Here is a 72089-nt window from a genome sequence, read left to right as displayed (position 1 = left end):
CATCTTGTGTGTATTGCTTGGCCTCTTTAAATCACATGAAATTACCAAACTGAATATGATGTTTTGCTTCATGGGAAGAAAAATGAATGGACAGAAATATGTTTTCTTAATTTGATGGGATTATGGGGAACGTGTGGGGTGATGAATGGCTCATCATCTTCAACTGTGATGATTTTATTCCATCTGATACAAATTTATGGTGAGAGAAGTGAAAGTTTTATTAGACCTTAGACCGTTTGCTGAACTTAGTTTGCAGGCATGAGGAAAGCTGATTCAGGACTAAATTCACGTTGCTCAAGACGGATGCAGACATTTGATATCACGCTTCCTTTATCTCTTACATATAATTGTGCATAGCAAATCTATAGGTTGTAATTTTTATATTCATGTATAGAGGATCCAAACACACATTGAGAAAACTCCACCTGCTTTAGCTGCTGTCAGTCAACACCAAACTGGTGTGTCACCTCCATATGGTCACCGCTCACAGCATCTCAACATGGAACTGGGACAAATTTGGTCGTCATTTTCGCTCCGATGGTTCCCTTCCTGCCTTCGCCAAAGCCAGCAGAAGAAGGTAGGAGGAAGCCAGAAGTTGATGAAAGAAATGACAGGTGAGTGACACACGCCTTGAGGAAGAAGAGGTGGGAGAGACAGAAAGGGGGGAGTGTGAGGCAAAGGCGCGCTAGCCACCGAGGTGCAGCATAATGCCACGGGTAAAGAGATGCCAAGGTGGAAGATTGACGCACCTTGATGGCACTGGCAGGCAGATGTGGCACAGATGAAGGGCCGGTTTGGGGGAACTTCCAAGCTGCTCACAGCTGCTTCTTTGCCGCTGTCAGACAGACAGACCCGACGCAATCATGTGTGTTCATTTGCGCAATCATGCTCACACTTGTACAGTTGTATGTGGACGGCTTAGAGCAAAAGAACAAGTCTGATTGCAGCTTTCGTGGTTGCTCCTCACTCAGTGAATGTTTTTTTTTGTTGTTGTTGTTGTTGTTGTTGTTGTTGTTGTTGTTTTTAAATACAGCTCTCGGTGAACGCCAAAACATTCATTTAGCCACTTTCCTTGGAACAAAATGTTTTTTTGTTTCTCTGTTTGTTTTCTTTGCCTGGAAGAGCGTTGCTCTGTGTGACCTTTTAGCATACACATTAGACTGATAACCTTAACTAGAGTGATTGGCTATTGACCGCCTTCTGCCACCTCTTTTCTTCCCCTATTCCCTCCTAACTCCCTTCCTTACTGCCAGAACTCCTCCTTAACAGGTGTCTGATGAACCTATTGGCCGGGCCACTCTCTCCTCCTCTTCTAAATGTCTTCTTTCTACACCCATTCTAATTAGATTTTATGTTAATTTAACTCCAGATAACCCTAATATTTGCAGTTGATTCCTTCCTTCTTCTGAATTCAGTAATGTCGAGCCAGCGGTGACATTGGGTGATGCTGTGCAGATAGAATATTTCCTCTACATGATGTTGTCTTTGTTTCTGTTGACTGTTGAAAACATCTGCTAAATGTGAAGAACACTTTCCTTGCACAGTAAGCGTCAATTTACGACACAGTTCCCATTCCAGTGAAAGCTAGTCACATTTCCATTTGTTACAGAAATAGTAGGTTACCACCCAAAAAAGAAAGAAATTCATTAATTGGTTTATGTCAGAAAAAATTTTAAGAACATTGTTGAGCACAAATTATCTTTACTGAAGAAAGAGAACAAGAGATGTTGCCATAAACGTACGTAAAAGTAATTGTGAGGCATCAAGTTAAAGCAGTATTTTGACATTTTGAGAAATCTTAGCATAGAGATGAAAGCTCCTTAATAGCTCCTGTTCAGTGTGTTTTAAAAAAGGTTTTGAAAAATTCAGCTTTCCTCTGTTAGGAAATGAAAACATTTGCATTTATTTATTGTCGTTTTTAATTCCAAAAGTATTAATTGAAGTGCTGTAATTTAACTTTCGACCTCTTATCACGCAATCAATTTATTGATCTAATCTAATTTATTAATTCAAAGTCTACTTAAAGGAAAAAGCAGACAATGACTGAACCCGAATATACAATAGATGGCATCTGAATAGCATCTGGAAACAATAATGCGTTTTCTCAATGCAGATGCAAATATAAATTAATCAGAAGTGTGATATTTTATTTAGGGGGCTTCAGTAGCGAGTGGGGCACCCATCTGTCTCTCATCTCTCTAGTCAGCCATGTCATGAGGGACTGAAGTGAAAGAGAGCCTCTCTGATTGCCTGCCACCCAGCTCTTTGCTGCTGCTCAGTGTCACTGCCACTCAACCGCCGTTCTGATGTGTTCGTTCCTCTCCACCTCCATTAACGTCACTCTTGGCCGACATGCTCGCAAATGGAAGGCTGTACAGGCTTCCAAAATAGGGAAAAGGGAAACACTTCATTTATGTTTTAGGTGTACATGGACACTCAAGGCAGAACAAGAGTGATATATTTTCTTATTTCCTTAAGTAGGCCTGCATTAACAAAAATGTCACTGAATTTCAGCTTTCAAAATGTTATTCTTGCATGTTGAGGAATGAGTCTACAACCAGAATATCCCCCAGTTGTTATGCTAGCAGGTTAGCTTAGGGCCCACTGTCAGTGAATGGAGATGTTTCGAGCAGACTGAGTGACGAGGTGTATAAGGGGTCAGCATTCTAAAGGGGCGACCAATCGGATCATGACCCATGAGGGACAGATATGGGCAAGGGATTTAGCCTCAAAGGTCGCACCGGGGTCAAGGAGTGTCTTACATTCCAGACTCCTAATCCTCTCTCTGCAGTCTGGAACGCCAGCCTCACACACGCACACAAACATGTACAACACACACACAGCCCATGCGCTACGTGCCAATGAGCACAGGTTGTGGTGATAGATTGGATAAAAAGACTTAAAATAAATGCATGCCTCCTGGCTCCAAGTTTTCCTCCACCTCCTCCTCCCCACGTAGAATAAGCATCGGTTTTGGGTGCCCTCTCCACTCAGTTCCCTGACCTTCCACTTATCTACCCACCTCCTACTGGCCATCAAGTTTCCCTCATGCTGAGACACCGGAGTGCCGGGGATGGGGGTAATTTGTCAGGGCGACCCAATCCCCCCACTTCTCATGCTTGTGTGTGTGTGAGTGTGTGAGTAGATGAGCATGTGTATGCACCATGGGCTTTCTCCAGGAATCTCTTGAACTATGTCGCCAGTCCAGGCAGTCTCAGACAAGTCAGTGTCAATGGCTGCATAAGCAGTGCTCATGGTGGTAGCTGCGCATTGGAAGCTGGGGCATCCTGGTCACGGCAATTTGAGCCATCCATCAGCCTGATGTGACGCGCATGCCACCCAACACCGTGCAGCATTTGTGCTTCCCATTCCCTGCACACTTACACAGACACAGTATACAATGAAGACTATAGACCCAAGCTGATTCTGGAAGCTGAACCTGTTGACATTTACCATGCAAATCCCACCACATTTAGAAAATGCTCAGTGACAAAATTTGTCTGACTGCGGCTTGGACTGTTACTGAACGTAACGCAGCAAAGCACACAAAGCATCGGCCTCCTGCTGTTTGTGTTGGAGAGAGCCTCCTGCTGGGCCTTCAGTTGTAGCCCCCCCCCCCCAGCTCACTTCCTATCCCACTACACTATACCAAACACAGCCAAATAAAACACAGACTAACATAATGTAGCAGCATGTCAGTGGTGGGCCCTGGAGCAAGACTGAAACATGAACCACTCTGTACCAGCCATTAGGACAAGAGTAAACGCAGCTACTATTTCTTCTTAGCCATCTAGCCCTTATGTTGTCCAGTGCAAGTCCTGCTTGTGTGTGTTTGCCAGCAGCAGATTGAGTGATGTATCCTGTGTGGCTGTGGTGTGCACAGTGGGCCAGAGAGAAGTCCCAGCAGGGGACTACTTCTCCCTTGGCCCCCAGGCCACTGCACTTCATCAATCTCTCCGCTGGGAAAGGCCTGCCATCGGCTCACAAGCGTTTCGCACACACGATTACATTCACTCAAAGAGAGGAAGCGAATGTAGACAAAACCACGGTTTATGTAATCCGGGGAATACGGTGAAATGTTTAGGAAATTCAACTAAATGAGTATTTTCTTCCTATAAATTATGCAGATTTTTCTCCTGTGCAATCAATCATCTTATTAACATGTGTTCACTTGTTACTAGAGAGGTTTAGGACTTTTGACTTGGTTAACCTTTATTATCTCCTTTTTTTTTTAGATAATTTTGTATACTTTTCTCTTGATAATTGTTTAAAAATTATGGACGAGTTATCTGAAGTTATAACATCGATTCCATAAAAATTTATCTAAATCCAAAATCATGGGTTCTCTTTCAGTCCTCTACTGAAATTTAAACCAAACAACATTAACAAAATTCATCATATGTGCATTAAAGGACCTGTAGACTGAGATGGGGCTAACTCTCCCATGGTTCGATGGAGGGTCCATACTTTGAGAAAGGGTGTGGTTGGAGAATTCTGGCACTGGATCCCATAATTGGCTGGAATGACAATGATGAGGTGTGAGGTGATAGCTGCTGTGTTCAGGCCTAACTCTTCTCACGGTAAAACACACTTTTGTCTTTTCACAGGACTGACAAAAAGCCTGAGTCAAGATTACAGCAGTCATGTGCCACATAATGCTAAAACAATAAATTTAAAAGAATTAAGAGACATTTAAAATGTGGTCTGGTTTTCTTGTCATCACTCCTTTTGCTGTAGCGAAAGGAATTTTGTCTCTCTCAGCGTGGGGACCTCGCTGCCTTTGCCTTGGAGACAGAGTTAAAAGGAAGCATGAACACACACACACACACACACACACACACACACACACACACACACACACACACACACACACACACACACACACATACAGGCACTTCTAAATGCACATGCTTTGGCAAAGTTCCTGACCCCAAATGGGGGCCGGGTATACAGATTCAGTGAAGGTGAGAAATAGCTAGCCGCCCCTTGCGATGATGATAACATGTAGGGAATTTCCCATGCCTCAGCAGGAAACAGGGATCCCCCCTCACAAGTTCACTGAGCTCTTTCCATTCAACAAAGATAATTTTATTCACGTTATGGGAAGTAAAACTATCTGAAACTGTGTAGTATGTACTGCACCTCCAAGAAATGTAAGAGGATATTAAATAAAAAAGTTAAATTAAAGATTGCACTCGTACAAACATTACATGATGCACTATGCAATAGATGGAAGTTATAATGGCAGTGAAATCTATCAAAGGGTTCTTCAGCCATCTACTCTAGCTAAACAAGCTTTTAGGAGTTGAATGATTGCTTCGCCAAGTCAAGAGGAAGCTGTGGAAGGAAAGAAAGAAAGAATGAATGGGCAAAGTGGAACAAGAGCCAGAGCGGGTGAGGAGAGTTAGTTTACAGTGCAATCAGCATTAAGGAAATTGGTTTGCACTAGCGCTGCAAGTGGAGAGAGGTGATTGATGCTAAGCTAGGCTAGCGGGAAGGAAGTGGAGAAATTAGCGACAGACCAGGGCACCGAGAGCTGTCAACTACTTCCTGGTCAATCTGGGGTGTGAAGTATGCAGCTGCTGCCAGCCCTCATGGACCACTTGCACAGGGTGAAGATTTGCACACAAGTATGCACACATTTGAAATTATTACAGATGTATACATAGCATGACTTTTGCATTGAGCATAAATTACAGTGTTACGTGACCGCAAAACCTTAGTGTAACTGACCCATGCGTTCCGATCTGAAACTCGGACTGAATTACTCGATTTAGGAGTGTATTAACTTCAGGAAGTTGTATCATTATTGACAACTGTGTGCGCAAGCATATTGGAAGCACACACACTAGGGCGTACAAACATAGACATAAATTCCTGCACACATGCAGTCACCTAAAACGCCAAGTTTCGACTCTGCACACAAGCCTTCAACAGCACATCATAACAAACACACAGCACAGTCTCCGGGGCACTGTGTCAAAACTTAGCTCGATGCATGCCAACAGTAGAGCCACGTCAAGCCCCTGACAATAGAAGTAGTAGCGTACATGCAGTGTAATTAAGCAAGGCAACAGAGGACAGGCACAGAGGAGGAGAAGACACAAAGATGCCCTTGATACTTGGGTGTCTGCGCTGACAGCATTTCCTCTGACAGCTTCATCTCCTCGGCCACCACAGAAGCCCTTACGTCTCCTGACATGTGCTTTACTCATCCCTGTCTCGCTTCTCTGTCCTCTCAACATGACGGGAACAAGGGATGATCAGAAGGGGGGTGAGCAGGAGATGGATGGTGGGATTTTATGATGGCCAGCGCTCCACGGAGTCCACGGAGACTGTAGTAGTAACGTAATAATATTAAACTGGAGACTTTACTCATTTTTATTTAAGATCTGATAATTTTGAGAAAGTTGGCATGATGCTATGCTTAAATTTTAAATGAAATAAAGCTAATGCTGAATAACACCCTGAAGAATAGATAGTTATGAAGAGTGTACAAACAGACAAAGAAAACCTATCAAATAATCAAATAAAATAAAAGTTTATTGGTTAAAATAAAAGGAGAGATGAGAGAAACTACCACACTAAAAGCAAGATGGCCATTTTACAGAAGCTCATCTTTTACAAAGCACTCCATTCCTCTCAGACAGGATTGAGTTAACGTCTTTTCCCTCCCTCTCACCCTCTCATCCAACCACCCCCTAGCCATCCCTCCCATTCTGCTGTGACTTGCTGGCTTGATTTATCTGATGGAAGGAATTCTGCACAGGGCTCTGGCTCTGGTGGTATCCCTATACTGTAACCTTTTCCCCCCACCAGATGTTCCTCTCTCAAAACACGGTAATGTTCATCCCCAAATCCCCATACAAACATATCAAGTGGTCACTACATGTTTATGTGGGCCATGGCTGACAGAAGTGACAGGGACAGTGACATGGGTGTTGGGACTTAGAGGGAGCGGACATGGCAGACATACAGACAGACAGACAGATATGTCAGACATATGCTCAGGCCAGCTGATGACACCAGGATGACCCAGAGAAGTAAGGGGAGATCAGGGGCAGAGAGGGGTTGATCACTCCCACAAATGCTGTAAAGGATGATACTTGGAGCTCAACAGTTTTCTGGGATCTGAGTGCCTGTGCTGATTTATTATATCCTTTCCTTTTTACACAGAATTCTCCTTTTACGTGCTTGTTTGATTCAGGGCTAAGTGTTTCAACAAGTGTTCAAGAAAACTTTTAGAAAGGCACTATAAAACCATCTTTTAGAAGAAATAACAGCTCGGCATGCTGGACGTACCAATAAGTAAATTAAATATGTAAATGATAATATAATAATCTTCTGTTAGAAATTCTTAAACTGACTTGTTTTATTTAAAACACAGATTAGCGATATGAGCCACAGGATAAGACAGAAAGTCAGCCTGCATGTCTTAAGTGTAGAGTTCTGCTAACTGGTAACCCCATCTTATCCTATATAACTAGAAAATTTCCCTAAGAAGAGTTTTAATTGTTAAAGGTATTGAAACAGTAATAATGCAAAGATATCACTTCAAATGGGTCAGGTTCAAGGCTAAAATTTAGATGCACATGTGCAATTTCAAAGACGCTGGTTCAAGGTGGGTTTAGGTCTCTAGGTCTTTAGGTTCCGGGCTCAGCAGCAGCATACAGTATTTGAGCAAATGTACGTGTTCATGTATCTTTGAGGAAAGCAATACAAACATCACCAGCAAGACAGGGAATGAGTAGGAGAGCAATGATGACAATCCCGATGATGATGGGGGGTAAGCTATGTCAAGACCCTGACAGCTTTGACCGTCTCAACCAATATTTGTCACTTTCAGCGTGCATGAATTCTTGATTTGATGTGCCTTAATTGATTCAGCTCTGCCTGGCACTGTCTGTCTGCCTTCGCCTCCCCAGCCCCCACCGCCAAGCCATCCTCACCAGTTCCCCCTTCTTCTTCCTTCATCTATGTGTCTCTCTATCTCTTTTCCTGTTCCTCTGTCTCACCATCCATCTGATATCACCGGGAACATGGCGTCTAGACAGACTAAGATGGATGGATTGGAGGAGGAAGAGCAACCAGGGATGCTGCCCTCCCTGTGACCTCATCCATGACACAATGAGCTCCAAACGCCAGACATGACGGAGGATCAAGTGCTTCAAAGTAAGACAGGCAGAGATAAAAATCCAACAGGCCCCTCAGATGATGAACGAGGTTTGTAGAAGGGAAAAGCCATCATGTAGCTACCATGATACCTGGGCTTTGGTGCGCAGGCCCAACACATATCACATTGTGTAGCTAAAGAAGAAGAAGAAAAAAAAAAAAGCCTGAGTTGTCCATAACTTTAGCTGGACTGAAGCACTGGTGTATGGTGTGTAGCTTACACCCGCATAGATGGTACAAAATACACCTAGATTGTCAAGATTTAGATTTTTAGCAGCATTTTACATTACTGAGCCATACCTGTATATGAGAACATAATAATTAAAAAATGATGGCTACTTATCGATTTCCTTTCCTTTATTTGAAACCAACCCCTTTTCTTCATGTTTATCTCCCAGATTGGATTTAAAATAGCACTATCAGCTCGATGAGCCCTGTTACCATGGTGTTCAGACCAAGGTTAATCATTCTGTGTAGCTCACAATGCATCTTTTTTTTTCCAGGCCTGAATTGTTACTGTGCACATTTACTATGGTTGATCTCAAATAATCCATGACCACTACAGAGAGAAACACAGCCAAAATTGATTTTGTCTTCCTTTATCACAATGGCATAAGTATGCTAGGTTTGAGTGCTTCCCACTAGAAGTGACGCCCTCCTCCTCTTCTTAGCCTTGAAGCAGATGAATGACAACGAGGAGCCAGGAGGACCAACCAAAACTTGTTTTGTAAACACTGTGGTCCATCTGTGTGCATGTGTGCATGTGTCAGAGGGAATGGTGGTAGTTATAGACCGTTTCAATGAGGAACAGCAACAAAAAAAACATTGTTTTGAAGCATCGCAAAACACACATGCACGCACAAAGACGAGGATTATCAGATGCTCAAGATACTTTAGATGAAAAGTGCTTTGTGAAGAGCTACCTATGTCCATTAAACCATTTTTGAATCTGCTTTGCTTGCTTGAGTGAAAAATGCTCAGCCACGTTTATGGAAAAAAACATTCAGAAATGTGGAGCAACACACGTGCTTTTTACAGAAAACATAATTCCTCTTTCTGTGCTCTTTGATCTATTCAAGTAGCGTGAGATACCTTTAATTTCCAGCTCCCCATTTCATGATGAATTGTGGTTAACACTTAAGCAGGAAAAAAGAGAGAGCAGCACTTTCATTACAATAAAGCACGGAAGGCCTGTGCTCAACCTGTCAGCTTGAAATTTAAATGCATACTTGATCACTTTTAAAGTGGGTGCCACTGATATCCTGCCGTCATGTTAAGGTTTATTTGATGGGTGGTAAAAGCCTGAGATAAAACTTCTTTCAGCCAAAAGATGAGGAGGGTGCAATCGCAAAGGAACAAGTTGTAGATTTATTAAGAAGAGTATCTTGTGCTCTCGTCCCGCTCTGCTCCACAACCCCCGCGCATTATGTCTCTGTGCTGATGTCACATTGATTATGCTGATCATAAACTGCCTTTGTTTGTCCCTCGCTCCCTCCTGTCAGTCATCCATCTGCAGGGATGAGCAGAAGTCACACTAAAAGCCATCTTTTCCATGTTTCCTACATTCTCAGCTCGTGCTGCAGATAGCGCCAGTCCCACTGGAGGCCCTGGGCGACTCCTCATTTCCTTCGCACTCCAGTATATTAATTGCTTTTTAATGTTTCCCTTCTCTCAGGAAAGTTGTTGCATACCAACAAATCAACAACAATAAGGTTCTTGTTGCTGTTGTGGGCCACAACCAGGGCTAAAAGGGTACAGTCACTGAATAATCCATGCAGGGCGCAGTAGAATGAGGGCTTTAAGCTGGTAAAAGAGGAGATGTAACAGGAGGCCATTTAGCTTTCTTTCTGCTTTGTCCCAAGTGTCCTCTGCTCCCAGCTGTGCGCATGCTGCCGAATGGGACTTTGGTGCGACCGAGGATGGGAAGATGTTATAATGATCCAACTATTCCAGCAAACCCAGTTACACATTGTGACATGCCTTCTCCCTCTTGAGCCACAACTTCGGGCAAAATTTGAGGTTTTTAGCATTCATTATTAATCCGCGCAGTTAGGATAATGATAGAATAGGCTCCCTGTTCTGCATAGCCTTTTAGACAAAGTGTATCAATGCATTATGCCTGAATTTCCAGGAAAAAGATCTTACCATAATACGAAAACATTGTATTTTAAAAGAGATGGGAAAATCTTTAGTGCATTATAATAAACACATTACAAAGCAGCATTCAGATAAAAGTTGCACTGAAAAAAAATTGAGTTTTCTGAATAAGAGGAGCAGTAATATATAATTGGATAGAATTGTATTTTATTTGATTTATGATCTTTTTGACAAAAATTGTATTATAGTTTATAATACTAAACTATTTCAATCTGTTATACAGTTTTTGTAAAATGTGCTTGCCTTCAAACTGTACAATTCAAGTAAAAATAGTAGAAACACTGAATTTGTTTCAGGCTTAAGCAGCCCTTTGAAATTTCTCCACAGTGGCCTGCAGCAGAAACGAGAGCTCTCACTGCTTAAGCTGCTAACTTACAACTTGCCACTGCCTGTAATATGAGTCCTGCTCGTGAGGGAAGCGAAGGTAGAGGTAATCAGACGTACTTCACAATTTTTTAAATACAAAAGAGGTCATAACCCAACTACATGATTAGCAGACTTACTGTAACTAATGGCATTACACATTCAGCTATAGCTGTGATTAGTTTATGGTAGGTAGTTTCTATTTTATTTTATTTTATTATTGTGTGTTTTCCACACTGAAATTCAGTGCCCTTGCATATCAATGTCCTTGCAGTGATGGATTACACTTTAGGGTGGTATTTTACTTTTTGTTTTGGCAAAAATCATTTTTAATGATGGAGAAGATTGTTAAGAAATTAGTTTTTAAGTTCTGGTTTTCAACACAGCAGATTCTGTAACACTAAACATTACCTGTATTTGTGTATACAGAGACAGCTATAGTTTAGATACACATATACACATACATTGTATATAAGCATAAATTATTTATATATAACTTATAAATGTTATATATAGTTATTGTATATTTATAAATATAGATATGGATATGTATGCACACATATATATCTTTGATAAATAGAAGTTTGGATGTGCACACCAAAACAGCAACGTTACATTGAGCAAGGAACGCATGGGGTGTAAGGGGGGTCATCAGTGAGTGTTTGGAGCTTGAGTTACAGGGCCAGCATCTGCCATCCGGCCATCAGGCCCTCATATCCATCACTGGCCGATGGCGTGGTGCAGCCCGGCGTTTGTAAAAACACCCAGAGGAAATGGAGTCTCTGGGCCAGACAAGAATAAAATTAGCTTGATGACTAAGTTCCTCCTCGGGTCCCAGCGGGAATAGAACTCTGCCATTTGTTTTCATTACTTCCCTTGGCTGTAGAAGGGAGGACGACGTGTGTGTGACTGTGTTTGTGTGCATGTATGTTTGGAGTAGAGGCAGTATGTGTATGTCTGCGTCAGCCCTCATCTCTACACAAAAAAAAAAAAAAAACCCACACACACACACACACAAAAACAAACACATTTTGTCATTTTCAGGACTCTATGGGTTTAATCAAACATATTCACTCGTAAACACACCATTTTGATTCCAACCCTCTTTTCATGTAGTGTGTTTGTGCTCAATCTGTAGAGGTGACATTTCTGTCTGGACTTGTTCCACCACCTCTCATGGCATATAATATTGGCTTTGGCCGTTTTATTACATTTGCCTCAGAATATCTAATAAACACACAAAGGTTATAAAAATTGATTTGCTCGCAAATGTGTTTTCATTCATTACCAATGCTATGACCTAAGCCAAGTTTCACAGAACTAAATGCGCAACCAGCTTATTTTGGGTAGTTGATATAAAAGGCAAAAAAAAGCAAACACGCAATATAAGTTGTGGTCAGAGAACGACTTATGAAATTGCTTCCTTTCCATACATCTCTATGCACCCTTAAATTATCAGCAGTTGATCATAAGCACATGATGAATTAAATTTGAAAAGATTACTCAGCGTAATAACAAAAATAATAATGAGATAGTTGCTCTCATGCGACTGATAAAGATCACTGGAGAGGCAGAAATACAATATAAGCAAAATTAAGGCTAAAATACGATACAAAGTATGTAAATTTTAAAAATTACATTAGTGTATTTATGCATACTCTCAATAATAGCAAATGTGTTTCTGACAATGTACGGTTAAATGAGGAATTAATTTAATTACCGAATTTGCTCATTTTAATAATAAGCTGTGTAACAGAAACCTGTGCAATGTCCCTGTATGCTCAAAGTATAGAATCACTGGCCTTGTTTGGAGCACAGACGCACAAAATAGAATCACAGAGAAAGCAAGGAAGTGGAAACTCCTCTCTTTTGTAAACACGGAGAGAAACCTTGATACCACAGAAATAACATCAGCTGTATTTGCTGTTGTCAGGCCATGACTGCACACCGTAACTCTGCTGTGAATACCTTTTATTTTGGTGCTCTCTTTTACACACACACGTACACATATACACACACACAGACCTCAGATTAGTTCCAGCTTTTACCCAGGGTGCCTGTTAGAGCTGAAGTGAAGACATCGTGCATGTACCATTAACACCTTTACCCCCTGTGTAAACCCTGAGTACAGATCCACAGCAGAGAGTGAGAATAACACAACTCTCTGGGATGCACCAGTGTGCAACCTGCCTGGCCTGTGTGCAAATGTTACAACACCAAAGAGCAGCATTTTTCAGTCAAAGCTCCAGAGGAAGGAAGGGATCAGGAACAGCGGTACTGGAGGTGAAGGAGAAAATGAAAGTGCATAGATGTGTGCATGTATGTGGGAGAAGGGCTGACTAAACAGATCAGGAGGCAGAGGCCTTGAAGCAGAGGTGTGAACAGAGAGATCCACTAACACACTGGCCACATGGCTACTAATTTTTTATTTTCATTTTTTTTCATGGCCTCAAGCCAACTCTGTCTTCTTCACACACTGGCTGAATTTGTCTAGGCCAATTGGATGATGATTTGGAGATACATGGTTTGGTAGTGCGGATTATTTTGAGTTACAGCGAGAAAAATTCAGGAAATACACTTTAAATCTTAAGCATATCGTTTTAAATGCACATGAGGTTTTTGATTCTAGTCACCTTCCTTTTGGGGTGGGCAGGAGCAAAACTGTGAAAGATAAATATTTCAAAATAAAGCCAAACTATCTCCATACTTTGCTTTGGTAGAAAAACTCAATGCATTTCAATATAAACTAATGTTAATCTACTACTTTTGCTGTAGTAGAAACGAGTAGAAGTAGAAACGAAACACAAAAGTGAATATACAGTACACTATATGTGCTCTATATGTATACATCAGCCATAGAAAAATGCATTTAAAATTTATACAAATACGAGCATCATGCAAGAATTACTCCAATTACAATTACTTCCCAGAGCCATGACCAGCTGAAGGGGGGGAAGTGATTTTCTCTAATGTATCTCTGTGTTTTGTCTTTGTCCTCCCACAACTGGTCTGTAGCCTGCAGTTAGAGGGTCCTGCACAAACATGGGTCAAGGCAAGTGTGTGTGCGCATGTGTGTGTGCGTGTCAGACAACATGAAATAGAGAACACGAGGGGAAAGAGAGTTTGCTAGTGACAAGGAAGTCAAATAAAGGGAAGAAAGGCTCCATTTCCCCAACTAAATGTACCCCTGGGAGGCGTAAGGGAGGACGAGAGAGCAAGAAATAGAGAAAGGTTATGAACCAACAATACTACTGCAAGGCTCCAGATTTACAGCTACCAAGCCCAAAGAGCTCTGCCATGCTTATTTCTACAGCCAGTTAAAACAAATTGCAGCCATGTTTCAATCACCCACATCCTCTTCTTGCTCATCCGCTCCGGCTGGGATTTTGGCTGCTGTGTTATTTCTTTCTCAATTGCTCCTGAATAAATACTTTCCTCTAGTGAGGCAATCTTCATTCACTGGAAAGTCCCCACATGCTGCATGTACACCCACATGCTCCCCAGCCTAAAGTACTCTCTCCGCTCCCTTCTTTTCTTCCTATGTCAACTCAGTCTTTGGCCTCGAGTGATGTAAAGCGGAAATGGAAGCTGTTTTGAGAAGCTGTCGGCACTTTTGATTTTGTTTACTTTCATTTTGTCATCGGTGTGCAACTTTTATTTTGGGAAACTAACAGATTGGCTTGAATTATCTGCGGGCCTTCCTTCAAAGGAAGAAAAAGAGCTGCTGCAAAACATGTAGTTACTTTCATACTGAGTGAGATCTCTGGCCTATGGAGGCATGAATCAGAGCGCGTAAAATGAATAAATGCCCCCCTCTTTTGTATGTCTGATTATAAGTTATGGTAGAAACAGTTTCGTAACCTGATACGCTGTTTGATTTGGGCTCAAATGAGAGAGAGCAATGTTGGGCAGAGGGAGACGGGTGGGGGTAGAGGATGGTTGGGGGCAGGTATGGGGTCACAAGAGTGTCTTTTTCATGTTGCAGATTAGAAGCAGATGTTGGTGGGATTACACCACCAGTGTCATCACTCACCCCACAGCCCCAGCCCCATCTATACATACACATTAGTACACACTCACACGCACGCAGAGGGGGTCAGAAAAGTTTCACAATGCTCACAACAGTCCATACAGTTACACACGAGGAAGCAACATCAATGACCGATGTGATGCCACAGCGAAATGATTCTATTTCAAAGAAAAAAATCATTTTCTAACAGTTTGAAGGGCTGATTCTTGGACAAATGCTTCAATGAAAAATAAGGGAAAAAAGAAGAACCTCACTTGTGATTCCCTAATGGACCGCTGCAGTGGATATCAGCTGCTGGAATGTGTTGGACATGGAAGTGTTTGGCCACTGAATACAGATGTATTATTTCATGAAAGTTAATCTTAATTTAGATTTGAACTTTTTTTTTTCTCTCTTTGCTGGTTGAGCAGTTTGATATATTGCCAGAGTGGAATGGATTTCATTACAGTTTTGACAAAGCATGGAAAGTCAAAGTTTTTCTTTTTTGTTCCTTTGGGAGGAGGGGAATCGAGTTTCTGAATGAAAGCATCCAAATTCTCCAAACCAAATACTTACTATTTTTGAATGTCAGGATCCAACTGAAGAAAATACTTGAATGAATGGCACTGGAGTACTGAATTAATTTATGAATAAGTATATAAATAGGATAACTGGGAGGGGGGGGGGCAAAAAAACCCATATATATTCAGCTAGTTACATGTATTACAATATTTATATATTGTAACATGTAACTAGCTCAATGTCATTTATTTGCAGGTTAACACATAACTCAAACTAATTCATGAATTCTAATGATTTTTTTGTGTTAATGATTGTGTTAAGTCGCCAATTACCTTTTAAGTTATTAGCAATGGCCACATAAACAAGTTTGTTTGTGTGGCCTTCAAATGAAAAAATGAATAAAAAGAAGGAGAAGAGCGATTAAACTTGAAATTTGTTAGACTGTGGAGATTATATATTTCACCTATGACAACTCTGTATGTCTCCGTAAGCACATCTCTCCACATCTTTACCCTCATATCCACAGGCCCACCTTCTCCACTGACCTCAGCACCATGCACTTCCTTGAAGTGGTTTTGCCCTGGAAGATAAATGATGTGACAGACGAGGCTCTACAGAGAGATAATTGAAGAACCTCTGAAGTCTGCTGTTGTGAGCTGATGAGGTCTAATCCTGAGATAGTTGGAGGCCCCAGACATCTGAGTATGTAAGCATTTTACCCAAAAGAATATGCATGTATAAAGGAGGAAATGTGTACATGGGCACCAAGCCTTTCCGTGTGGCAAAAGCTAGAGTAGTCTGCTTGGTCTTATCGGCAAAGTGGTGTTGGTGCAGAGGACCGGAGCCTGGAGGCTCCATAAGAGATATCTGTTAGGGGAAAGAGCTGAAACCCAGAGTACTTACTGTTTCTGACAGGAGTCACACTGGGGCTGTGAGTATGGTCACAACTTGCTGAGAACATCACTACATCACAATATTATTTTGTTATTTTGACCACTGCGACCAGAATGTGAAGCCTGGCAGCCCTTTTCTGGTGGAGATCAGACACTTAGGTCAAAGCCTACTATGGCTCAACTATGACTGGAGGTGTTTAGAAAAGATTCGCTGTCACATTAATGTGGGAACAGTTTAACTGAAATGGTCCATTCTACTCATGCCTGAGCAGCAGGGATCTTAGTTAGAATAAAATCACAACAATATTGGAAAAAAGATAGACGGTGATATAAACTACTGTATGTGTTCAGGACCCCAGATTCACCAGGATCTGCAATGCTTAGTTCATACATACTGATAACTTTTCTAATCAGTAATCCTGACATGATAGTGATTCAGATCTAATCGACAAACTCTTAGTACACTGAATGTCTTTAGAACATTAGTCCAAATTTACGTCCATGGATGTTGTACATGGTGCATTTTAATGCAAATGTAGAGATATCATACATTTCTGCATGACAGACCAATTATGGCCCAAAGAACGTTACAGCTAGACTTGTGTCTTTCTGTGAACAGCTCATCTATTTACTTCATAATGATGATGGCAGCAATGTATTAAATTTCAATATACAGAGATTTTTGTGGACCCAAATACATGACAACACATTTAGGTTCATTCCACAGAACCATCAAATACACAAAAGAAAATCAAAAGAACCGACCAGAGGCTTTATCGGGAAGAGGACCGGAAGTTTATAAAGTGGACTTGATATGTGTGAGAGTCAGTGTGGGGACAGTCAAGGCTAAAGATGGGGTGGGATTTTGAGGTGTTGCTGTCGTAGCACAGACTGGTGGAGATTAAAGAACTTAAGATAGGCAGGCATTCAGAGGCGTTCGAAACTGCAGTAAGAGTTTCTCTGAGGACTTTGCCAACCACAGCAGCATAATCTTGTATCTCAATATGCCATTAAATCTAATGTCAAAAGAATATTTCAAGGTTAAATTTTTTTAGATTGTATTTTTTCATGCTGCTTCAGTTATTATTTTTATTGGTTTAAACATGTTACATTGAAATAATTGAACATTCACTTCAGACAGCAGTAGATAAATTGTATAACCCCTTGAGGGAAATTTGCGATATTGGGCAATATATAAAATTTGACTTGATTTGATTTAAAGCCCATGTCTGCTCGGAAAATGACTGATCAACAACCAAAACAGAGATTTCTACATGATATATCAGATGTTATCTGTTGCTTTAACTGTGTCTTCTGTTATGGGACCTTTGTTGTTGTACCCCTTTAACTTTATCTTGTTTTCAATAGCAGATGTTAAAACACTTGGTCATGTAGTAAATTCCTTACGCAACACTAGAGGTATAATTGACAAAAAAAAAAAAAAAAAGAAAGCAGACATTGGGGCACGAGAGGACCTAAATGTTGCTTGTCATGAGCTAAATTTAGTTTCAAAGGGTAACTCTGTCCCCTCTTATCTCCTCCACTACATGGTGACTGCATGCAGGCCTTGAGTGCTTTCTGAGAACAGCCCTAGAGCCCCAAGAGCCTGCTCTTGAGTGACTATCTTCATGCTCTTGACCCAGTAGTACAGCACATAGATAGCTTTAACTATGGTCACTGATGCACACAGACAAAATTCATCTGTTAAAAAACGCTTGTTGAAACTCTCCACAGAGTGCAGCCAATGCATCTGATTTTCAAGTGGTTTGTTTTGACTTCTACTAATATTTGGAACAATGATTCATTAGGAAAAAGATGGCAATTACAAAAAAAAGTTAAAAAAAAGCACAACATTCACGTCTCAAAAGTATGACAGAACCAAAAAAAAAAGTGCAAAACATTGTGTTATAGTCATTATTAGTATCGGCATCTCTGCGTGATATTAATAATTCCATTGTCATCACTGGGATTCATAAGAGCAGGAAACAAAACTCCCGAATGCAAACATGCCAATCATGTGCATCATGAAAGATTCATTCAACCATCGTGAGCTCAAAGATGATTTCTCTTTCTATGGAAAACCATCCATTGTAATATGCTTCTTTATCGTACAATGTTTTGCACTTGTGTGGTTGATTTACTTATTATCCTTGATATCAGGTCTTTGTTAATCTGCATAAATGGGAAACTCGCTTATGGTGACGCGTGTCACTGTATGCAAGCATCAGCAAAAAGCTAACTCCAACCAAGAGCGTTTTAGTTTGACATGGAGTTGATGATTTGGGAGATAAATAAATCACGTTATAGCAACCTTCTCTGACAGCAGTATCTGTTGCTGCAACAGTTTATGGTCATGTATTCATGTTTAATTTCTCTTCATTGCTTTGCCTTTCACCTGTATCATAGATTTATATCTCAAATCTGCTCCCTTTGACCTGCAATTAACCTTAATGAAATCCGTAACACACAGACTTTGGTGTTTCTACACATCTCCTAAATGTGCATGAGTGTGCACAAGCATGCATGTATGTTTTTCCAGCCCCCTTTTCATTCTTTTCATTTTAAGCTCTTCCATGTTACTTTTCAGCAATTGAAATCAAGGTAATGACTGGGCAAGGAAAAAGAATGTTCTTTCAATAGATAATTAGGGAGATTGGTTTACCAGGACCACTCAAAGCCTATTCAAATGCAGGGCTGAGGCCAGGCCTTGTTGTCTGCTGAGTCCAAAAGGCTCCCAAGAGAGGCATTCGCTTTGGCTTCATTTCTCAGAGCAGGTGCCTGGCAGGTAGTCAATGGACAGGGCCAGTTGAAATATATAAGAGACCCATCCCCCTGGACAAGGGGTCAACATCACAGGTCAGGGGTCATGAGCAGAGGTCACAAGGTCAATGTTTAGCACACAGGACTGGCCATATGACTGGAAATCCATCGTGGACAGCCAGCTATCAGTTCTGTGGCTGGATGCCTGCAGGAAGTAGACGGACTGTTGTTGACTGACGACTCTTTTGGCTTTCATCTTCGTCTAAGAAGCTTATCTGAATTTATTACTCCTGAATGTACTAATTTACTGAACTAAGACACAATCTTAAAAATAAAGCAGTGTTCAAAATTTCATCATCATCATCTAAATTTCATCATCACCTCAAAACCAAATTTTTTTTGGTAAATGCGGGGTCTTCTCTTTTTTTTTTATGAATGGCTGAGTGATCGTAATCTTATTGTTTAAATGTATGTAATTTAGATAGATAGTTTTTATAACATTGATTTGTTCTTGCCATCCTTGTCATTCTAATAGATTTTCTCATTATAAAATCAGCCCTGACAGCTTAATTGAAGCGTTATTATTTTACGTTAGGTAGGGATAGTGGTCCCAGTTCACAAATAAATATGCTTAGAATTCCTCCTCATGACAAGAGCTAAGAAGGATTAGAGGTCAGAGGTGATGTGCACTCTGATTTCTAATTAAATCTCAGTGTAGAAAAGTGATCTGTCATTGCCTATAGGCTACTATTGACAAGAGCTCAGCTACCATGGCTTCACATGTAAAGGGATCAAACCCCCCCCACCCCTACCCTTCAGATTACCAGTCACCTCCCCTGGATTCCAGCCACCTCAGGCTCCTTGGCTGCACCCCAAGGGAAACACTATATAAATGTCAATGTCCTGAGAAGCTGCTACTGAAGGAGTCACAGCCATCATACAGGGGGGAAGAACATTGAGTTCTCCGGCACCTCTCTGTCACTCTAGTGGCGGTTCCTGGAAATGCAGCAGTGATTTAGGGTCAGATCTTCTTACATAGCAGTGGACCTGAGCTTCTGTGATATGTAACTGAAACTCTGTTGGGTTGGCAAAATGTGCACACCCAATCTCTGCTGGGTGTGCACAGCCCCATGCACATGTAAGGGAATGATTACAGGAGTTACTACAGAATATATACCAATCCAAACTCTTAGCCTACTGCCACTGTTCGCATATCTGCAGCCCATTCTTCATTAGCATTTGTGGCAATAAGTAGAGCAAGATATCCGATATGCATGTCAATTTTTCTTTCTCTAATCAAATAGAAAGCCTGTGAAGTAAATATCTATTTTCTTACAGCCTGGCTGTTTACAACATGAGGGAGCAGCTATATAAACAGTGTGTGGCAAATGAGGAATTTCTTTTAACATATCGGCGTGGCCAGCATATGCTAGATATAGGAAACCCATAGCATCAGTGGCTCCATATCGGCTGCAGAGGTCAAAGGCTAAGGAAGGTCAAAGGTGTCATCCTCCTTTCTCATCATGAAGTGCATTAACATCTTCTACCCGTCCCATCTTATCCAGATGGTTTAACAGGCCACAGGACAGATGCCCCATTTTAAAATATCTCAGGGATTCAAAACGCACCATCGAGAATAAATATGGCTCCAACTTTAGGACATCATATTTCAAAGGAATATGGAGATGGATACGGATGGATGTGGAGCCCATAAGCCCAGACTGAGTCAAGCATGCCTTAATTGATTTTGTGCCGGTTGTAACATCTTGCTCTTTTCAGTTTACATTTTAGCTGTTTAACTTTTCATTCATTTACAAACAGCAACAGGAGGTGAAGAGTTAGAATGAGACTTAAGTAGACACACAAATTGAAAAATAAAAATTAATAAGGTAATAACTACATGAACACATGTTGATTTTTCAGCTATGAAGCTGCACCACTGTTGAAATCAGCAGAATAATTAGAGGAGGCTGTTGCTATTGGCACCAGGCCATAGTCCATGTTGAGAAAAAGGCAAAAAGCCCAGCACAGACTTTACTACAAAAGAGACGCCCTTAGTTGTGTGCCTAAGACATTATATCTATGCTGTTCTAATTTGTGTATGAATATATCACAATATCACAGGATATTCAAAATGGCATCATTAATGTATTGAAAAGTTGGCCAAACAGCTGCGTAAAAAACAAGCAAAAAAGAAAAGTATGATTTTTTTTCCTCCAGATTTCTCAAAGTTAGTCATCAACACTCATCCTCAAGTGTTACTTCAGCTCAGCAGCAGAGTTTGTACACAGATTGCCCCACCTCTCAGAAGCCTGTCATTATTTTTACAGTACCAAAGCCCTTCCAGGCACGCTCACAGGCAAATGAATGGAACCTGTCCAAACCAAACAGACCAAGGCACCCTGCCGTGAGCTTTGGGTTGGCCCCCATGCAGCTTCTCAGTCATACACATGCATTTTTTTTTTTTTGTAGAGAGCAGTGGTGACTCATGTACACTTTCTTATACACACACACACACACACATCTAAACACACATAAACATATACGGCACGTTACCCTGCCCAGAGACCTCTGACTTGAACCTGCTGCTCTCACTCAGCAACACATAAATCACCGGGCTCTCAGCAGCACTGTTGGCCCTCAGTGCCATGCTGAACTTGACTCCACGGGAATAAAAGTCCGTAACTGGATACAAAAACTAATCCAGGCCAGAGACAATTGCTGGCACACACAGGCCCTAGAGGTGCTGACACCCCCCCGTAACGATATGCCGTCTCTGTCATGAGACCTTTGACTTCTGCACTAAGGCCACACAGGCCTGCAAGGTGCTATTGGTCAGAGAGCAGAGAGAGACGGGGAGAATAAGTGAGAACGTGGAGGCGAGGGGGTGATGCAGACACAACCTGGCAGGTCGCCTTCACTTTTGGTCTTGCCATCTGTTACTCTAAATACATCAACTCCCCCTGCCATCACTCTGTCAGGTATAATGGAGAGGTTACAAAGCTAGAAGAGTAAAGGGTGCATTTCACTTTTTGTCATTTTATGCCTCAACTCTCTGACTCACGTACGCATGGTGGTTGAAACACAATTACTGCACTTGAGTAAAATGTTAAGATTTTAGCATTGCTTAGTTTATTTTAGGTTGATAAGACTTAAATCTACTTCCCTGTATTTTAAAAGGAGGAGTTTTACTTTGCTTGACTAAATTTGAATAATTTCTTTATTAGTTACTTTAATTTTCAAATATTAAATGATCTTTATGTATTAAAAAAAACATCGGCATCGATTATAAAAATTTAAATATGATATATTGTTGTTGGTTGTTCTTTTTTTTTTAAGGGGCTACTCTGAGTAATGAGAACTTTTATTATGTGAGTAAAGTTTTGCATACAGGATTTGTATCGTATGTTCACCCCCAAGCGAGCACACAATTGAAGGTACAGACATTTATATTTGTTCAGATTTTGAAGATTGCATCGTTTTTGGCACACTGGAATATAGTGTTGAATAACTCACAATGACAAATGAAAGGTAAACTAGCTAAGAAATTAATGATGCAATTCTCATCGTCCTGGAGATTTATGAGGCTATATTGAAACACAAAACTTAATTTTGACTTCTCAATTTCATTCTGCTGCCCCGTTAGTCTAGTTAAGCTATTGACAAGCCAGCACCGCAAAGCCCTGAAAACACCCTGCTGTAAATAATCCAGCAGCCTGTCCTGTAATGTGGCAACGACCCACACCACTCCCTAACTGTCTAAATGCACTCCTGCAGCGCACCCCATTCCAGCCTCTAGTTACAGCTACAGCCCTGACACCAGCTCCAGTAATACAGGAATGCCTCTGTACTCTTCTGTCCTGATAGAGTGGCCAGTGTTTCACTCTGATAACATCAGGCACCAGGGCCTGAACAGCCTCGGGGCTCCGAGACACACTTTTATGACTTAAGTATCTGGGACTGATATCTGCAGCCATCAGCTCAATACGCCCTCATCACATACTTACACAGACACTCAGACACTCTCTCTCCATCGCACACAAACCGAAACACACATGTACACTTTGCCCATGTACACTGTTGGTTCTACCTCCCATGGATTTTCTATTTTGGCAGACCAGCACACTGACCTTCTACATTCTGTGGACAAATTTAATCTTCAGTCTACTTGTACTTCATTAGCCCCAGACTTCTGAATTACACCTAAATTGTACAACTTAAATCTAACCTGGTAACATGTATTTTATCATCAACCTCACTGTGACTCGGATTTCTAACCGTTTAACAAAACCTAATGCTAAATTTAAACCAAATAACCCTGAAATAAGATGTAACGGTCGACGTAATAGAAAAAAAAATATGGTTTTCATTATTTTTATTCGTTATGGTTGTCAGGACATTTGGTCTTCACATAGATAATATATAAGTGAAAATGCACCCACACACAAGACGTCTAGTCTAAATCAAACACAGACAGACAAAGACAACTGGGATTCTGTTCTGATAACACTGACATTACAATGTCTACTTGATTGGGAGCCACACTAAATAAATACAGTCAAATAATTACCTTGTTTTATCTACTGTTATGCTTTCATCTTTAAAAAAAAAAATAAATTTATATATTTGCTTTTTTTCATGCAAAAAAACATCTGGGGATGTATCTATAGTAAAGCATGACTCCTTCATGAAACATGAAGCGCTTCTATCAGTATCAGCCATGGACTTCAGTCAAGACAGAACCTCCTCTCCGCTAATTAAATTTCTACCTGTAGAATTGCCAAACTTCATTTGAGTCTTTATTGTGGGACAAACCTGCTTGACATAGATGACATTTAACAAACCTCCTCCTGACTGATCAGAAGGTCATGAAAGAAACGCATGGCCAGGATGTATGAGCCTTTTCTAGGTGTATATAGTACATGTGATAGGATTTCCAGATGCTGGTTTTCATATAATAGTTACTGTTATGCATCTAAAAGCAGACCAAAGATTAAAGAGAATCAATATATTATATGAAGACTGCACTTGGGGAAAATGGGCTTCATACAACAGCTGCCATAAGAATGTCCATAAAGATAAGTCTGAACATTCAATGTTTTCTTCTTGTACACAATTCTGACAAGTTTACTATATGTGTGTAATTTTAGAAAATGGCCTGGCTTTTAGGGATAGAGACAGTAAAACAACATATGATAAGTTCTTTGTTTAAAATCTTGTTTCGTAAAACTGACACTGCCAGTAAATGAAAAACGTGTCTTTAACCAACAGTTTCACTACTTCAGAACGTAAGGACACCAAGCTTTATTCCTGTTTGACCCAAGAAAAAGACCGCGTGTGCCTTTCGATGAACAACACCACCTCACTCTTTCACGTTGATGGTCAGTCACACAAACAAAAAGAGGGATGAGATGAGTTTCTCAGGGGAGTGAGGATAATAAAATCAGGGTGTCTGTGTGTCCAGAGCCGGTGGCCGTATTTGATGCTCTAACAGAATGAAGGTCTTTGGCGGCGTAGCCTGGCAGTCTTTTAGCTAAAGCAAGCAGATTTCTTTGAAGCCTGGCCACCTTGGCTGAAGAGCCATTACTCCCCGGCTTTTCTATACATTAACCATGCTACAGCAGCACAAGTGCATTACAGGCTGCCGCCCCAACAGGGCCCAATTGTACTCCTCTTGTTAAATATTACCCCAACAGAGCTTTTGATTTTATTTTCATTTTTTCTCCCCATGCCGCTTATCCTGCTCCCCTCCCCCCGATCAGATTAGGATCGATTGCTGCATGGCAGAGCTGGCCCAGACATGAGGACCAGAACAACGCTGCAGCGTGATTGTGCTCCTCAGGCCCCGCCTTGGAGACTATTCAGGCGACTAAATAGAATGATTTGCCCTTAGATGTCAAATTTCCTCCGAGACAAGGATGTCAATACCAATTAGATTGTCTGCAGTTGCCTTAGTTACGCCAGCCTGCCCCACACCACCACCGCTGCCACCCCAACCTCTTTCCCTGTAAAGATACACTTGCTCTCTTTTAACATCTCACTCACATCTCCCTTTTTTAGTAGGCGGAGTGGTGGTCTCGGCACCGAGCCTTTAGCCTCAAATCAGTTTTATGACTGGCGCTGTGCAGACATTAGGCTAACTCCATTAGCCTCTCTGAAGGAGATGGCCCGAGGGGATACAGAGGGGCCAAGACAGGACTGGGTGGCTGGGTGTGTGTGTGTGTCCCTGTGCTTGTGTGTGTGTGTGTGTGTGTGTGTGTGTGTGTGTCTGTCTGTTTGTGTGTGTGTGTGGTGAAAGGGTGAAGGGGTAACATTGTCTTACAGAGTCTTTTGGCATCTCCTTAAAGGTCACTGTCTGCTGGTCAGAGGAGGCAAAAGCCCACTGGAGCAAGAACATAAACAAGAAAGAGAAGTGGGCAGAAAATGGATTAATGAACAAATGTAATTAGGAGAGAGGGAGGATGGAGAGAGTGGGAGAGAGGACTCTGTCTCCACTTAGTATGGTGGCTCCTGCAGGCGCTTAAGTGCTAACATGACAAACAGATGTGGCCATGGCTGGCCAGACACAGCGTTGCATACACACTCAAGCATTACAAATACACCTATATGTACGAATACACACACACACACACACACAAAGTACTTCATGCTCACTGCACCTTCGTAGCCTTGTACAAAATGCAGAAAAAAAAAATTGATAGAAATAATTTTGTGATATGTATCATCTATGGCAAAAAAAATGGTACATCATAACAAAAAGGTAAAAGACCCACCAACAGGTTTTAAAAAGCAAAGAGGAGTTAAAACCAAAGAAGGCTACCACGGTCCCAGACTAAATGCAATATGTGTACGCCAGAAATTCAACAGCATCAGAGCCCCAACTGCTTCAATATGTACAGCTGAAAACACAATTCTTACAGACCATTAGGGATCATTATAGAACATTAAGGACTTAAAGATTTCTCTTATAACTTACCAAGCAGCTTGTTTTCACTTTGGTTAAAAAAAAATAAATATAAATAAATAACAGTATAGCTGTACATGTAAAACAAAGGTCACAATCATCTTAACTTTACTATAAGTAACAGATGTCATCTTTTTGAAAGAGCAGTAAACCTTTCAGAAGCAGCCTATATGCCAGATACTGAAGTCTATGACCTTGCATTTTTTCAGCGTTTGATCAGCCAGGTCTGTTCAGTGATAAGACCTCTGTGTTTTTTACTCACCAGCAACTGTTTAAGTGTCTCTCAAAAGTCACCTTGTCTGGATTTCAGTATAAAACTGCTGCTGATGCCTTATCAGAAGCATTTAATTCCCCGCTGTGTTTAGTTTATATTGTTATTGCTCCAGGAATATGAAACCCTATACTTTCTTTTCCAGGTTTCAATTAGCATCTGCGGACACCATTAACTACTGCAATTCACTAAATCAATAACTTCCCAGAAAGCATCCAAATCAGCTCAAGATAAAGTAATCGGCTCTGTTTGCATTTTTCTACCATTAATTAATTGTATAGAGGAGGAGCCCTATTTTACAATCTCTCAATAATTGACTCATTAACTACCATTATGAGTTTCCAGCAATATTCTTCGACCTGAACCACCAGTGGTTGAAATAGCTGAGATAGACAGTGTAAAATGACCTCCCTATCTGTAATACAACCCTATCTTCTTAACGTTATGCACATTCCTCTCCTCAGTTTGGTGGTAAAAGCCGCACTGTGCACAACCAGTAGAAACTAGTGACCTACATGTAAACCATGAGCTGGATTGCAAATCTCCTTTCAATACCGTTTCCTTTCTCACCTCTCCTTTTCTGAGGACACACAGCACTAAGCAACTGAGGAATGGAAACAGGGCTTGCATTTTTAAGTTGGTTTAACCTTGCAGTGACACCTATTGCAGATGCTTTGAAATGGTTGGGAAGAATAGTTTCCGCATGGTGGGATCTGCAATTAAGCGGCACATCTGCACCAGAAGCAATACCCCCAAATCCACCTCAACCTCCAAATCTGGCGTTCTCCGAGCTTGGCTTTGGTTAGAAGCCAACACAAACAGTTCCCGCTGAATAACTGTGAATAATTTTGTGAGATGGATTTCAACTGGGCAATTAGATGGCTTTCAACTGTGAATATCTCAAAATCGCCACGCATTTCACTCTCCAATCAATAGGGAAAGGAAGAGATCACGGGAGAAAAAGAGACACGCATTCAAAGTCGAAGAACAGGAGGAGCAAAGAAGCATAAACAAGGGGAACGATGAAAGGAGGGGAGGAGAGACAGTGACAGCCATGAGACAGAAATTTACAACCAGATCATCAATTAACCACTCCAATCACAATGGATCAAGCCATTAAATGTGCATTTTCTTCTAAACAACGTCCTGACTGACAACGGCTACAGATCATGAGCTCGTATTGATGGCTGTTAGAACACTGTGCAGTCCTAAAGTCTGAGAAGTTCACTGTTTGTCAGTTGATTCTGCACATGCGGTCAAGAGCAAAACAAATGTCTGCCCTCTCAACTTACGTATGTCTCATTAAATGCAGTCCAGTTATTTCAAGCAACAAGACTAATGTCTTGTGCTCTCAAGCTGGCATGTTTACCTTGGTCTCGTTTTTCTCGTGCTGAATAAGCACAGAATGTGACCATTAAATGTATTGCTGATGGAGAGACAAGGGGAGGGAAACATCAATATTAAAGTGAACTGGAGTTACTGCCAGCTGTACTACCTGATAGGCTATCCCTGGATGACATCATCAGATACAGACACTGAGTGCGCAGAGATTTACACTCATTAAGTTGAAGTTAAGAATATGACTTTATGATATTACTGAGAAAAACAATCCTTACTTATATCAAATTCCTCTAAAGTTCTGGGAAAAATATTCAGATTCCCATTATCATTAATTAGCTTCGATGTAATGGAAAAAACATGTGCAACAAAAAGACTTTGGGAGATGACATACTCCATAAAAACCTACTTTCAGCACCTCTGAAATTAGGTCTTAAGTCCCCCCGAGGGGCTATTAGACAACAAATCCCTGCCATTGACCAGCTTCTGCCCTCTGCTTGCTCATGACTAACGTCCCAATGTCCCAAAGTCCCTCCCCACAGCAACACCAGCTCCACTTCCTCTCTCTTCTAGAAAGACAAAGATCTTGGGTTGTCCCTATCTGGACACCAGAAAAGAGCAGGAAAAGCTTTCAGGGAAGGGGTTCAAAATATACAACATTCAAAATAAGCCAGATGTTTGTATCCCATGCTAACATGTGGAGACACTCGCTCGCCGTGGGCCTGCATTAATGAAAGTACAGATATAGGCAAAAGGATGCTATGCAATAGGCTATGGCAAATACACACACTCACCCGGTCACATGTGCTAGCAATAAGCTCGCCTCCCTGCCACACCGGTCAGACAAACAGATGGTGCTGAGCTGAGGCACTTTGGCTGAGACGGGAAATAGAATGAAGAGAAACTTATTTAAACGAAATCCTGCTATTGGATTATAGTGTGGTACTTCTGCTTCTATCACCACCGCAGTGGATTTCAGTTCATTCCTGGCAAAACCGACATATATTACATTTTAAAACACTGCTCTAAGACCTTAAATATATGTATAGAGAGAACAGTCTCTTGTTATTTTAGTACAGTACAGTAATTAAAGTAAATAAATAAAAACCTTTATGTCATGGTATTATCAATGCATTTTCTCATTCCAGTGGCAAAATTAATCTCAGGTAATGTTCCAACTTCTTTTGACAATTTAAAGTTAGTTTATTTGTCATATGCATAGATTCGTGCACAGACCTGCTGCATCCCCTTCACAGAGATCACTATCGTTTTTGTCTGGTGGAGCACAACAATGACAGGGCAGGTACTTCCAGCTTAATATGTAATTAATTATTTATGTATTTATTTATTTATTTTAAAAAAGAGAATATGAAATCATTATGCTGATTTTTAAGCATTAGCTATGTCAATTCAAAATTTATTATGGTACTTTAATAAGAAAAAAAAGGTATCTACCTTGCTATCTTTGTAAAATGGAGTGTTTTGTTGAAGCCAAAACAAAGATTTAGAGTCTAATCACTCCAGCAGGTTATTGCTATTTGGCAGTTGACCATCAATACCATCCTTCCTCTCTGTGCTATCACACCTTGTTGGTACAGCTGTGTGATGAAATTACAGAACAAATGCCATGCCACAAGCTCCAAGTATTATTGGTAAAATGCACATTTAATTGACTTTCTGCCTCATCGCTGTTAAGTCTATTTATAATACTTCAAAGGGCTTTCTGCAAAGTCAAGGTAATTTCCGAGCCACTCTGGCACTATGTCAACTAGAACTGTGTCTGTGTTAGGCCACATGTTTTGATGTTATCATACCAGACAGCAGGACATTCAGAGACACTTTAGGGTAATTTGAGATCAGTATACAGAAGTTAAAGTATGTACATTGTGGTATGCGTCACATCTGTCATGGCAACATCACTCCTGGGTGCTTACCAAAGCATTCAAGGGAATACAGGAAGCGCTTAGTATTTTGAACAAGAAGGCAAATTATGTCCACAGTGAAGAAACAACTGTTGGTAGAGATTAGCATTTCAATGAGCCAAGACAGAAGGAGTGGAAGAGCGGCAGAGGCCGTACAGAAATGCAAAGATTGCATGGAATGCTCTAGTGTGTACTGTAAATGAACCCCTGAACCTGTAAATCCCAAACTCCATCTGAACAAATCTGTTCTTTGCTCCGACGCACCACCACAAAACGCTCGCAGCCGGCATACAGGAATATCATGTAAATATCACAATTCTACAGGCTTTAAAAATACCCTGCTGAAATATTATACGGTACAATAATTAAAGAGGTTTACTCACTCAATATTTTGTCATCCTGCTTTCAATGATTGTCTTGGGGGAAATAGGGAGTATTTGTAGCTGTGATACCTGAAACACTGACCAAGCCATCAAAGGGGGAGTTGAAACAAAGGGTGTGCTTAAACTGGATGATGACAAAAATATTATTCAAACAAAGCAACACAGAAATGACTCAGTTGGGATATTACTCACAATGACATACTTTTTCATTCTGAGTTTGAACTTAATGCCCCAAGCACAGCCAGAAGAAAGAAAGTCAGACAAGCTCTTGTTTAACACTTGTAAATGCGTAACCATATTATTGGCTGATCTTTTCACAGCCTGCATCGGTGGCACACATTGCATTAAAACAGAGACCAAACTGAGGTAGTGATAACCACAGCAGCATGGTTAGAATGGTATTTGCGCAGCCCAATGCCCCGCTTGTTTTCCTATGTGCTCTCAACTCAGTGAGAGTTTGTTGAGTCCTGCCATTGGTTCATTTTTGGCTGTGTGTGCATGTTCAGAGACACGCCTTTTCTGAAGCTGGGCAGGTCTTTCTCTCTCTCTCTCTCTGTGTTTGTCTCCCTCCTTCATTCAGTCACTCACTTTCCCCTCACTCTCTTTCTTTTCTTTCCCTTTTTACTTCCCCTCTTTATGTCTGCTTGTTTCCTCCTCCTCCTTTCTTCTCCCACTCTCCTCCCACAGGGGCTGTATGCATTCCTGCCAGGAGGGGCGGAGGTGTCTGTGATCTGGGCTCGATAAGGACCAGGCCTCCCCTCCACGCCACCCTCCTTCATGTTCACCCTCACCCCCTCCCTGGGAAAATGGGTGCACCCTCCTCCCTGGCAGGGCACTGGTTCCCCTTCGAGTGTGCTGCCAGCCGTGGCAGCAGAGACTTAACATGATTTGTTTGTCTGCTGCTGCGTGTTTGCACCAAACCCTAGCGCCAACCCCCATTACTACTCCTACTGGAGATCCAGAGGGCTGGTTAGCTGGTACAGATCTGGAGTGAGGCTCCTGGAGGTGGGTGGTGAGGGGTTAAAGGGGTGTTGAAGTGGGTGAGGTAGGGAAGGTGGGGGATGTAGGGAGAGATCAGGGTTGAAATGAGTTTGGAATATGATCCACTGGCTGGAAATATTCAACATTTCTCATAAGTAAATCTGGCTGCTGCTACACGCTGGACTCGGCGTACATGATGAAAAAATGTGCGTGCACACACACCAGAAATACAGAGAAAACTGTTTCACTAATCAGTCCGTTTGTGCTATTAAAGACTGAGGGTTTTCCCATTCTCCCTTTTTTCCTCTGGTGTTTTGTAATTGGCTCGCTTCCTGGTGCAGTGGCGGACAGCAGGCGCAGCAGCGGCTGCCCAGTCGGCCCATTGATCTTTCATCAGCCCATAGAGTTAAAGCTGAAGGCATGAGGGAGAGGCTTGAGAGGCAGCCCCTCTTTTTATGGCAGCCCGCTGGAGCCTGCCTAGGATTGTTCCCTGCTTCCTCAGATTGTTTTTCATTTAGTCAGGGTGCAGCGCTGTGCCGCTCTGAGGAGGTGAGGTGGAGTGTTGCAGACATTTAGGGGAGCACGTAACAGCTACGGCCTGGGTAGGTGGATACAATGGTATATCAGGGTTTGTTTGCTGATAACCTTTTAAGTTTCTGAGTGTGTGCTTGAATTTTTGACTGAATATTACTTTGAGTGTATTGGTTGTGTGTCTTCCTCCATGCTCCAAAGGGACCTATAGGCCAACCATTAGGGAAGTGCTTGTGAGAATTGACCTATAGCCTTATAAGGGAGTACTGTGAGATGTCCAGTCAAGATGGCCGTATAGGATATTCCCATCATGTGCAATCACTAAAGTCAAGGATGGATGTCAAATCAGTTTTTCTTTACCTAAAATAATGGCAATAAACTCAGATGACAAACTGAAGCGCCACTAATTTAGTGGAAGAGATACATTACCCTCTTACACTTGTTATATTTCTCCATGGAATCCCAGACTATTAATCAAAATCATTTTACATCAGGAAAAAGCAGCCAGAGCTCTTAACGCAAATCAAATTTCACTTAAGGGACTAAAATTACCTTTATCAATTTGCATGAAAGCCATAGCAGCGGTCAAGGCATCCATGTGATATCCAATCAGAGAGTCAAATCAGTGTGTGGGCGTGGTCTGTTATATCCCCAGCAGTATTCCATTGATCCGAACTTCAACGCTGAGATGCCCTGAACTTGGTCATCTAACTGATATGTGATATTAGCATCCTTCTTCGAGGCAGCTCCACAGGGATCTTGCCCGAGAGAGAGAAGGAGAGAGAGAGCAAGAAACAGACTTCAGATCAGCAGATCAATTTTCACTGGACCTTGAATATTTCATGCAGGGAGTCTTTCAGCAGACACACAGATGAGATAAGTAACTGACCAACATCCATGTCCAGTCACAAACATTCACCTGATTGTGCATGCTTGTAAATACACACACACACACACACACACACCCTTACACTGTAAGTCTTTACTAATTTGTACAAAAATGATCGTCATGTTTTTCACTTATATTTTCTGCTGGAGTGCACCATGGTGGCTCAACCAAAATCCACATATAAAATGTTACCCCTATATTAAACAGAAGAAAAACGATGAACAGACACGCACACATGCGCTACTTTACCCGAAGGGGTTGGGTTAGTGGAATCATGTCTGGATCATGTTTCTAGTCTTGCTGAACATGCGGTCAATGTAAACTGCGATAGTGAGTCAGCCCTGGACCTAGACGTGGACACAAAGGGCAGTATGTCCAAAAACCCCATGTTTAGTTGCACTAATGTTATGAATTCTATATTGGCATATTTTGTGTAACTTTCAATATGTCCTCTTTAACTCTTCCCGGTGCAAGATCATAACATTTTGGAACATAAATGTCCGATAGATTTGCAGAAAAGCTTAAATTATATCACATTTAAAATGGACTGTAAATCTATGCAGAATACCAGAAGTAACAATGGAAGAGGACAAGCTCGGGCAGCAATAACCCACACCTGACCCCTAAACCTTTACCCACAGAAAGGATGTTGTTCCACCAACTGTCTTCAAATACTTTCCTCTCAGAAAGACATCAGTGAAACCAGAGCTTGTCAGGCTCTGTATTTGTTTATTAAGTATGCTCTTGGACTGGCTTACTCCCAAGATGGCTGTAACTGAGAGATTTGTTCATGTAGGCATTAGGGCTGGCTATCAGTTGTGAATTATTTATTGAAAAAAATCTCTCCCTCCTTGTCGGATGAGAGAATATGTAGGGCTCATGGACTCTGCCACGTATTAGAGGAATGATGAAAATACTGTCAAGCATTGCTCAAGAAAAAAAAAAACAACTTTATAATAATTCATAAAATACTGAGTGTTTTACAAAAAATAAATTAATTGTTACATAAATACAATAAGATGGCCTGGAGAAAAGCTATTTTGAATTCTTCTGTTTGAGCACTTCACTTATTTAGTATTGCAATATTCTGTGAAAATTATCTTATTTTAATACATAATTGATTTTTGCAAAATTGTACGTATAACAGTTTTGTAAAGTATTTCAATTTGCTTCATGTTTCTTCCAAATAGCTCATTGTTTGAAAACTCTTCCCATTGTTATATCAGCCAGTCATTCTCTCTCTGTGGGTTTTTCCTCGACCATCCTCTAGAGTAAATAAGATAAAATTCACGGTATATACTCCCACTGGGAAGAAAACAGCAGTGATTCCACGGTGGCAGAACGTGCCAGTGGGACCTCAGACAGCCATTTTAGACCACAGCAAAATGCAAAAGACAAAGAAAGTAAAAAACTGGAAAATTCAGTTACCATGGATATCTCTCCTGCCATATTTAAATCACAAATGATTTGTTCAAATTAGAATAAATCACATTTGGTAATTTTCTCTGGCGACATTATTATGTTAGTTTTTTTCAGTCTGCAGCAGTGAAAGAAATAGAGACAGGCAGAGGGGCCTGGCTATTGTCATTCAATGGCTAAGCCACTTTGGAAATCACCGCTCTCGATTTGCTCCTGCTGCCTCTCTCTCTGTATTCCCTTATGGCTGCACTAGATGGGAGGCTTCCTTTTGTGATTTCTAAGTTGCACAACCCCCCCCCCCCCACACACACACACACACGCGCGCACATACACACACACACAGAATAACATACACATGTCAAAGGCTAACTTCCATGATTGAACGAGTCAGTGATAGACATAAAAAATGAGAAGAGGCAGACTTTTTGGATTTATCCATTAACTTTCAGTAGACAGCAGGGTGCATTTATATTGATAAAACTATTAAACCCTTATTTAAAATTTCACAACAAAATGCAAGTTAGGATTCCCCTGGATAATTTACAGTTAAAGATGTCCACATATCCGTATTCAAGCTAAAAGCTTCTCCATTAGCAGAGGGGCCTAATAATCATGACCTATGGCTGCTCACTCAGCAAATAATCAATCATGCTTATTCAGTGTGTTTAAACAGGGATTTCGCTTTGGATTAAATGAAAATCAAGGCAAGCCATTGTCTTACATATGGAGCAGCACGTTTTAAGCCTAAATTATGTCATGGACAGGAAACATTAGCTAAAATAAACTGTTTTATGGGCTGTAATGCTAGTCGCTATGGAATATGGAGGCTTTTGTAAGCTTCAGGCCTAATTTGAATAAAATCACTCTGGCCCTGTGACCCAGGCTCATCTACACGCTGTCATACTGTCACACAAAGAGCAACTAAAAGGGGGCCCATGACCCATTTTGTGTCTTGGCCCATATTTCACAAATAAAGTATTAGACAAACATTGCTATCAGTCAGTCAGCAGCATTACTAATAAAAATCTAAATAAAATAACAGAAACCAGAGAAAATGCACACTAATGTTACACAAATTAGCTATACAAAACAACCAGGGAAAGTATATAACTCTGCATAAAATCTGAGATATTCATGAAAGAGCTAAGCATGTGGATGCTGACAGCCTTTAATTTGCAGGAATTAGGCAGAACCGCCACACTGCCAGCCTAACACCGAGCGGGTTTATTCTCATCAATAGGGCATGAAATTCACTGGCTGACCATTGGACACCCTGCCTGTTTTGTGGCCAACAAAATGACCAGTGAAGTGATGAGCCAGTGTCTGTGAGTGTGTGCAAACTGCCTCAGTGTGCGCAGAGAGAGAGAAAGAAACTAGGAGCTGGAAGAGAACAAGACAAATGTGTACGAGGCTTAAAGGCTTCAAAAGTTCTACTTTATATTTGTGTGTATCTTTCCACGCGTGTGAGGACTCGTTTGAGGAGGTTCCATGTTAATTCCATGCGAACTGATGAGAAACAGTCAGTCACCTTACAATTTTTCTGCACAGTTTGTTTCTAGTTTTTCTTAAATCAAAGCTAAGAATCAAGTGTATTTATATTTTTGGAGTTACTTTATTCCCACTAATGGGGATGATTTGAATTATTAGGATATTGTGTTAAAATGAATAAATCCATCATTTGTGAGTCAGTTCTAGGTATTTAACCTAATAGAGGATGCAGTCTGTTGGATGCAAAAAGACATTACTCAAAAAAGATTATCTTGTTAAAATCTCCTCTTCAATAACTGCTGTTTTCTGCGCGTGAGAAGCCACCAGGTGATGATGACGCTCTGACATATCTATGCTATGAAACGTGCCTAAAAAACTTCTGTAGAGAACTCTGGAGGAAACAACTGAGTCTCGAGATCTGCAGGCTGACTGTCATTGAGAAACGACATAAGTTATGGCAGTTTCTACTCCGAGGTGATGAATGCACTTCACCAGGTTGAGAGGCTGTGGAGCAGGAGCTGCGCACACACCTTCACCCCAGGAAAATTAGAGCATTTTAAGGACACTGACATGTTGTAACAGCCAAATGTAGCCAGTGAAGCAGAGTCTCCAATCCTGTTGGTGGACAACCCTTATCAGTTATGAGCAGAAATGCAGCGGCAGGTAAAATATGGGTTGACAGGAGTTGGTCTAGTCCATGCATGTGTACGGCTTATTTTAATGCATGGCATGCAGAGACCTCCCTGTCATTATTCTCAAATTTATGCTGGAGTTACACATGAGATATTGTAATAAATTAACCCTTCTAAATGGTCAGACCTTAAAGCAGATCCCTAAATAAATAAACCTCTTTGGTTTCCTTCCTCACACAGGCTCTCCTGCCACACGTCCAAAGGAAGAGGAGTCACAAACCCCCTCGTTACAAATGTTCCTCTGCAGTTTCCCAAGAATCTCCCGAGCCCGCAGCCAAGAAATCAAACGCTCGTCGAGAAGTGTGTGTGTGTGTGTGTGTGTGTGTTAAAAGGATGACCAAGTGGAGCCGAAACACATGGCTGCTGGACCCCTCTGTGCCCTTTAAGGTGGAGTTTGTGCGTCAGGCGCCGAAGAGAATAATCTGTTTACAGAGTGCGCGTTGATGGTCATTTTTTATGATGTTGTTTAATCCACAGTGGAGGGGGAGTGTGTGTGTGCGTGTGTGTGTGTGTGTGTGTGGGGGGGGGGGGGGGGGGGGGGGGGCTCCGCTGTCTCCCAGAGCACCCAGACAAGCTGGCTCCAGTGGCCATCTCTGTAGGCTGCAGGCTTCTCTGTTTGAGCAGAGAGACAGGTGTAAATCTCTCCTGCGATCTTTACTCTGCACTCTCTGCGACACTCACCTGAAGGTAAATAAATGGTTTATGGCCGAGCAAATGAACCACCGCTCTCATCTCATGGACAGAAAGAAACCAGCCACGGGGACGCTGTCATTGTCATACACCGAGTTGTACAAAGACACAAAAAAAAATAATAATAAAAAATAAATAAATAAATAACACAGCCAATATACGAATGTCTGGAGTTCAAGGAATATTCAGTGCAATTAAATAGGAGAATGGAGTATTAAATTACTGAAATCAAAAAAGTCGAAATCGATTAGTGTAAATATTTAGGAGTAATTTTCTTACGGCAAGTTCATAATGAGAACCTTGAAAATGTCACCCTCTTCTTAATTTTTTTTTTTTAACTGTGGGAAAAGGTTTGGGAGTGAACCATCTGAAGCTGCGAGATGTGACGACAATATGATAGCATGTTAAAAAGCAAAATACAGACTACCGCATGTGGAGGGATTATTAATACCCACAGTTATACTTATCCCACCACGCGGGCCTGTTATTGCGGCGGAGGTGTCTGGTATCTATGTGTGAATACTCGCAGGCGCAATAATTGTAAATATTTTTTTTTGATACCCAAGGGGTGGTCATGTTGCCACATTGTCATGCGGCACCCTACGTCACTTTAAGTGTGTGTTTGTAATGGGAGAGCAGGACCGAGAAAGGAGAGACAGTGTGTGTGTGTGTGTGTGTGTGTGGAGGAGGAGGAGGGGGGGGTTCTACCAAAGTTCTGCAAAGTAGGTCTGTGCCACTCTTGATTAGGGATTGCTCCCAAAAGATGGTTGCAGACATGAGATAATGAGGTCCTGTGATAACGCGGGTCTCCTTTAAGTTTTTCCCATGAATCGAGACTGTCGCCAGTGCACAAAACGACACTGTGCATCGGCACCACGCTACTCACTTCTCATTTGTCGAGCACAAAAGCTGATCCAGCCCAAATCCGCGCTAACAAACCAGGGGCCGGGGAGCAAATCATAAAATGTTCAATCATATTCACTTCCCCACTAATTAACTGGAATCCCACCTTATTCTTAAATACAGTGACCAATTAAACTGCCATGTATGCTAAAGGTCTCCGGGGCCACACTCGGTCGCCAGGAACATTTGTGAAGGTCTGCGGCTTCACTATAGGCAATGGATCTTATTAGGTGGATGACCTCGGCGAGGAAAGGTTTCGGGCTTTTTCGCAGCCCTCGGTTGGAAAACTGAGATGTTTCCTAATCGGATTTTAATTGGTCGGTTGGATGGTTGGTGTTTGTGTCCTCTCGGTGTGTGCAGTCGGGTGAATCTGGTGTTTTAATTTCAGGGCGCATTCGCACACATGAAAAGCATGGGCTGATAGATTATAGCGATACAATCTGCATTTCTGTCACTATAGTCTTAATTTATAAACCCTGTTGTGGGATAGTGGTCGCATCCAGCGTGCGCTTCTTAAAAACAAGTCTTTTCATTTTACCGAATTTTAACTACATCCTCGCAGATCTGCAGCTCTAATGGGGGAATAAGCTGTTTGCTCCGCTCTAAAAGTTATACTGGACTAAAATCAAGTTATGAAGGAGGCCACGACCACAAATGACGGTCAAACTTACACTCACACCCACTGAACAGGGCACAGTCACATCTTTTGTTGTGTTTTTCTTTTTTCTCAGGAAAAAAAAATGCATGGGCTACTTTATGCAACAGTCTCATTCATTCCTACTACAGAATCCTATAAATTAAGCCAACCAGGTTCAGCTTACGTTCAAATGCTCCTCATCATTACACCCCCCGAAAAAGTCCTTATGCAAAACATCTGTAGGGACTTCAACAAATGAAAGCGCAGCTCCTGACCGCATCCTACTCATGTTGATTTTCATGTGGTTTTCGTGTATTGTCTAACTTCGTAAATACGGCCAGTCTCGTATTTCAAATGTCACAAGTCTCTGACGACTTGCAATTTAGACAGAAAAAAGCAGCAAAGGCAGCTGGTTTAAAAACGTGGGGGGGGGGGGGGGGGGGGGGGGAAAGAAAAGCCCCCCCCCCCCAGCTAACTGAACTCACATTTAACTCATAATAGATCTAAATAAACGTTTTGGGGGTTTTTTTATTCCAACTCTGCAGATATAGCTCAATGCAGACTATTAGATGGCAAGTGGTAGTTTAATGTCAAACCTAATAGACGATTCGGCTAAAGTGCAACTAAAGTGGGCTTCATTCAGTTCATATATACTAATACACGCTCATAACAGAGCGCACTGAACCAGATAAACCTGTTGATGCACAACACCTCTAAAACCACAAGGAAAACTTCTCCATACTGAACACGAAGTACGTTAAAAGAATTTTTGACTTTAGTCCAACACAGAAATTTCCAGCCCCGATGCTTCCTGGGATGGAGCAAAACGATTTTAAAAGGAATAAAAAATAATCAATCGATCATATATATATATATATATATAAACAGATTTTGATGACAAAATAGAGATATTGACTCTTGAAAGTGAACATTTCTAAATATTAATATTGGCAGATGACTATAATTAGAAAAAGTTTATTTATGTTGTGATTCAACAAAGACATTAAAGGGGGAAAAAATGCATCTCTCTCCAAACATCTTAATGCAAGGCTCCATACCCAAAGGAGTTTTCCGCCAGCATTTACAAGGCATAATGGCTTCTATCGTTAATAGGAGGATCCATCCACTGCTCAGAGAAGCATGTGGTAGATGTAATTGACCACACTCAACTTTGCCGCCGCTCGACCTTCACTGCATACACTTCAAATTGTTGTTCTCGCTACTGACAAAACCGTTAATTCACCCAGAAAGTAGAGGTCAAGTTTCAGCAGGAGCAGAGGAAAAAAAAGGTGGTGGTGGTGGTAGTGGGTGTGTGTGTGTGTGTGTGTGTGAGGGGGGGGGCAACTTACAGGAACATTTGTGTCAGACCGCAAAGGTTTATGCAAAGAGCTTCCATGTGCCCTGAGGTCTTCTGAAATATTCACTAGCAGAATCATAAACATTTAACACCTGTTGCTTCTATTCCTCAGTGTCCTTTGGGGGGGGGGGGACAGGTAAGAAGGGGCATGGTATTTAGAAAAATGTATGGATCTACTCCAAAAGTGTCAGAAAATGTGTGTGTGTGTGTGGGGGGGGGGGTGGGTTCTCAGTTTACTGTGTATAAATGAAAACTTAATTTTTCATTGAATGTAAGATTTAACTTTTTTTCCCTAATGTACCAACATTTTTGACTGAAATCTTTTACATTTTACCAATGCATTAAAATATGCCAAACAAATTCTTTTTTCCACGTCTGTCCCGCATTCATTCTGAGGCAGTTGCTTCTCTTGAACAGAGTAAAACAAAAAATCCAGTGCAATGAGGTTCAGTGAAATCCACACTTTGAAAAGAGCGGATTATGGGCTCAGGCCTGCATACAGCACCTGTGGGGAGTGGCCTGGAGAATCCCTCTCTCAAAATAACCCAGAGAACCTATCCCAGCAGGTCTCCAACAAGGTTGAACAGGAAAAAAAAAATGGCAGTACCTGAGGCACGAATCCAGAAAGAGCAGGATTCACCTTAAGAGGAACCGACACCTAAGTTAGTTTTTACAAGGTCATTTAAGGATGGGTTGCTCAGCTGTTATGTAGCAAAACTGCTGCAAAAATCCGTAACTGCGTTTAAGGAGCTCGCCCAAGGCTGCAGACCCAGCTCTGATGTGGTGTACGATCTGTGAGTAAAAGCATCATGCCTGAAACCTCTTCATTTCCTCCTGAACATCTATCATGGTACTCAGCAAGGATTTACTTTAAAGATTGGTATTGCACTTGATCCATTTACCTCAATCACCACTCCTGTTAACAAACTGACTGATTGTGGAGTAGGACATAAAAGACATGTATTCAACCGTCTCATCAGTGGAAATCAGTGCTGGTTTCTTTTACCGAGCCTTTCAGACTGCATGGCACTTGCTTTTCCGCCTATGGTTTTCCATTTCAAAGCCCTCTGTCTCCATGTAAATACCAAAACACAGTAATCCAATCTGACCCCATTGCAAATTTTCCAGAAACTATTGGGGGGTAGTGGGGTTGACATGAGCCACACACTTATCCCACTTAACCTCTAGAGAGAAGCCACCCTAACCCCTCAGCCCGAGATTCCCTCGGTAGAGGAATGCACCGCTTTATACCACTCTCCTCTTAAAAGCACCGAGTCCTGATGTCGAGCTCATTGGCAAAATCTTGTAACTTCGTGAGACTGTAAAGTCAAAGCAGCACAAAGCTGATGGCATTTGTAGTGCGGGTAAACAGACAGCAGATACCCACATTAGGGCCTGTCCCTGCCCACTGCATGGTGCAGATCTATATCCTTTTTGATTCGAACCCAGAATAGGTCCTAAATGATGCCTTTCATGAATATACCAGGGAAATATTTACATTCTGCTAACTTGATGACAAATAACCTGAGGATTTTTCTGTTTCTCATTTGCTATTGTTTACTATTTAGCATGCAAAACTGGTTTCAGTAAGGTCCTCAGTGCTCAGAATATAAGGGGAAAGATGCTTATCTCCCATGCTGGGGAGTGCTGGCACGTAAGGCAAGCTAAAGACTTCTGACACATGGTCCACATCTGAGGCATTTACCACGAGCATCTTGATCACACAGTTTGTAGCTGCAGAGAAAGCCTGACGGCTGTTTATGGGGCTGAGCAGACAAATCCCCTGCATTATGCTCTACAGGTGATGCATGCCACTAGACTGATTTGTTCTAATACTGCTCCATACAATCTACCTTTGAAAAGCAGCCGATCGGCCCTTCTATTCTACAGCAACAGGCCATAATGAGCATAGCTTGTTTTAGGTAAGTAGGAACAATAAGCAGGTGTTTCGGGCATCTGGCCTGACAATGCACCGCAAAAGATTTCTTGCAAAAATGCGCCTGCGTAAGAGAAACTTAAATCCATTTCCTTCCAGATATTCATAATGTGGGGACCATAAACAGTCATCCAGTTGCAGTGAAAGTCAGAGTTCACATCTAATTTGCAATCATTTCAAGAATGAATTAGCTTGGTATTTAAATTTTATACAAGTTCACTTCCTGAGGCACCTTTTAGCATTGTCTTATTTAGATAATGGGTCAAAGGGTAACTAAAAACATGCCATTTTTCCCATTTCAATTACCTCCTCTTTGACGATGTGGCACTACGTTAAAGGCCTGAGTTTGTGTCACAACTGATGAACAGGGTCATACATGGCAGCAAACGTCTTCCCAGCCCACTACAATTTTCTTTGTCAATCTGTAGTCAATGGCCTGCCATCAATAAGCACATCCCCTAATTAACTAAAATTGTTTTTCGTCAATACCTATAACTTGCCGGTCCAGGAATTGATGAGAGCAAGGGTTGACTTGAGTAAAAATGCCTGACATGGACAATTTATCAACAGGTAGGTTTTATCATTCCTCCAGCCAATTGACTAAAACATGCGTGTGATTCCGAAAAGTGCATTTTACAATCTGCACCATTTTGGTGCAACGTAGCCTCAGTGGATCAATTTTTAGCCCCACCTAAATCTTTGAGGTAAATGGTTCACATTTGGAAAGTCATTACCCTGTCAATTGGACGTCTCCCCCTGCACTTTATGTTGAGATGCCCATAATGAAGTTTGGAGTCATTATAGTGGTTGAATATACTAATCTTGTGATGTTTCCTTTCCCTATCATGTCGTGTTAGGCCTGATGACTCTCACCAGACAATCTCCTCCATTCAGGAGCGGTGCCACAAAGTCTGTCCTTGCTTATCATTAACAATCTGCAAATAAACAGGACAGCATACATTACATCACTTGCAGCTCCATGATCAATTCCAGGAATGTCTTTGAAGCTTCGCTTAATGAACCTACACAGTATAGCTCTTGTGCGCTGTAAGGCTATTGCAGCTTCATAACCCTTGATGTTAATGCAGTTTTTCGTCATTGATAATATTGGAAGCTAAGTAAAGTGGGTAAAACAATAGTAAGAATACTAATAAAAAGACAGCAGTTGCAGTTGGAATTATTACCGCAGAAGCACGTAAAGTGAGTTTTTGCATTCCCATGCTAATATGGCAAATTTTCTGGGTCTTAGTGGAAATTGCACTGCATGATGATTTAACACATTAGACAGGTTTAAAAGATGAGCTGAAGCTGTTCCCCTGTACTGTCAGAAGACACCCACGTGGAGTGAGAAATTTTAGAGCCTGTCCAGTCAAATATACTGCCCCTTTTGATTTTGATATGCATGATCTCTGTAGATGTATAAAATGGAAGCGCTGACAAAGTTGGCTTCATCAATCAGTACTGTCAGCTCAGACCTTTTTATAGCCTCCTGGAGTCCCTGAGAGTCCTAACCCTGTAAAAGTTTATATAGCGTATTGACCATTCTCTACTTGCTTAGCTAATGAAGCCAGCTTGCCCACATACACTGAAAGACTGCTGGTGTGTCAACACTGCTTCCTATTTGATGACACCTTCCGCTAAATTGAAATGTGCTGCTAATGGGGGCGAGTGTTTAAAGAAGAATAAGCCCCTAATTGACACAGTCCTGACCTCAGTCACACAAAGAGAAGGATGGAAGGCCCCACGGCGGCTGTTGAAAAGAATCACCTTCGGTTTTTGGGGCTTACGCGTGTAAAGCTTTTGCTACTGGCGTTCAGTCACATGCTGCTGCAGTTTATCAACAGCTATCACATTTGTTTTCTCCAGCAAATCAATAACATGCAACACATAAACTGAATATCATCGTGCATCTTCCATAGGGAATATGCTGTATATGCATGCAGCAGACTCCACTTTACACAGACACACACATACACACGTGTTAGAGGGAGCAGATTAATCTGAAATTATAGTAGTTAATTACTGAGCTGCAAAAACCAAACCTTTGGCCAATTATTGCTCAAGATCAGGCTATCTGCAAGTTTCAGGATTGAATTTAACAGTTTCAGAGCCAATATGAGCCCCAAGGCATTAACTGACCAGGCTATTCCAAGTTCAAAACAAGCCTTCCCTACACAGCGTGCAACAAGTGGGCTAACTGAAAACATTTGCTTTCACGTGTCAGAAGAGCAGATTTGAATTTAGCATACATGATGATGCATTTACATTAAACGAACGATGCAGAAATACTGGATGAAGCATGTTAGGCCAGTTGCTTCTTTTCTCAGACCTCGCTCTGCATAGACGACCCTCAAGGACTTTGAGATCTCCCATCGCTCTGGTCCCCCCCTGGACCGAGGGAGACAGACAATTGACTGAGAATTGATGGTCAATGTTTATTCAAAGTGGCTGACTTGCCGGGGCTCTCTAGTTTACTTGTGAATTTGTTTTAGGGTGCACTGGTCTTGCTTTTTATTTTTTGAGGCTTTGCAGTGAATGAAGCAATATTATTTTAACGAGCCACTGCACATTTCTACAGCGTTAAAACAGCGATAAAGCCGATAGACTATTTATATTCACCGCTTTACATTTATAATAAAGATGGAACTGAATGCACCCAGACTCGTAGAAGTTCCGCTGTTACAACAAAAATTGGATTAATTTAGAAAAAGTATGACAACTGCATAGTTTACCTCGCAAAACTCGTTGCTCGATTATATAAATAAAAAATAGCCTTGTTATCAATAACACCTCCTGCGTTTGGCACAGTCTGTGCAAGTATCACTTTATACACAATTGAATTGTTTCCCAGAGGCAGTGATTGTGCCGGGAAAGCATGCTATATATATAACAACAGAAGTGATCGAGGGTGTTCAAAACACAGACTTTCTCAATCATAAATTGATAACAGAAACAAGAGCCCCGGTGAACATAAACCTTTCTGTGTCACCGAGACAGTGCTGTGTGATGATCGGGCTTTAATTCAAGTTTAAGTGAGAATGAAATTATCCTCCAACTGCAGCTGAAGACGGTTTGCAGCCTCACTCGTCCAAAAAGCGCCATCAGCTCTGCATCTCTCATCAGTAATCCTTATCCGCACAGCATTCACAACACACTGACTCACAGGCAAATTTAAGATGGGGAGGAGAAGGAATTAAAAACTAAAAGGCAGTATTGCAAAAAAAAAAAACAAAACAAAACAGAAAAAAAACAATAGACTAGATCTAAAAGTCATCATCATTCTGAAAATGTTAAATAAGCCAATCTAATAATTCATATACCATAAAACTCATTTGGCTTTCCCGTGACATCCTAGAATTGTTAAGATTACATGGATTTTATCATCCAGCGCCTCATCCCGTCATATTTTCTGAGCTGTGATTTCAAAGGACGATGTTACAGGAAATGTTGTCGGCGCTGTTAAAAGCTCTGCAAAAAGGAAAATCAATAGATGGCCAGTTGAGCATTTAATCACAAAATAAACACTGCGAATTAATTTTAAATAGTTTGAGCGATATTCAAAGCGTGACAACGTAAATGTGCAACGGGGACGGGAGGAGGAAGTTAACGAGCCCGGGCGGATCAGTACACCCCCCCCCCTCCCTCCCTCCCCACAGCCAGACAGAGCGAGCCGGTTCCCCGGCTGGGCTCGTCCGCTCTCTCCCCTCCCACCTCCGGAGCTCCACGGGGCGGCCGAGAGCGCAACTTCTCTAACGATGTTGACATATTCACACAACACCGACTCGGGCGATGGGTGGTGTTTTCACGGCAAAGCCCTTTTGAGTTTCCAAACACCTTTTTATAAGTCTGAAGTCTGTCCCCTCCACCCGACCTGTTAAAAACCACGCCCACACAGCCACACAATTGGTCAGAAAGCGTCAAAGAGCCAATCAAACGGAGCGCTGCTACTCGTAACATGCGGCACATCCACACTGTATGAAGCCCTATGGGCCACAGAGGCGCTAGGAAAATCACGGAGCTGGGACCTTACCACCTCTCTCTCTCCCTCTCTCTCTCTCTCTCTCTCTCTCTGGCCGTCAGAGGACTCCTTTCTCTGCACACGTCTTTCTCTGAAATGTGTGTGTGCGCGGAAGAGAGAGGAGGAATAAAGTGTGTGTGTGCGTGTGAGGGTGCATGTCCGGAGCAAGTAAAGGCAGGGGGATTATTCGGCGGTATCGAAATATTTCAACACGTCGCCTTCGCTGCAGCACTGAAGCCAATAAGAAGGAACGCATTTTAACAGGAATGCCGATATTGTAAACAGCGAGCCGAAGAGCAAAGAATGCGCTGCAGTCAATTAAGTGACTCACCCGAGTTGGTTTAATTCGACTAATGTCCGCAAGCCAGAAGAGACGCAGAGAGGTGTCCGATGCGCGTCAACTTCTGAAGAAAATCGGTCCCGCAGCGCTGCCGAAGATTAATGGAGAGTGTTTTCACGTTTCCCTCCGCAGAGTTTCCATCTAAATTCACCAAAGGACTGTAGAGACTTCCCAGCACCCTGTGAAAGAAAGGTGGATGCTTATTTCTACAGAGCTGAAAGAGGAATTTCCCACTAAGCTTTCCCACTTCACATTTATTTTTCCTCCTTTTTTTATTTTGTTTCCAGTTGCTCCTCTTGCGCGCCGGCTTCGCTGTTGTTCTAAATATTGTTTCACATCCAACCAGTCGTCTATTCGTTGCCTGCTCTTGGATGAACTTCCTGATGAGAGATCCAGTCATACAGGGATCAAGTATGGCATATCATCCGTTTATACCTCACCGGGGTCCGGAATTTGCCATGAGTGCAATGCTGGGTCACCAGCCTCCCTTTTTCCCGGCTCTGGCTCTTCCTCCCAGCGGCTCGCTCTCTCTGCCGGGCGCTTTGGGAAAGCCGATCATGGACCAGCTAATGGGAGCCGCGGAGACCGGCCTTCACTTCTCCTCGCTGGGGCATCAAGCAGCGGCCGCCCACCTCAGGCCTCTCAAGACTCTGGAGCCTGAGGAGGAGGTGGAGGACGACCCTAAAGTTCACCTGGAAGCCAAGGAGCTTTGGGAACTCTTCCACAAGAGAGGCACCGAGATGGTGATCACAAAATCCGGAAGGTGAAGTTCTTTTTGCTTGTGTCTGTGTCTATATGTTTGTATGTGTGTGTGCGTGAGTGTGTGTGTGTGTGTGTGTGTGAGAGAGAGAGAGAGAGTGTGTGTGTTGACCCCAAAAAATAGTTTCATTTTCCAGCATGCAAAATGTGTTTTGCAAACTTGTAGGTGGATTTATTAATTTATGTGCACGCACGACACTAGAAGTTGACTACCTTTATTTCTAACTCATCTGAATATCGTCTTTATTTCCTTCAACGCTCTCGAGCCTTCTTCTTAGTTTAATTTCAGTAAATTGAACTCCCACTGCAGCATAGTTGTCTAACAACTGTCATGCATGTGTGATTTTTATTATATGATAATGTGTTTTTGATACATTATAAAAACATAAAAAAAATCGATTTAATATTTTTAGCTGATAGGAAAAAAGTAGTTTGGTCTGTAAGTTGCTGTGCGAGGTCTGCCGGAAAGTGAAAGGGAAATCAGATGATGGAGCTCTCGTTATTTTCTGTAAATAAATTGGAATTGATTTGCAGCTGTTGTATTGTTAAAACGAAGCCTCAAATTATAATAACAGCTTCGTGGATCTATGCAAATGTCCTTATGTGCAAACCTGGCTTGCTGCAGCTTTGTTCATTGTCATGATTAATACATTCGAGTGTTATGAAGTTCTGACTAAATTATTTTCGTCATCACCAGACTGACAGTATACAAAGATGGCTGCTGTGCGTGTGTATGTGTAGGCCTTCAAGGCATTTGATATAAGGACCCCATCCATATAGCCTTAACAGGTGGTATTATATACTAACTGGGGGTGCAGCAGAGGAAGAACACATTTCTACGGAGTTTACAGTTTCTTTGTTTTTTGGTTTTTTTTTGCGGCTGACTTATCCTCAACAGATAAGAGCAGGCCACTGGCTGAATCAGTGAACTTCTCACACTGATACAACGTGCTTTATTATTGCTTCACAAGGCGAAAATATGCATATGTTTGGTCTTTCTAATTAAAAAAAAAATTATTTTTGTTTTTTTAATAGATTATTTTGCTCTGTTGTATTTCCCACCGCACCAGTGCTCATCTTTTGCTTTCCTTGGTCACAGGCGGATGTTTCCTCCGTTCAAAGTGAGGTGCACTGGCCTGGACAAGAAGGCCAAATATATTCTCTTGATGGATATAGTTGCAGCCGACGACTGCAGGTACAAGTTTCATAATTCCCGCTGGATGGTGGCGGGGAAGGCCGACCCCGAAATGCCAAAGAGGATGTACATTCACCCGGACAGTCCGGCTACTGGTGAACAGTGGATGTCAAAAGTCGTCAATTTTCACAAACTCAAACTGACAAACAACATCTCCGACAAGCATGGATTTGTAAGTTCAACTCATGTATGTCAATTTTCCTATTTATCAACTTTTAATACACACGTGTTGATCATTTTGTGTTATGTGCATAATGTATTTTTAGTTCATTGAGACTGAAAAAATATTTCAATTTAGTTAAACGGCCCAAGATAGTAGATTGCACCAATAATCTAAAAATAAACAAATAAATAATCACAATGAATATTCGCCAACCACATTTTGCAAGTCTTTTTAAAAACTGCATATATTTGGCTACATTATTACATACCCCTGAAGGCTTTGCTGGACTAATTGGATATTCATTCCCAGGGCTTTTTATTACCTCTTAAATATACACAATTATTTATTAGATTTACTGCATCCTATGAGTTGGCTTATATTTAATAAATGAAGTGAACATTTTACAGACATGTGTAATGTAATGGTTTTGCTACAACAACGATCACACATGTACGTTCATGATAAATAGCGCGCTAATTTCTCGTCTCCTTTTGTGGTTGTGTGTTGCAGACTATTCTTAACTCGATGCACAAATATCAGCCTCGATTTCACATTGTGAGGGCCAACGACATTCTCAAACTCCCGTACAGTACCTTCAGGACTTATGTTTTTCCAGAAACGGATTTCATTGCCGTGACCGCATATCAAAATGACAAGGTAAGGACAATTCACGGCCTAAATATATAACTGTGAATATTTTCCATTAAAATATAGCTGGTGTGTTGCTAGCCCTGTCAAAGCCTCCCTCTCTCTGTCTTTACTGCTCTGCGCCATTTTGTTGTTATAAAATATGAAAGATGTCATATTGGTTTGAGGCTGTCAAAGCGGAGTGGAGTACTAAAGCGTGTGGTGTGTGTATGTGTTTGGTGTGTGGTGGGTGTGTGGGGGTGTGTGTGTGTGTGTGTGTGTGTGTGTGTGTTGGGGGGGGGGGGGGGGGGGGCGTTTATCTGTGTGTGTGTGTGTGTGTGTGTGTGTGTGTATTCCGAGGAAAGAGTGGTGAGTACCATATTCACCATCTTGCAGTATGAAATTAATGATTTTGAGGAATGTTATACCGGTTATATTTAATCACGTGGAAAGGCTTTGGCACGGATCCAATCTCTTTGTGTGTGTGTGTGTGTAAAGCTAAAAGGGTTAGGGTTGAGAAAAGAGAAAAAGAAGAGGGGCAACATTGTGCGGTTGACTGGAGAAAAAGAGGGGGAAAAAGCGGGTGGGGGTATTTCTGTGTCAGGCTGGGCTGCATGGTAACATTTTATGCTCTGTATGACATAAAAATAATGAAAATCATCTTCTAAGCTCTTTGATATCGTGATGGCAGAACCTCCCCCCTCCCATGTGCAGAGGGAGTGAGGAAGTGGTGTGGGAGTAAAGTTTTGCAAAAGTTTATCCAAAAAAAGAAAGAAAAGGGGGAAAAAACAGTACACTTAACTCCAGGAAAACTGGCTGAAAACGAGGACTTGTGTGCTCTGAGAGTTAAGTGAGGCCTTTTTATGTAAAATCGAGTTACTGCAGCACCGCAATAGCTTCAACCCCTTCAGACAATAATGCTGATATACTGTACACTTTCAGAAACCTGAGCCAGCTCTGGGGCTGTACCTCACACTGTAAAAAGAGACTGAATGAGAACTCTATGGGAAAGGCAAATTTCGGGTTGCTAATATATACAATTGATTTTTTTCCCCCCCAGATAACTCAGTTGAAAATTGACCATAATCCATTTGCCAAAGGATTCCGTGACACAGGCAATGGGAGACGTGAAAAGAGGTAAGACTGAGGGGAAAGTGCTTTGCCAAAAGAAAGCTTTTTTTTTTTTTTTTTTTTTTTTTTTCAGATTTAGATTTAGATTTAGAAATGCAGAGTGAGCCTGATCTAGGTGGATTAACCAGCAGGGAGTGTGGCTCATCAATTTCTTAACCAATACTCTAATAGGCTGGAATTCACTGGAAAAGCACTAGTGGTGTGGAGCAGTGCAGCTTTCATTACTACTTTTACCTTCTCATTAATAAATTCAATTTCACGTTTTAGTACAGCCATTACTTTTTTTATATCACTAAAGTTGGACAACGAATATATGTCAAATATATATATATACACAGCCAAAATGACGGATTCCCTTCCCTCACCTGCCGCATAGGTGAGTCAGTCAGGAGTCAGGGCTCCAATTAGCCAATTACCTTCCGTATCAGTCATCCATGTGGAGATAGTGTGTGTGACCTGAGAGCTGTGACCACCACCCATAATAACCCCAGTACTCCTGCACAGGAAACAGCTGGCTCTGCAATCCATGCGTTCATACGAGGAGCAGCAGAAAAAGGAGAATGGGGCTTCAGACGACTCCTCTGGAGAGCAGCCCTCCTTTAAGTGCTTTGGCCAGGCCTCGTCCCCTGCCGTGTCTACCGTGGGCCCCCCACACCTGAAAGGTAGGCTGACCGGCCCCACAAGCCGTGTGCGAAAAGTCGTAAAATTTCTATTGTGACAAGTATTTTTACGAGGCAACCTATGCGTAATGGGCATAAGCGTAAAGTTCACGGATAGGCCTGTAAGTCACTTAGAGTTTTGAATATTCGCTGATTCAGCCCGCAAACCGAGGAGGAAACTGGTGGAGCGGGGACTGCATTATGGGTATAAAGGAAAGCATGCTCACCAAGTGATGAGGCGATTAACTGTCCAGAGACAGACTGGATTGCTGCAATTTTTTTAAGATGAAAAAAGTGCTGCAAATCCACTTTAACGTCTACTTCGTGTATTAAATCAGATATCAACTATTAAACGATTGGAGATAATGTTAGAAATATGTTTAACCGAGACTCCATTCGTACCGAACACCAATATGGACTCCTGCAGGTAAATTTCTAAATCCACCTGTGGAGCCAGCATCAATATGGCCGATTATGGAGTTATCGTTTTCCTTAATTTGTTATTGGTGCAGGCGGTTTATATTTTCCTCCTCCCTGTGCAGATTTCTGTGACAGCGACGAGGACAGCGACGATGAGAGCAAAGATGGACACATCAAAGATGGTCCTGACTCCAGCAAAATCTCCACGACTACGGAGGATGGGAAGGACCATGAGGCGAGCCCGGCCAAAGGGCATCCCTTCAGTAACAGTGACTCTACCAGCAGGATTCGCGACAGCGGCCCCAGGACTGAGAAAAGCCAAGCGGACTCCCGACAGAGTCCCATCACCGTCATCTCCAGCACCACCCGCTCCGGTGAAGAGCTCAAGAGCCCGAATTTGGATCAGCCCAAAGCGGATGAGTGCAGGTCAATAAGCAAGGACAGCTTCGTGCCTTTGACTGTTCAGACTGACAGCGCGCACATAGGCCACGGCCACTTGCATAATTTCGGATTTCCAACAGGCCTGACGGGACAGCAGTTTTTCAATCATTTGGGGAGCGCACATCCGTTTCTGTTGCACCCCAGCCAGTTCAACATGGGAGGCGCGTTCTCAAACATGGCCGCTGGCATGGGACCCCTATTGGCAGCTGTGTCCACGGGAGGGGTGAGCACCATGGACACACCTAGTATGGCATCGTCACCGCAGAGTTTGACAGGAGCACCAGGGCTGCCCTTTCATCTGCAGCAACATGTCTTGGCATCGCAGGTAAAACTTGTTTTCTTGGGCTTAAGCCTACTGGCTGCTATGTTGGGTTACACACTAAACTACAGAGTCATGGAGGCCTGCATGCCAGATTTAATTAGCGTGTGTCTCTTATAGATGTGTTTCTAACGTTCCCCTCGCCCAATTTATTTGTGCTACAGGAAAGAGAATGTGCGTGTGTATATTTTTATTTCACTGCCAAATTTTCAGAGTCATGCTGGACACAGCATTTTTGACTGACTAGCCTTTTAAAGGCCGCCTTAAATCCCTTCTCTGTTCGACCTTGGCATTGTTGTTACAGACCTTAAAACCACCCATCGTTAAAGAAAACAAACTGAGGAGCAGGGAACACACTGCAGCAACCAGAGGTGTCAGGCAGCCTTTTTGATTTGAGCTCATTAAATGTGTTTTAGAGCCACAACGGCGCGTATTAAATGCATTAAAATGCTTCACTGGCTCAGAGAGGTAAACATAATCTTTTAATAGACAACAAATTTGTCTTTTTTTCCCCCATTTATTAAGAAAACAATCGTTCCAGCTGCAGCCTTTCTTGTTTGATTGCAGCATATTAGGGATTTTTATTTGCATTGCAAATTCTTGAACAAACACCGAAGCTGTTTACATGCAGGGTGGAGGTTTTGCTGTAGAATATTTTGTTAGGGACCAGATTTGTGAAGGAGAGAGGGAAAAAAAAAGAACAAGCATTCCAATTTGAAGACAAGACAAACTGAATCTGTATCGCCCAAAGAGTCTTTATTTGTAACGATGCATTACTAACCTTATTATGTATGACAAAAATCTTTAGTGCGGACTGTGAAAGATCCCCAAAGCACTTAAAAGCTTTCACGCATTTGTTCCACGATGCGGGGGTTTGATCAAACGGATCATCGCCGTGCCTAACCGCTTAATATCACCAGTTTTTGCTGCGTTTTTCTGCAGGACAGTGACGTGCCTGATCTGTGTGATAATATTTCGTGTCTGTAAGGCCGGCTCCGTGGCTCACACCCGCTGTCTCCCTCTTTCCTCAGGGCCTCGCCATGTCTCCGTTTGGCAGTCTCTTCCCTTATCCCTACACGTACATGGCAGCAGCTGCTGCGGCCTCGTCCGCGGCCGCGTCCTCCTCAGTGCACAGACACCCGTTCCTGAACGCAGTGCGCCCCCGACTCAGGTACAGCCCTTACTCCCTCCCCATGACGGTACCGGACAGCACCCTGCTCACCACCGCCATGCCCTCCATGGCCGGCGGCGGTACCGAGCTGAAGGGGGACGGGGTCGTCCCAGCCAGCCCGGTTTCCGCCGTCACCCTGGATTCCACGTCGGAGGTGACCAGCCACTCGTCCACCATCTCCTCCGGATCCGTCTCCATGTCCCCAAAGACTTGCTCGGAGAAAGATGCCGCCAACGAGCTGCAGAGCATCCAGCGTCTCGTTAGTGGACTGGACTCAAATCAGGACAGGCCCCGGAGCGGGTCCCCCTAGGAGCCCCCCCCCCCCACATAGACACACACATACACACGACCCCCGCCTCCTACCCTCTCTTCTTCTTTAAAAAACATAAAAAATATATATTAAAAAAAAAAAAAGTAGAAAAAAATATAAAAAACGGAAAGAAAAAAACACCACCTGCTTCTTGTTCCGTTATCATGAAAATTGTTGAGGAGGACATTCACAGTTAGGAGATGCTCTATTCATGCAGGCTTAAAATGAAAAAAATAAATAAATAAAATAAATGAACTGTTGGACGCTTTAGTTTCTGAAATGCACTTTGGTTAATACACATCTGATATGTCTTTGTTTTTCCTCTTTCTGTTTTTTGTTTGTTTGTTTGTTAAATTAAAACAACACTTTTAACCTGACATTTGAATACCGTACAAGTATTGAAACTGAAAAAGCTGGCATGGGTGTGACTTACAAGATTTAGGAGAAGTTGCTGCTGTGTCCCGTTTCCTAACTTTATTGTACATGAGGGGGAAATGTGTTTTAATATGCACTCTGAATTGGTTTGACTTATTTGAATTCACTACCGTTTAATCTACCTTTTTAAAAAGACTGCTGTATTTTGTTCTACACTATCAATTGATAGCTCGGCCAAATGTTGCATGTCCCCCCCTAAAACTCGGACGAATGAAAAATGAAACGAAGTGGCTGGAAAATAATATTGTTTTGATTCCAATTAACACACTCCACTCAATTAGGTCTTTATAAAAAAAAAAAAAAAAAAAAAAAAACAACAACAACAAACAAAAATAAATTAGTTTTCCTTCATGCCATTAAAACCTGAACGGGGCGGGCGCTCTGGGATAGATCCATGGTGCGCAGTTGAGCCCAAATGTCCAACAGACAAAGGGAAGCAGACATTTTAAGTAAATACTAAAAAAAAAAAAAAAATAAGGTAGTATTGATTATAGGTGTACATAGGGATATACAAAATATTTATGTAATTATTTCATATTGTTATTGCGTGTAAATACACCGGAGTAGTTTGTTTCTAGGGATCTGTTCTTAATTTATTGTCGATATACCTGTGTAAAGATAGTTTTGTGGGCTATTATCCTTTCGTTGCCATCTGCATTTATACGCCCTCTTAAAATATGGACTTTATTCCTCCCCAAATAGCCACTGATAGTTATTCACTCATGTGCCATTGTATTTTCACTTGTCTCCGTGTGTGAAGTGCTACTGTTTAAAACGAATGGAAAAGCGACAACGCACTGCACCGATGGCTTGAAAAAGATATTTTTTCTTTCTTTCTTTCTTTTTTTTTTTTAAGGCAAAAAGAGGTGTCGTTGAAGTGAGACAAAGGTGGACTGTTTTCTGTTATTATTAAAATAGGTCCACGTTCCGAACCTGATCATGAAAGTGCCGCATAATCGAAAATATGAAGGTTTCTTTTGTGTTTCTTAAGTTGTCAGTGGATTATGTTGTATTGGAGTTTTGTCTAGTTTACAACATCAACATCGTGTTCTTGAAAGTTTCAATAAAATATTGAAATGCCCTTTCTTACTGTGTGTCCCTCGTTTTACGCGCATTACAGACATGAACCAACTCTACAGGAATTATTCTGCTGCTGATTTCAGTCTGGAGGCGAATGAGTAAGACAATCAGTGAAGTCTCCCTCCACATCAGTAATTTTATCTGCCCAGCTTGTATTCAGGGGATTTATCTATCTATTTGGGGCTCACCAAGCGTGATGATTCCCCTCCTGTCCTGAAATGCATCACGTTTAGAAGTAACGTTTGCAGCCTGATGGGACTTCATTGTCTTCCGGAGTATTGTTTGTCTCGGCTGCCAGAGAGATATCTGGAAAGGCCGAGTCATCCCTTGATTGCCCCTCTCTATTGCCCCCCCCCCAGTCAGGAGTTTATCAACACCATATCTTTATTTGTATATTGTCTGGTTAATGTGTAGCAGGCCTGGCGCTGGAGAATAGGTGTAAACATGACACACGCTGTCTCAATTGGTCTGTCTTATTGCTCACCTGGCGCCTTCGATGCTTCATATCTTCCATTTTATTGCACGGAAGGCGACAACGCGTCTGTAATCGGACCAGGATACGACGCCCCCAAGCGGCTACACCGCCGCTTTATTAACCGCGCAGGAAAACAAAAAGCAAAAGGATAACATCCCGGGCGAGAAGTCTGACGCGCACAGCCACGGGCCTCCTGTAAACGCTCCTCACGTGCCGTGGCTCAAAGATAATGGATCAACGAGTATGAAGCTGCTCTTGTAGCTTTCAGTAAAAACTACTTTAAACGAGGGCAGCTCCTCTGACCCCCGAGGGGCGATCCACAGGTTTTACTAACAGAAACGAAGAAACATGAAGTAAACAAAGAAGAAACTCAGTGACACCACTCATGCAGGGAAAACACTGAACCCACTGTCATTTTGTTACAGCCTGCCCCAACACGTTGCCTTATATTTCCCATTATGATACAGGCCATAAAAATAAATCAGGAAAACTACGGATGATGCCATGATGGTATAAACACATGCGCGCACCTGCAGGCAGCTCGGAGTTTTAACTTGACCCCCAAGTTGATGCAGATCTCTGATTGTAATGATCAAAGCAGAGCAGTTTAAGAGATCCTATTCAGGGGAGGGGAGGCGGGTACTCTAAATAAAATGTCGCAATTTTGCTTTTTTAATTTTGCTTTCATTTGTGACAAGCTGGTTGTCCGTGGTTTCTGCATCGATCTGCACGGCGTCCCAGGCCGGGTTGGCCTGTGGTCCGTCCGTCTGTGCTCGGACTCCCATTCAGGCCACGGACCATCTGCGCCATCTAGTGGCCAACTCATGAGCCACTAGAGCCCCCCCCGCGTCTCAGAGTTGACGTGAAATTTAATTTTTTAAATTTTCTTACGAGATTCAAACATTAATCCCATGAAAAAACACGAACTCTGATTGTGTGGTCAAGAATACAATTATTTCTTGTAATAACTTCCAAAAGTAACGTGAAAAAATTGAACTTTGAACATTCCACCAAAAATGTTACCTAAATATTTCAAAAAAGGCCAATTGCTTTGTGTCGCAATATATATTTAAAGTTTTATAGTTTTATATACACTGAGTTGAACACAAATATACAAATATAATGGACGTTTAAACAGGGGAAAAATTACACTTTGGTGAAGGGGGGGTAAATGCAGCTTATATATATATATATATATATATATAATGTAATATTAATGTTGCATTGCATTCCAGAAATATCTCTCTACACAAGCTGAGACGTTAACGGCGGGATTAACAATAAGCAATAAACAATCCATTAAATTAAAATGGGGTTGGTAGATGACTCTAAGGGTATGTGAATTATGAAACTGTGCCTTTTATTGTGATGATTAAAATTTTAATTTTTGGACTTGTGGATAATCGTTTTGGATCAATATAAACTGACTGAACAATAACCTTGTGTGGCCTTGTAACAAATGACTAATAGCTCAACTTCCAAACTGTGCTGTCGTTGGATGACAATTAGATCATTACGTTTTTATTTTATGAACACAAATGTAGGTGTGTCAGTCTTCTCTCAAAAGCTCCAGCAGTCTATTGACAACGTATTATTCACAACGTAATGCTACTAAAGTCGTGCTATGGGTTGGTTATTTGTACCTTGTATACACGCAACAAAACAGGGTGTCAGCTTTGATTTATGCATTTGTTGTCCTGCACTTCCTTATGTGCATTTATGTGCATCTGATCATCATGTAGGTAGACCAAAAATGTAAAAAAAAAAAAAAATAATAAATTCAAACTTGTCATTGCTTAAAAATGCCCAAAACAATTTGTGACAATTTGTAATCTGACCCATATTCACAGAATACTTAAAATAGTCCCACAGTTTTTCACCCGCATTCAGTTATTTAAATGACTCTACTATCAACAAGCAGCACAGTTGGCTCCGAGAGAAACTTGAAAAACAGAAATTAAAATACTTTTGGCTTGCATGCTACACTAGACTGAGTTCATTCACTGTAGCTTTAACTTTGTTGTAAATTAATAAATTGCATGTTTTCTGCTTCCATTTCCAGTCACGGTCGTCTGTAGCTGCCAGTAAAGATGCTGTTTTTGTGTTTATGCACTTCAAAAGAGGGCTGGGATAACTGGCTGATCAACCCTACATGCAAGTTTGTACCATGCCAGAGGAAAAAAAAAGAAAGATCTTTCAGATTATACCGACAAAGAAAAGAAGAGATATAGTCAGCCAGATTCCTTCACATAAGGGAAGCTGTACATTTTATGTTTCAGGCTGCTTTGCGTTTTTCTTGAACATTACATGAATATTGACAGCTTGCCCTCCTGTGATGTTGCAGCACACTCTAGTGACTTAAGGACATCACTACAAAAAAATGTCTAATGTCATTTCTGATCTCAACTTTAAAAAAAAAAAAAAAAAAAAGTTACAAAAAGGACAATTGGGGTTCATAACATACGTAGCGCACGAATGTATATAAGTATATAAACTATATTTCCAAGATAGTCTGATTTAACACCAAGGTTTCTTTATGTTCTTTAATATAAAGGCAAATTGAAATCTGCAAAGTTTTACCAGCATAAAATATGTTGTGAAGTTTTCATATATTCAGAAGTTCCTTGGCAGAATTATTGTTGCAATTTTATTATGATTACTTTTGTGACAGTGTTTCTCTGAACTGTGATTTGTAGCCTTTTATATTTGAACTGACTTGCAACTAATTATCGCCTTCAAAGGAACTTATGAAATTCACGAGTGAGCTTCAAGTGAATTTGTAAGGATTTAGCTTTCATTTTTGATGTTCCATTATACTAAACAAAACATGAAAAAGCAGACAATGACATCCAATGGTGGAGAACGATGACTAAGATCCATGAGCTATTCAAGGTGTTCAGAGTGTGGCTATGGGAGGCGTTGCCTGAAGAAAGAACAGAAAGGCCTGTGTGCCAGGACTAAACAAACATCAAACAGAGGGCAATCAGAAGGCCCAATTCCTGCCTGTGAGTGTTAGTTTTAAAGGACAAGCCCAGGAGGAGTAAATCAGACTTTGGTGTTTTGAGAAGCCACAGCTTAAAAATCACAGCCGAGTCTAAAGTGACATTGTTCAGAGACACTTTCAGCTCACCGACATGCCAACATGTCAGTCAATGAAATGTTCTCCATTTCTGCGGCTGTCAGCCAGAGCTCCACTAAGTCAGACTGAGCTGCCCTGCAGCTGTCAAGGTGTGCTATGGCTTGCTGAAGTGCATGATAACACAGGAGTTGTTTGAAATAAGCAGACTGTGTCATATTACAAAATGTAGCACAGACTTATCGCACAGTTGCTAACTAATATAATTTCTTCCCAGATCTGACATTCTTTGCAAAATTATGACCCCATAAGCCTTTTACAGTTGATCAATGTTGATCAGGTCACGTAATGTATTTAAATATTCAAACTAGTCAACTACTCTACCTGATAGTTTAATCTGAAATATTTGAATTGGACTTTTTAATATTGTTAATACAGACCCCAGAACAAACACAATTTGTTTCATGACATGTGTTGAGTGTGAAAGGATTTTTTTTCCTCAGATTGTTTATGACTAGATTTACTGCAAGAAAAATACTCTCTGAAGGATGCCCCCAATTTAAGATATATGCAAAAGTGTTACAGAAAAAAGTAATCAATAGCATTTTAGAAGTGGCCCTCTCTCTTGACTTTTTGTTCTTTATTATGATGATAAAAAGAAAAATTTTTAGACTTGTGGATAATTGTTTTGAATCAATATAAACTGACTGAACAATAAAGCACCGGGGGCCTTGTAACAAATAGCTCAACTTCCAAACTGTGCTGTGGTTGGATGACAATTAAATCATTATTTATTTATTTATTTATTTTACGAACACAAATGTAGGTGTGTCTTCTCTCAAAAGTTCTGGCAGTCTGTTGATAACGTATTAGTCACAACATAATGCTGCAACAAAGTCGTGCTACGGGTTGGTTATTTGTACCTTGTATGCACAACAAAACAGAAAAAAAAGTCATCAATAGCGTTTTAGAAGTGGGCGTCTCTATTGACTCTTTGCTGTTACATAACAGATAAGTTGTTTGTACTGCAGACATGAATACCAATAAACAAGAAAATGAACTTTGTTATACTTCTTTGCAAATTACACTGTCAGCCTCACATAGACCAAGGTGTGCACTAAGATTGCAGGCACACGTTTAAATGACCTCAATGACTTGCATAAGGTCAGGTCTCTAAAAGAGGCTGCTGACCCAAGTCACCCCTGTGGGAGGAGTTTCTGCCGCTGCCCTCTGGGCGCAGATATAACATCCCACTATGTAGAAGCAACAGTTTTACAGTCATTTATTTAATAGTTATAATTTTTTTTAAATAACTATTTAAAGTCATTATTATTATTATTATTATTATTATTCAGGTTATGAGCTCTTGTTTCCGTTCACATTTTTGTAAATTAATGGAAAAAAAATACTACAACAAAAAAAATATTCTGACAAAGCTGTTAACCTGTTTTTCTCCACTTTCAGGGAATGTTACAGAATAATTGGCCTACCGAAGATTAAAAAAAAAAAGACAACCTTCAAACTGAAAGGCAATCCTGCTGAAACATTTATCGTATGAAAAGGATCCCTCCAGAACCTTTACAAAGTAATAAAAGCTATTAACAACCATAACTGAGAGAAATGAAATAATGTACCTGACATTTGCAAACCCTAAAAGTATCCTTCCAGATGTGTAAGAAAACCAGGAAACATGTGTGGCATGTCGCGTGAGGCACATTTCATTGTTTGAACATGCAAACCCACTGCTACACTGTTGTCTTATGCTAAATGGGTTCTTTACATGCTTTTCACTCATTCAAGTTTCTTAAATAGCAGCCCAAGACCAACCACAAAATCCCTCCTAGTAAGAGAAGACGTTTAATCTCAACCATCAGTTCGAAGTTTAAATGAGCTGTGGGGAATGGGAGAAGACAGCCAACTCTCCCTTCACGGGCCTAATAGTCTCCACCATCAGCAGCACTTCATACACAACCGCCGGCTGGCATATTAGAGGGAAGGTTCACCACAGACACACAGGCAGACGCACGCACCAGCAGACTGGCTCTTGGATTCAAACTCATATTTTCATGTTTTGTGCTCTACCGTTTACCCCGTTCTCAGTATTTCACATGCTTGTTCCTGAGCTTTTCTTCGTCCTCTTTTTTGCAAGCTGGGTATGTTTGTATGTCTATATCTGTATTTAAGTTTTTTTTTTTTCCCTACCGAGGCCTGTTGGCCAGGCCATGTTTGCCAATGAGAATTCACTCTCAAACATTTTACCTGGTAAAATAAAATGTAAAAAAAAAAAAAAAAAAGAAAGAAGTAAATGATGGAGCTACCGCGTAAATGTTAATATGTATACAAAAAACATTCACACATGAAAGTCTTTTTAAGGTTAATGCAGCAAGATGCACGCAAACACAAGCACGCTACATTTGTGCTGACTATATTTGGGAGGATGGCAGCAGCTTTGGTCACACCACAGCTCATTCTGTCTTTGTAAAGTGATATCACATTTCCCCTTTCTACTGGTTATCTTATACACTGTCATAAATCATCCATCTACGGAAAAGACATCAGGAAAACACACAGCAGCCACGAAGGAAAGCAGGTGGAGCCCTCTGTTGGCTTCCACCACAGTGCAGTAAATCACAGACAGCCCCTCAGCCCATACACTCACTGATTAAGAGCCCCAAATCGGGGGGAGCCCATGTCAGACAACTGGAAAGGCAGAATGGCCACAAATACAACTATCACAATAAGATGGACCGAACCTGCCAACCAAGCATTACCAGTAACCGTTTTCCAACATCCTACTGAAAAGAAAGAAAAAAAAAAAAAGATGTGTGTGTGTGTGTGTGGGGGGGGGGGGGCAGCAGATCTTTTTTCCCCCAAGCTATAATCAGTGTTTTTAATACTGGATCAAATGACTGCTTGAATGTGCAAGTGGCCACTCAGTTGATAATATTTTCTTTCCAAGCTGATTTACAGGTAGAAGATAAGGATTATTGGCCTGTAGCTCCAGAGAGGGCTCACAATTAATCAGCTTCTCCAGAGCTGGTGGACGCGTGACCAACCAACTGTTTGCTTACAGGTCTGTCAGTGTTTTCTTTTTTCTGCTTCCCAAAGGCGCCCGAAAAAAAGAATTATTTAAGGTTCGAGGTATATGTAGACTGGCACCCACCACGCTGTCTCATGCTTCATGTGACATCAAGAGATAGAAATGCAAACCAGTGCTGTCTGAGAAGAGCGACGGCTGCTGGGCTTACCACTGAAACCCATGTCACAGGGAAGAATTTACTGGTTTGACAGGCACAATACTGGTGGCAAAGGAAGAAAGAAAGAAAACATTTGTGTCTATTTGTGTTGGTTTGATAATTTCCCCCAAATTACAGTGCAATACTGTGATACATCTACAAAAATGTCATCAGTTTTGTTTTATGTTCATTTAATTTGAAATTTTATGTTTTTCTATTTCCTCGACACATTTTCTTGTCTTCATTCTGTGTTTCATGATCATCATCATCTGTCTACACTTTGTTTTGTCTGTTTGTTTTTCTTGTTTTTTTTTTTTCCCTGTTATACAAATTTCAGATTTGCACAATCCCTCGCATTACCACTAGGTGTCCATGTCTCTCTTTACTGGGCACCTCTGTGTGATCCACAGTCCTCTAGGCCTACTTGCCTGCCTTCCCAGTTGTGCGTCATCACCAGTTTATGGTTCAGAATAATACCGTGTTTGTGAAAGTAGGCTGCCATGTTGTCTGTTGCCTTACTGCATTTGGGGTCTTTACATTTCTGTTATCTTGTAATGCTTTTAGTCCTGTTTACTTGCCTGCATTTTGTAATCTTTGGGTTTCTATTGTGTGACGTAACCTGAAAAGAGTTTCTGAACGCAAATAATGCAAATGCAAATAAAGTAAATAAAGTAACTACAGTGAATTTAAATGGCAATTCCACGGCCTATCAAAAACTACATCTTGAGTTAAAAGGGAAATTTAACCCAAGTGTTTCTAATTGCTCAAGTTTATTGATGATACAGCTAAAATTGAAATTGTGACAAAAAAAATGACAAAATTTCATATATTTAGACAACGCTGCAGATTCATGACACAACTGGAGTAACTGGTTGTCAAATGAGCTAATTCTTGCTCAAATAATATAGTTTTTGAGAGTCACTTCATTTGAAAGGACACCACTTCTTTAGTTTGTGAACAATTCATATTATACTGTCGCATTGTAGGTAGTGCTGGAAAAATTATGTGAGAAATGCTGCGGCTTTAAAACAAATTATGCCTTCTAACGGGCCACTCGATCACCCTCAGGTGAACAACATCACCGTTATCACGTTCCTTATAATGAACACCACCTTTCCAACCAGCATAGCTACACTACTCCTGGAATCTAACTTTTGGCTACTGCTCTCTTTGTGCCCAACTTTACTGGCCTAACAGGAAACAGAGCTTTGCAATTTTGCTGGCAGGTCACCTTGATGGACAACTCGAAATGCCTTGCCAGGTCTAGCAAGTCTGAAAATTGTTCTGCCCAACCAGTGTACAGCGGACTCTGTTCCCACTCGCTCCTTTCATCATCTAGCCTCCTTTTTCCAACCACTTCACTACCATTGTGAGCCACATCGTAACTTTTCCATATTTTGGGTTTGCTTCATGCTCATTCTAGCATAGCAACTATAAACTGCTTCGGTAAAATAAGATTTTTATTTTTTTTTTTTGGTACATACAGAAAATACTTACTCTTTCTGCTAAAAATCCAGGTACAATTCCCCAAGTTCTCATCTGAATTCAGGAAACTTCATTCTGCACATTTCTGGAACACAACCATAAACCAATTTATGTCTCTTGCTGCAGCTGCTCTCTGAACTTCCCCCAACTAAGCACTCTGAGCCAAAAGAGGCCATTTTCCCCGATGCCATGTGCTTTCAGTCACCATTTTCTGATATTTCAAATAATACATCTCCTGAATTCTCATCAAAAGGAGGCAGTAAACCGTACACCTGTTGTGTGTACACCTCACCCCACACCTCAATGACCTAATTTTCTCCAACAAAATCAAAGGAGATTGGTGTGCAAAACCATCCATTTCGTTTACAGACAATACACTTTCTGTACTCAGCCGCCAACAGCAACTTTTGTACCAGCATCACTCTCTGCTGTGACTCATTTGTACTGGGCTTCCACACTGTGGCGGTTTACACATCTGAAAATGGGATGAATGGTCTCAAGCCCCTTTAGCTGCTGCATGAGACTGCACTGAGGCACAGTTGTGCTTTAAGCTCACAATGGCATTGGTAAGATCCAGATATGACATCAGTCTGGATGAATCACGCAAGACAATAATTTCTAACTAGTTTTCAGGCAAGAACACTCAAAATAGATTTGCCATCAGCTATCAGCATTAAAGATAAAACTATAAATATGTGCATACAATGAAAAAAAAAAAAAGGGGGCCAATGTACCTGAGCTGGCCTGAGCTACAAATCACACATGAAATGTATTATTATATTATATATAACACACAGTATCACAGCCCTCCTACACATCCCTGCTGTAAATTATTTTGTCCAGCAGATGCCCATTATGAACTGAAGCCTCAACCGTCTTTTTAAATGCACAAACATGGAAACATTCCCCTCATACAAGCTTCTATTAGCCAACAAGAATTATTTCCCAACAGCAGATGGACACATACAGCAACCTGAGATAACGCAAAAGCTGTGTGTATATTCTATGTGTTGTGTGTGAGCAACTTATTGTCCAATGATTTTACCTGCAGCAGGTGTCTGGTGGGCCCGGCAAGGTCTCCTCAGCAGCAGATTTGAAGCTGTGGACTTTGATGAGAAGGGCTTGAAACAACAGGTTTTCGCTGTACGTATCCAGCAGGTGATATTTTCCCTCAGGAGGAAGTCGGCCTGCCTCAGTGTGGTCTGGTAGGCCCAGGATGTAAAACTCAACTTGTTCTCGTGCAGGAGACAGGAAAGGTGGGGCAGTCCAAAGAACTGATCAAATAAAGAAGTTCAAATGTCAAATATGTGGCGTTTTTCTGAATAAAAACAGGCCTCCAGTGTCAACCAGTAAACATTGTGTCAGGCAGTTTTCACCCCACCAGGTTGGATTGCATTTTGTTTGTTCATTTGAATCTGCTCTTCTTCTTTGCAGCTTTAGGATATCTTTATGATATATCTGGCTCTCATAAGCTCTTCACTGCCTCCTCCTGGACCGGAGTCACTCCATGTTTGCTTTTTTTTTTTTTTTTTAAAGAAGACCTTTTCTTCTGCTGCCTCTATATTTCCAGCCTCCAATTCTTACGGCCTGTCCATGGTTCAGATTTTTGACAGTGAAATGTTTTGTGTTTCTTTCCTCTTTTCAGTGGTCTCAGAATAGAAATGCGTTCCCTCTACCTCTTGGTCACACTGTTTAAGGTCCAGTGTTTCCCTCTGTTGTATAATTATATTTTAGAAAAGCTTAAAAGGGAAGGAAGTAATTCAGTCTCATGCTTGTTTGTTGTGACAACACAGTCAAGTTGGCATTCAGTTACAAAATCAATAATCAAATCCACTACAATTTGCAAAATATTGGCATGTTGTGTAATCTTAATCATCATCTCACATATTTTATGTGCAAAATCAGGAAAGAAATTACTATCGCTTGTAAACACAATGTACGCTCTTGTACATAATGTTTCATAAATTACAGGAATCTTTTCTGTGCAGTCAGATTTGGCACCATTGTCCATCCATTTCCACCTTTTAGGTATTTTAAAGAAAGCCCAAAATGATTAAATATGCTGTTATTACCGCTCAAATTCAATTCAGATTTTATTCCATTCGGGATTACCACGACATGGTTTCGATCCACGGTGTGTTTGATCCTTTTATCTGTCTGAATGTAATTCAAAGCCATTCCTGGACATAGCAGCGATGTGAAATGAGGAAAAGGAAATACCTAATTCATAATTTCTGTATCTGACAGAGTCATAAATTGTGTATTTTTTCTGCATGTCAGAGCTGAAGGTGCTTTGACCTCTCTGAAGTGAGACATGATGGCCCACAGACCTCCAGGCCCTGTAAACGTGGCCATAGCTGGAGCAGACCACACCACACGATACCCGTGCTTATTACCTCAGCTTTGTTAGGTGGCTGAGTGTCTGCGCCTGTCGAGTCGTCAGACTCTCTGTTTGAACACATGTGGTTGAGCTCTGGAGGTTCATGATTTTCACATTATGATGATCACACTTCAGCATATGGAATTTACTTAATTATAATAATTTGTAAATGGAAATGGCACATGCACCTACATGCATAAAATGCAAACACATAACTACCAAGTGTACTAATATACTTCTTTTTTTTCAACAATGAACAATAAAGACGTGTATGAATGGTCTTTAAATCTATCAAATCTATCAAAGGTTTTACAGGCACTGCAAGTTGTTAAATATTCCACTAGAGGGCATCAGAGGACATGAGATCAAGTATAAAAACCCCCTCATGTACTTGATATGCCTCACTTAAATGACAAGCCAACATGTCAACATGAACTGGATCCGGATGTGTTGCAATTTGTTGAATCTTCACGTTACCAAAATACAAAACTGTAGTCGAGCACTCCTGATCAGCAGGAGTGTTGATCGGACTTTCTCAATGTTTCTTCCAAAAAAATTTCCTGCAAATATTTCAGAAAAATTCCATATTTCTCAAAACTCTCACCTCTAAAGTTTATACCAAGATCTTTAGTGGGGAGGAGGATGATTGTGGAGGTGGGGAGGTCTGGGGAGGGGAGGGGGGTTTGATCAGGAGGTTGGAATGTGGGTCCCTGTGTGTGATGTGATTGTTAGCAGAAACGTGTCAGCCCCAAGCCCACCGCCGCCACCACCACCATCCATGAGCCCACAGCCCAGCTCAGGTTATAAAAGTGGACCACTGTACGTGAATATGTGTGTGTATCTGCGTACGCACGATATACCTCTTAAGGTCTGCATCGCCATGGAGGCGCAGATACCTTATCATTGCCTTTTCTAGTGGAACAAGGGTAAACTCACTCACAAGGTCGAGGATGAGGGTGGGGAGCCGAATGTGGAGGGGAGGGTGGGTAAAAAGACAGCCAAAGACTGTGAGTGGAGGGCAGACCACACGCCCTTGTGTGGCCATGGAGGGAGAAACCATACTGGATTAGGAGGGAGTTTACAACTCTCCATCTTGATATAGAGAAACTGAAAGATGATGGAGGATGGTTGTGGCAGCTGAGTGGGAGTGTGCAAGCTACTCACCAACAAATGAGGCATCAGCCGGAATACATCACTTTCCAGTCATTGTAATGACCTTACCTGCAGGTTTCTTTCTCATTTCTTATACACGCATTTTCTTCTTTCACTCCATCTTTAAGTTTAAGCCATGTAATGCTGTCACTTACTATAAACTGGGGTTGTAATTTCAGTCACAAAACCAAAACGCAAGATTTGATTTTATGTACTGCTGGCTATTTGGATACAGTTCAGATTGAGGGGTGGGAATTTGAAGGTGCAGGCTGTATATTAGATTTTAGCCTCTACTTCTTTTTCACATAATAACATTTGTCTGACTATTTGACAGTGGAATGTTTGCTGAATATACAAACAGCTGAGTGCAAAACATTCAATAGGACTTTCTCCACACAAGGATGAGTCATAATATTCCTTTGTTTATGTTTTAGAAATTGGTCATAAAATCCATTCCATGCTTGAGCAGCCTGAATAAAAACACGTTAAAAGACGGAAAAAGGTGCATCCTTGTGTGAAATCTCTTCAATGCAAACATGACCCCAAGAAGCATAAGTGGGGGCATTAACATCAGAATCATAACCTTTTGATCAAATCTCAGTATAGCTCTTTCACAGTGCCACCTGGAAAACATTCAACCTAAAAAATTGCAGTCTCTGCAGCTTTTGCTTTCTTTCTCCCCCTCTTTCCTCCTTCCTCCTCTCTGGCTCTGCTCCTCAGAGCCAAACCGTGGATGGATTTTCAGCCACAAACCTCACAGCTGGTCTTTGGTGCAGAGCATCTGGGCAGCCTCCCCTCTCCCCTGACCCGGAGTCCTGGCTGGACTGGTGGTTAGCCACACCAGCGCTTTCACCTGCCTGTCTGCTCAAGTCTCACCAGACTTTAAACAGCTCTAAACAAGCAGTAACAACAGACCACACACTCAATAGTCAGCCAGGACAGCCAGGAGGTAGGGAGCATGTATTTACCTCCGTGTGTGTGGGTGGGTGCATTGGGTGTGTGTGTGTGTGTGTATATATACATATATACATATACACACACACACACACATATATATATATACATATGTGTGTTGTATGCTGGGCTCGCACACTATTCCCCACCAGTTGCCTCCTTAAAGTATTTTTTCTTCATTTCTTTTCGCCGAATGCATCAAGCTGTTGTTTCATTTTATTTTCTGCCACCTTGTTATTTGCACTTGCATGAGTGGGATTTGTAGTTTTCAACCATGCCACACAGTGTGCTTGGTCACTGGCAATGTGATTTTTTTTTTTTTTTTTAGATTTGATGTTAATGGGCTTTGGAGACTTTGTATCCAGTGGCATGATTTTTATGTTGCAGATTCCCAGGCTACAGTGGGAGCAGCGGTCAGACTGTTAGCAGGCCACTGGTCAGTGTCTCTGGCTCCTGCTTACCGACCTCTGTGGTTGATGTATTGTTTGTCCTCCAGGCTGAATTTAAACTTTATATTTGAGAGTAAATACCTGTTAGCTGGCCATGTAAATGTATAGACTATTTTTTCCCCCTTTATTTTTTGTGAAGTGAGAACAGGTTTTATAATCTATACTGGTTGGATTGTTTTAACGGCTTTCTATATTCAGAAAGGGTTTGATTTTAAAAGAAGCTTGTCCACAAACAGAATCAGGCTTCCTTTGTGTTTTATTATGAGCAGTTGTGATGTTTTGCTCTCCATCATGATTCAAACTTTGTCTTTGGTGCAGATTTTTGGTAGAGTTGCTCCTTTTAAGATCTTAATATCACTGCAGAATTTCAGGGGATGTTGTTATGTTGTTTTTGTTGTTTAACTGCTGATTTTTAAAATCTGTCACAGTAAAAAGAAAAAACTTGTGACTACTTATAGGACATAATGCTGTGAACAATATTTTGAAAGTAGCATACACAACTGAATTATGTTGCTATAAACTAATGTCATTTTCTGAATGACACAAGGAAGTCTGTAGCCTAATGAAAATATGTTTTCTTTGATTTTATAGTTTGGTTACAGGCCACATTCAAAAGCAAATCAAATAAATATGTTATTTACATATTGTAATATTACATATTACATATTACATATTCATGTAATATGTATGCACGTGTCATACTAATCTATCTTTAACGAAATGAATTGTTTGTAATGTGCAAATTCTGTAAAATGACCTCTTCTCCTAATAACCGAAATGGTGATGAGAGATTTTAACAAAGTTAAGGAATGGTTGTTTTTTTTTTTTTTTTTTTTTTTTAATCTAATTATAACTCCTTTTACGTCACAAACTGCCATCATGTGATTTCTCACAATGCATTTTTGTGTTTGAAAATAACATCGAATCGTAATAGACATACATTAAACTGCATGATTTGATCTTTAATTAGATTTTTTTGAGCGCAATCTTAAACGTGTATTTTTTAGGCGTTTCTTATTTATTTTGAATCTTGTACGTGTAAGGCAGCGGGCTACACCGAGGAAAAGTCAACAAATTAGTCACATTACAAAAATTATTTATATTTATTATGCTATTGAATGATAAAAGGTGGCATCTTAATGTATAGTAAAAAAAAATCAGCTATCACTGAGGATTTTTTTGAAGGCATTTATTTTCTCTGAGTATTTCAAAACTTGCTGCGTCGTTTATTTGGGTTTCTGAAAACTAGGCTGCATTTATTTTTGCTTTGAAAAGGCGGAACCTTTGTCCCGTATCTCTGTTATCTCCCGTTGGATGCTGCAACTTCATTACAGAAAAACTTGACCCGTTCTTTCTTTTCCCATTAACTTCTTGTTCAGGCCTTCCGTCAGCCTGCAGTCTGGCTCTTTGATGACTGAGGCTCACTGCTGAAGTCTACTAGAGTTTCTTCACGAAACACATCAGCAGGATTCGTTTTCCTACTTTGCACTTTCACACACACACCCATAGATGACTCTTCAGACCAATTAGCTACATGCTGAAAAGGAACAAATAAAACTCAGAGGTTTTTGTAGATTGCAAGATCCTGTCGATGTCCCAGTGGCACAAATTAAATATTGAATTTCATATATTTATATATTTATTGACTTCTCAGCGGGTACTGACCTTTGTGATAAATATTGCCAGACTAAGTTTTCGGTAGATTTCATTTCTACAATTTAATGCCTGATACCTTTTAGATGCATATATGGAAACTCCAGATATGACAGGCTTTTATTTTATGTGATTTATTTATTTTGTGTCTACCTTTGTCTCCTGTTTCCATATTTTCACTGAAATCTCGTTTCTCCTGTGCCCCATCTGCATTTATCCATATTCAGTTTTACTAAACACATCCTTATCACACATGGTTATCTTGGCCGTTGTCATGAAATGACCCCGTAAAGCAAACTGTAGTTCCAGCCAATAATAATCGCAAGTGTTCAAGGATCTTGGACCAATTCGCAGGTCTATATTCTGGTCATATTTGTTCTTTGAAAAAAAAAAAAAACAAATCATAAAAACACACACCAGGTCTGTGGCCTTGTCCAAGTTCTGCGGAGTCTACGGGGCTTGTGTTGATACAGTAATTGAGAAGCATGCCACTGGGAAGTCTTCAGAGCTGTGTGTGTGTGTGTGCGTGTGTGTGTGTGTGTGTGTGTGTGTGTGTGCGAGTGTGTGTGTGTGTGTTTGTGAGCAGAAATAGCGAAATGCTTAAAACTTGAATATGAGACTAATTTCATGGTTTTATTTTCTTTCCGCTTCTCTTTGTATTTCTTTGGTAGTTACATCTACATTTTATTTTACTTTATTTTATTTTTAGATGGAAAACGAACAAAATACAATGTGGAGTAGCTAAAACTTGGCTTGGAAAAGGATTACTTTGAGAGCTGATCCCCCCTTTCTTTACATAAAGTGTATTTTTGACACTGGATAAATAATTCCGGTATTTTCAGTGACTTAAACGGGTAGAAATATGTCATTTAAACTGCTGGCTTGCGTGGAGTCATTGTATTCAACAATATAAGTATTCTTCTTGTCCATCCTTAAAAAACTAAATGGCTTCACAAATGTAAGCTGAAGCGTAGATACACTGACTGCTGTTCCTCCATCATGGAAAGGAGACATTTTGGTGAGCAGGCTGCAAAAAAAATGACAACTTTTGAAAGTGGAGAAACTCCGATCTGTTGCTGTCTTCCGGTGAAATCATACATTCAACTCAGAGCGCTGCTGTTTTGGGTCAATCAACGTTTAGGCGTGTTTCGGGGGGACAACAGGAGCGGAGCGGCTCCTCTCCGTCCACATTACAGCTGGATAAAAGCACTGACTCAGAGGAGGGAAAGGTGGAGCTGATGTGGGACTAATCAGAAGGTGGTTGTGTGTAGCAGAGCCTGAATGAGCGGGCCCTCGTCCTGCCTCTGACAACTCAATGTCAGCTCCGTGTCTGATGGTGCAGTCATTATCTGACCGGTCGCTCTCACTGTAAATGTTGGCTTCTTTAGTTTTGCACCTTCTGCTGGATTGTTATAATCCTTTTAGTGCGACAACCTGAAGCCCAGCGTCCTGAGAAGCAGTCTGCCGTACGTAGACCGGAACCTGTGTGGAGGGCTTCTGGTAACCTGCATATGCACTGTTGGTTTTCTGTTTGGGAGTACTGTATGTCAGATTGTGCAGTTAATCAATCCGTGTGCTATCTAATCATAGGCCTGTCAGTGTCAGACGGGTCATGTGTGGGTGAATTTTGGTCAACATTGGCTGGAGCCTACAAGTTAAAGAGAAAGAGAAGAAGAAGAGGAGTTTGCGCGTTATTACGCAAAATACCAAAATGTGCCCCTTCTACCTGACAGGGATTATGGAAGGCTTTAGAAAGGAAAACCAGAAGACCCGGGGTGGGGACCTAGAAGGAATTATTATTTGGGGTATAACCCAATACTATTCCTGCACTGGCAGCTTCCCCCTCCTTGCCACCCGCCTGCCTCAGTCTACGTTGCGGACTCGGCTTCCGCTTCGCACGGTTGGCCATTTACGCGCACAGAGGGTTGGAAAGAGAGAGAGAGAGAGAGAGAGAGAGAGAGAGAGAGTTGGGGGGATTGTGGGGTGGGGGGGATTGACAAGGCAGAGACTGGGAGAAAGACAGAGGAGGGAAGGAGGAGGTGACGGACCTGCTCCGCTGGGACTCGGACACAGCTCTCTGCTCGGTGCTTTTCGGCTGCGGTCGGCTCTCCCCCAAAAAAAAAAAAAAAAAAAAAAAAAAAGCTTTCTGAAATAAGGCTCAGATAAGGAGCGGCCGGTTGTAGCTGTCATCGAGCTCTCTGTGAGGATCTCCGCGGTTTTCTGCGACGCTTTGTAGGAAACCTGGACTTAAACTGAGAGAGGGGAGGAATGAAGACAGGATTCATGGAGGCTCGGTGCAGCTCCATCGAGCAAACTGCCTGGATTATCTGATCTGCACATTTTAAAGGCGAGACGGGCTGTTTTGCCGCATCCAACCTATTACGAATCGTTTTGTTTTGTCTTTTGGGGTAGCTTTTTTTTTTTTTTTTTTTGGAGGTAAGCTGATCCTGCTCTGATGCAGCGACGTGTATCTACTGTTGTTGTAGTTCAATAGCGGTTTACATAATAGTAGAAGCTGCTCTACGTTGCACGCATTGCTGCGCTGCACTCTGACCCAGTCTGAGAGCAGAGGGTTTGTTCTCGGTGGGATTCAGCGTGTTTCACTTTGTTCTGGACATCAGCGTGTTCCGACAGAACAATACAGTTGCTGTCTTTTGTTGTAGAAAGTATGTTCGTCCTAATGGTTAAAGTCCTGCACGCAACTTTAGTGAGTTAGTTAGTTTGCTATAAGGTTGGGGGTTCAATAGTCAGGGTCAACCCATCTCATTCAAATAATGGGCTCCCCCCGTTTAAATCCCGACATGTGGCACGGCGACAAAACTTTATTCAACAAGTTAATGTAGCTTCAGTTCACTGACTGACTTCACTTTTATTTTTTCCTGTT

At 41.4% G+C, this 72089-nt stretch overlaps 1 protein-coding gene across 3 annotated transcripts; it reads left to right on the top strand.

The window, feature by feature from the left end:
- Window positions 1-45296: 45296 nt before the first annotated feature.
- Window positions 45297-52898, top strand: tbx3a (T-box transcription factor 3a). 3 transcript variants are annotated; one of them, XM_029515735.1, is made up of 7 exons: window positions 45297-46398; window positions 47494-47761; window positions 48263-48409; window positions 49440-49516; window positions 50015-50172; window positions 50712-51355; window positions 52381-52898. In XM_029515735.1, exons 1-7 carry the CDS (start codon window positions 46007-46009, stop codon window positions 52828-52830), a joined length of 2136 nt encoding a protein of 711 aa, XP_029371595.1. In that variant the 5' UTR covers window positions 45297-46006; the 3' UTR covers window positions 52831-52898. The 3 variants fall into 3 exon arrangements, with proteins under 3 accessions (XP_029371595.1, XP_029371593.1, XP_029371592.1); XM_029515733.1 differs by having other exon boundaries at window positions 47494-47776; XM_029515732.1 differs by having other exon boundaries at window positions 47494-47815.
- The last annotated feature ends 19191 nt before the right edge of the window (window positions 52899-72089 follow it).

The sequence above is a fragment of the Echeneis naucrates genome, chromosome 12 (assembly GCF_900963305.1).
Source record: "Echeneis naucrates chromosome 12, fEcheNa1.1, whole genome shotgun sequence".
Taxonomy (NCBI): Eukaryota; Metazoa; Chordata; class Actinopteri; order Carangiformes; family Echeneidae; genus Echeneis; species Echeneis naucrates.
Note: the sequence above shows the minus strand (reverse complement) of the source record. Positions and strands in the feature narration are given on the sequence as shown.

Bases quoted from the DNA above. Each gene is read 5' to 3' on its own strand.
- tbx3a (XM_029515732.1), top strand. From the start codon at position 46,007: ATGAACTTCCTGATGAGAGATCCAGTCATACAGGGATCAAGTATGGCA. The intron at 47,816-48,262 runs GTGTTGATCATT...TGTGTGTTGCAG, and splicing joins TATCAACTTTTAATACACAC to ACTATTCTTAACTCGATGCA. The intron at 50,173-50,711 runs GTAGGCTGACCG...CTCCCTGTGCAG, and splicing joins GGGCCCCCCACACCTGAAAG to ATTTCTGTGACAGCGACGAG.